The sequence below is a fragment of the Ooceraea biroi genome, chromosome 6 (assembly GCF_003672135.1).
Source record: "Ooceraea biroi isolate clonal line C1 chromosome 6, Obir_v5.4, whole genome shotgun sequence".
Taxonomy (NCBI): Eukaryota; Metazoa; Arthropoda; class Insecta; order Hymenoptera; family Formicidae; genus Ooceraea; species Ooceraea biroi.
In genome coordinates this window covers 7,221,589-7,293,677 of record NC_039511.1, presented here as the reverse complement: position 1 = coordinate 7,293,677, position 72,089 = coordinate 7,221,589, and the positions used below count along the sequence as shown (strand labels likewise).

The following is a 72,089-nucleotide window of genomic DNA, read 5'->3' as shown; positions in this document are numbered from 1 at the left end:
AAAAGTAATTATTGTACAACTATTTAAAAAACGCAAGAGATAGTATCTTATGAATTACAAACAGCATATATGTATATATTGTCTTGAAAAATTATTGTTGTACAACTACTTTTAACAAATAAAAACTAAGTGATACATATCTTTTTATTGTCATTCAAGGATCTACCTCTTCCAACGCAAGTGGTAGTAGCTTTCATTTATCACTTAGATTTTAAGTTTTTTGAATTCTAACAATAGAAGTTATAGAAAACGTAATAGAAAAAAATAACATAGGTTACACTACAAAACGTAAACATTTTATTGAAATTAAATAATATTTAGTTAGTAAAAAATTCTTGGCGCTGCTAGACCAAGTATTATAAGAAATCTCTCTTTCTCTCTACAACAAATGGCAAAGCTTTTTGCAAATTGTTTATAACTTTCGAACGTTTCAACTACAAACGAAACGAAACAACTACACACGATTCTGAAATAGATAGCGCAAGCGAATTCGCGATATCTTAACAAATGGCAAAGGTAGCTATTTTTTATTTAAATAAATGTTAATAACTTTTGACAGTTCAACTACAAACGAAACAACTAGAAACGATTCTGAAAAAGACAGCGCAAGCGGATTCGCGATATCTTAACAAATTGCAAAGTTAGCTATTTTTCATTTAAACAAATGTTAATAACTTTTGACAGTTCAACTACAAACGAAACAACTAGAAACGTTTCTGAAAAAGACAGCGCAAGCGGATTCGCGATATCTTAACAAATGGCAAAGGTAGCTATTTTTTATTTAAACAAATGTTAATAACTTTTGACAGTTCAACTACAAACGAAACAACTAGAAACGATTCTGAAAAAGACAGCGCAAGCGGATTCGCGATATCTTAACAAATTGCAAAGTTAGCTATTTTTTATTTAAACAAATGTTAATAACTTTTGACAGTTCAACTACAAACGAAACAACTAGAAACGTTTCTGAAAAAGACAGCGCAAGCGGATTCGCGATATCTTAACAAATAGCAAAGGTAGCTATTTTTTATTTAAACAAATGTTAATAACTTTTGACAGTTCAACTACAAACGAAACAACTAGAAACGTTTCTGAAAAAGACAGCGCAAGCAGATTCGCGATAACCTTAACAAATGGCAAAGTTAGCTATTTCTTATTTAAACAAATGTTAATAACTTTTGACACTTCAACTACAAACGAAACAACTAGAAACGATTCTGAAAAAGACAGTGCAGGCGGATTCGCGATATTTTTATTAGGTTATCAAGCGACGCGGTAGTGTCGCGACGCCAAGTACATAATCAAAAATAAGGTTCCGAACAATGAGAGTCACTGTATAATATCGAGTGTTACCAATTTCATTGCATAAACGTCGCGCGCTACCAAGTAGCTTATCTGGAATTCATGCCATTTGATAGGTCATATCAACTTATGATTAAAATATCTCAGTAATTAAAGCCGTAATCAAAAATCTAACTGCACTTGTATAATAAAATGTGAATGCGAGCTTTTGATCGCGACCAGTTCGAATAAGATTGATGCAGTCAATCCTGAGATATTATAATTAGAATCGTGACGTTCCGTTTTCCGTATTCTGGTTCAGACTCACGTACGTATTTTCGCACATACACATGCGAAGCGATTTTGTCCCTCAAGCTGCTGTTCACACATGCATGAGTTAATTTATTATGAATTAAAAATGATTTTAATAATACATGGGAAATATTTTATTTTACGATAAAGATATAAATCGCAAATACTATAAAAAATGTGATACATAGAAAATGTTTTATTTCACGATAAAGACATAAATTGCAAGTAATTGCAAGCAATATCATCGACGACGACGATGATGACGTTGCACCACGTCGACGACGACGACAATAACAACGACGACGTTGCACCACATCGACGACGATGACAACAATGACGATGACGTTGCACCACGTCTACGACGACGACGACGACGACGATGACGTTGCACCACGTCGATGACGACTACAACGACGACGATGACATTGCACCACGTCGATGACGACTACAACGACGACGATGACATTGCACCACGTCGATGACGACGACGACGATGACGTTGATGTGGTGCAACGTCGTCGTCGTTGTTGTCGCCGTCATCGACTTGGTGCAACGTCATCGTCGTCGTCGTTGACGTGGTGCAACGTCGTCGTTGTCGTCGACGTGGTGCAACGTCATATTAGTTAGTGAGAAAGGGATTGACTGCACCAATACCACGAATGTCATTGCATAACGTCGAGCGCTACCACATTCATTGCATAAAATTATAAAACTCGTAAAAATGATTTATGTGAAAGTAAAGTTATATTGTTAAAGTTATAATAAACAATATTGTAAATCACATAGAGAAATTTTGTTAGCAAAACAGAAAAAAGTATAAAATATATAAAAATAATTTACATTATACAGGGTATTAAAAAAGTGTCGCATTTGCTCAGCACTATTGGATAGAGAATGAAAATATAAGAAAAAATTTGTAATACTACTTTTCGATGCGATGAATAGTTTCGTCGCAATTAATTATTGTGATCAGTCAATCAGCGCGCAGCTACAAGTGTAAGCAAGGGACGGGCGCGCGAAGTGAAGCAAGCTGCAGCGGCTATCGCTCTCATGCTGTCGTAACGATCGGAGAGGAAGTGTAGGTGTATGTAGGTGTGGTGTGTGTGTGTGTGTGTGTATCACAAGGATGAGGACCCCGTGGTTCGTCAGTTCCACAGTAATTTAAGACTCCAAACCCTCCTTGTAGTGTGTGTGTGTGTGTGTGCGCGCACGGAGGGTTTGGAGTCTTAAATTACTGTGGAACTGACGAACCACGGGGTCCTCATCCTTGTGATACACACCCACTCACACACACACACCTACATACACCTACACCCACACACGCACACACCACATAAGAAGGATTTGGAGTATAAAGAATAATGAACGCAGCAGTTGGAATTATAAAAGAACTAAACGAACCGCAGGGTTTTCTAATTCCTCAGGCCTTGCTGAATCGACGATATTGCAAATTCGAAATTGAATATCTCGGTACCTAACTATCTTAGCACAAAATTTCAAAAACGGTTTTAAAGCTTTGAAACCCTACTTTTCGCAATTTAAATCGAAATTGTGCACGACGAGTTTTTTAAAATGGCGGAAAGGGAGAGCATGCGAAATTGATAAATGAAGATTCGAGTTTGCGATGGCACATGGTGTAAAGTAGGTATTGCAGCCCAATGGGACTAAATGCATATAAAAGTATAGAGTTTTATCTTTAAAACGCTTTTTTACAAAGCTCGATGCGATCATTTTTTGTTGAGATACTCCAAATTTACTTAACAGAGTGTTTTCCTTTTTAAAGTTGCACAACTCAGCGAAAAATGATCGCATCGAGCTCGGTAAAAAGCATTTTAAAGATAACACTCTATATTTTCATTTGCATTTGGTCCCATTAGGCTGCGATATTTAATTCACGCCATGCACCGTCACAAACTCGGACTTTCGGTTATCACTTTTGCATCCTCTCATTTTGTCATCCGCCATTTTGAATCAAATGGCCGACCATAATTGCCATTCAAATATTCTTAAAGTGGATACTTGAAGCTTCATTTTGCATTTTTGAACATATTTTTATCTTCATTATTTACCAAGTTATGATCATTTGAAGGTTGGTAAGTTTTTCCCTAAATTTTAGTGTACCGCTTTATTTGGGAGTGAGTGTATAAAGCAATACTTCATCACATAAATGTCAGGAATGGTATAGAAATACATAAAAGATACATAAAGAAAAATTTTTAAAACTAAAAAGAGTGAAATATATGCATTCGTCGCTCATTGCTTACACTTATACAGAGTGTCCTAAAACTGCGGACTTTCCTCTTAATGGCAGATTCCTTAGAACATTTCAAGACGAAAATCCTAATACCAAAATGTCGAGGCTACAATAGTTTTTAAATGGGAAGCGATTATATTTCTCGAATGACAGACTTGAGATTTTGCGCGCTCAGGCACGGCGAAATGACAAGTGAACAAGTGGTCTTGTGAATTTCGCCCTTTTTATTATATTTTATTATATTATCGCCTAAATTTACAATAATATTGTCATTATATGTTCTCTCGTTTCTCTTCACATTGCATTGGTACATTCTTGTGACGAATAATGAATGTAAGAACTAAAACCATTCCGAAAAATTCAAGTTCTAGTCAAAATTTGTGACATGTGTCAACTTCAAAGTGATCGATAATATTATCGATAGTATAGTCATTATTATTACCGTTTATTTGATACAAAAGGTACAATAAGTTAAGTTTTCTTTTAACTATTTACATAATCTTCACTTACATTACTAATATTATAACTAATAAACAATCTTTTATTTTCAATACTAAATAACTTACTCTCTTCTTATTACATTAAATACTAATAAAACATTCTAACTTAAAAAAAAGTTATTAAATATTAAATTAAAATTTCGTCTATCACATGTCGATCCTTTCAATGTAACTGAAATATTTTTAAATTACACTAAAGTTTTTCTATTATTATCAACATTAAAATAATAATGTAATGTAATGTAATGTGTAATTTAAAAATGTTTCAGTTACATTGAAAGGATCGTCATGTGATAGATGAAATTTTAATTTAATATTTAATAACTTTTTTTTAAATAACTACTATACTTTATATATTTACTGTAAACGTACAAATACGTATTTGTTTTAATATTACCAAATACAAAGATTTACGAGTCATTAGTGAAAATACTCAAGGCAGTACAAATTTAGAAGAATGCATGTCCAATGCAAAACCCGGGCACGCTAAGTATTATTTCAAATTACAAATCCTCAAACTGAATTGCTTCTAAGTACTTGGCTAGTTAACTATAGATTTCATCATATTTAGTTTTGCTTTTTTATGTACTTGGCGTATTTTTTACCTTTGTAAGGTTTTTTAGAGGGATTTATATGTATTAAAATATTTAGTTGTATAAAAATATAATAGATGTAATAAATAGAATAAATGTAATAGATTTTTTGGTTTGCATAAATACTCATTTTTATAATTGGCGCAATTTGTTGATATCATATAGTTTTATAGAGGTCATCGTTGAACGCGTTCTTCGGGCGCGTATGCTTGGCGCTTTTTTGTACCTTTTTTTAAAAAGGTAATTTTGTTGTGATTTCACACATTTTGTAGTGTCTTTATAGGCGCACAGCGATCCGTCTTTGTGGGCGCACAGCTACCCGACTTTGTAGCAGTGTGGCTAGACGTGCGTGCGTGCGTGCGTGCGTGTGTGGCGTGTGTGTGTGTCTCAAAATCGTCATATTTCGAATTTTCCACAACTTTATAAACGTTTCTTTGATTTTAATCAACTCTTAACTACCGTGCCATATAAAATGTATTAAGAGATGATTAAAATTAAAAAAATATTTAAACAGTTATGCAAAATTCGAAATGCGACGATATTGATCGATACTGCATTTAGCATTATCGACTCTACATTTACGTGTCATTTCGAGCCATCTAGCGTCGAAATTAGCGAACTTCACATTTTTTCATTCGTCTCTCCGCGAGCCCCTCTTGCCTTCACTTAACAGACAAGGAAAAAACGGAGTATCTTAATCGTAAAATCGTGACATTTCGAACTTTGCATCGCAATATCTCCGCTCATAGGACACGTAGGAGAAAAATAAAAACACTTTTCTTATGCAATTCGAACCCAAGCTATCCATTGAGCCTACTTAGAAGTTGATGGGATCAGCCGTTATTGAGATCTAATAATCTGAGTGTCTGCGAAAGCGTCGCTTTGCGTAAAAGAGTCACGGTGCGGTCTCACCGCGCGTATACTTGGCGTGAAACCTACCGTGTCTCTTGATAAAGCACGCATGAGTCACTTGATTAATCAATCTGCCGATACGTTTTCCTTTTGCTGGTGCCCCCGTTAATAATTGTTGCTTGTTCGACCTACATATAAGACAATGTTGCAAATGGTACATTTACAAGGAAGGTATCCCAGGTGTCCCTCACCGATTTTAATGAAACTTGGTGGGTTTGTAGAGGGGGTCAAAATATTCGATTCGTGTTTTTTTTATTGGCAACGAAACATGTTTAAAGGGTGAAATCAATCCTCAAAAATCGATGAAATTTTCGTTTTTCGGCTATAACTTCTGAACGAAGCATGATAGCGCAATTTTGTAAATATAGAAAATGTACAGAATTTCGAAAGCTATCTACCGACATGAAACTTAATTTTTTTTGCATAAAAAAATACGAGTTCTAGAACTCAACTTTTTTATTTTTTCGCTAATAAACACGAAATTTTTTCTAGTGGAGAGGTTTTATTTATTTATATTAGGGCTTTGCCCCTCCCCCCGCCGGGATCCGTGGCGTGTACCAGGTGATCAAAATCTGCACGGTGAAATCTGGTACACTGGCCTCCCGCGAAGCGGACTGAAAACGAGCGTATGTGTCCGGGGCTCCAGTTTCGGAAAATATAACCTAACCAGGTTAGGTTAGATTAGGCTAGGTTAAGTTAAAGCAGAAAATACTTCATATTTAACTGTTTGTGCTTTTGGTTAAAGTGAAGAATACTTTGTACTTATATTAAAAGAAACTATTCTATATGTAGCGGCTGGGCGCCTGCAGAGCGGCAGCCGCCGCTACACACACGCTAGCCAACAAGCAGCGCGAGGCCGCTCACGCGGCGTAGTTCCGCGAGCGCCGCTAGGCGTCGCACGCCAGCGGTCCTTACTCGCGCCCAAGAGTCGGCCGGCGCGGTATATAAGACCGCGCGGCACGACCTCGAGTATCTTCTTCGACTCGTTCTTCACCACGAGCACGAGTCGAAACGCTGCCACAAGCAGGTAACGGAGCGTAAACCTACGAGACCACGAAGGCCGATAGTCCACCGCAGGCCAATTCAACCAGCAGTGATAGTACCCACTCCTGCCGACAACTTGCAGCCAGGACGGAGCATTGGAGCATTATCGACCACACCACCGGACCAGTACTCGCAGTAGCACCTCGTCGTAGAAAGCCGATCATCCGGGCCATTTCAACGGTCCAGATCCCGTCTCTCCAATTACCTCTACGACGACAGCAGATTCCGGCGCCAGCAGAGAGGGCATCGCCAGCACCAGTACCGGCCCCAACACCGGTATCTCCGGTAGCTGGGACATCCGGGTGTTCCTCCGCAACCTTCGAGGACGAACCACCGCCAAGGGTCTGCGAGGACATTTTACCGTGGGCACTACGGGAGATACAGCTGTCTCCACCACGGCGAACACGTCCACCCAGGAACACCCTGGACCCGTGGGACATCCGAGTTCGCCGCCTCACCAGCCCTCGGTTAAGGAGAAGCTCGGCAACACCATCACCGAGAAGTCGGCTAACATCCGCCGATAAGGAGAACGTCGCGACCCAGACCAACATCTCGTGGGTCAACGTATCCAGCGACGAGTCTCCTTCGCCGCCGCGAGATAAGTGGGGCCCTATTCTCGTCACCCTGATGAAGCCCCACCTATCGTATAGAGAAAGACGCCTGGATTAACATCCGTCCACCAGGGGGCACACCATCGCCTCCAGCCGCGTAAGCGGCCACTAAACTTCCACAACATCAGCGCCGTCACCGGCGCTGCCTCCTATAAAAGGAGACATCACGACGACAAGCGACAGCAGTCAGCAGCAGCCAACGCTCCTGACAACTCCAGCTCAGCTCTCGTTGAAGATACGGCGCAGCTCGCCGTTACAACACTTTTCATCAAGACGCGAAGACGTTACGACAACTGTATCAATTATTTATCTCGAATATAATAATAAAGAATAAATTATTATATTCACTGCCTCATTCTCTTCTCCGAGTGAACCAACAACGTTCCCACACTATATATTAACAATTCACTGCTTTAAATGACTTTCCTTTCTTCGTTCATGTACATATTCGTCGTTTATATCTTTCAATATTCAAAATAACTACTATATTTTCGAAATTTCTTTTGTTAATAACTTTTTTATAAACAACGATCGACGACTAAAACCTAGTGCGGATTATTCGGGAAGGTGACCTTTGTAATATATGTCAATATCATGTTCTTGCTTCACGTGAACAGCTAAAAATTCGTGGGAAATCATTAAACTTTTTTTGTTAATAATTTTTTAATAAACAAGGAGCGACGGCTAAAACCTTTTGAAGGTCACTCAGGAGGGTGACTTCTATAATATATGTCACGGTCAAGGTCATCGGGGCTGGGTCCCCTATTCTTAACTTTTACCTTTTTTTTATATCCGACCATCAGATATTGCCAATGTCGCGATTAAAATATGCATCTGAAATTTAGAACTCCCTGGTGAAGAAAAGATTTCTTGTTAATAAGTTTTTCGTTTAGTCCGTAAAAACTTAAAACTCTATAGACTTCGCAAACTCTTTTTTCTAATACGTTATTGCGTATTGAATTTCAATTGCTCTATATCTTGGTTTAATTTTTTTCGCCTTTTCGAATATTTCACCGTTTAATAACTTGACCATCACGCAACTAATGCACACAGCGAATTCGTATTCGCTAATGATAATACGCGCAACATGGTCGGTGTGCGGCGCCACTGCAGCTTGCAAGTTCGCTACTCATGCATAGTTAAAATATATTTTCGATTTTTTCTAACATGTAGGAACACAAATGCATTATTACACGTTTTCTTATAAATAAAACCTCTCCACTAGAAAAAATTTCATGTTTATTAGTGGAAAAATAAAAAAGTTGAGTTCTAGAACTCATATTTTTTAATGCAAAACAATTAAGTTTTATGTCGGTAGATAGCTTTCGAAATTCTGTACATTTTCTATATTTACAAAATTGCGCTATCATGCTTCGTTCAGAAGTTATAGCCGAAAAACGAAAATTTCATCGATTTTCGAGAGTTGATTTCACCCCTTAAACATGTTTCGTTGCCAATAAAAAAAACACGGATCGAATATTTTGACCCCTCTACAAACCCACCAAGTTTCATTAAATCGGAGAGGGACACCTGGGATACCTTCCTTGTTAGTGGAGGTACGTAAAATAATGGTACATATGCATTCTTCATCGTAACACTTCGTAATGTCACAGTATCTTTATGTACCCAGCAAACACAGAAATATAACTATTATATATCTCAGAAGTAACACGTAATATAACAGTTGTTATACACTATCACAACAAAATTACCTTTTTAAAAAAAGGTACAAAAAAGCGCTAAGTATACGCGCCCGAAGTTCTTTCAAACCCGAAATTCTTTCAAAAAAGAACTCTACAAAACTAATGATATCAACAAATTGCGCCAACTACAATGGGTATTTATGCAAACCAGAAAATCTATTACCTTTTATTATTACTCTTTGGCCGATATTCATTGTTGATTCTTATTTAAAACCATCTTAAGTACAATTATAAGATATTTGAAACCAATCACACAGCCGTATTACCATCTTATGACATTACTTCAGATCGTCTGGAAATGAGAACGGACTATGAATACTGACCTTTGATATTAAAGTGCTATATCCAGTTAATAATATGATTCTGTAATGATAGTTTTGAGCATATATTGTTTTACATTACATTCAACATACAAATAAATATTTTAATATTATTATTTCCTAGTCCGTATTTATCTCCTAGTCCGTTCTTATTTCCAGACGATCTGAAGTAATAATGTCTTAAGATGCTAATGGCGGCTCTGTGATTGGTTTCAAATATCTTATAATTGTACTTAAGACGGTCTTAAAGATTTTATTTAAAAAAATAAAGGAGATAATACTATTAAGCAGATATATTTTTATACGAATAAATATTTTAATACATATAAATATGTCTGTACAAATAAGTGTTTTTTGATTTTTATACGACTAAATATTTTAATACATATAAATATGTCAATACAATAAGTGTTTTTTGAAAATACTTGAGTTGCCAAATTTGAAAATTTCTTTCGATATAGCATCTAAACATTCCGCAGCCGTGTAACAACTCTTTGGATCAACTATATTCAATTTATGATAAATTCCACGACGTAACTGACTAATATTCGCCCTATTTAACTCGAAAAACAGGTATTAGGGGTCTACTCTAAATTGCGGATCCATAGATGTCAAGACATTTAATAAATTCATGGTCCTGAAGTTTCACCGGTCTATTTTCATCACATTGGCCATTACAACCTAATACGAATAAATATGGAAAACTCATTACATCCGACATTTTTTCACGATTATCCAAGGGTACATCCTCAATTTTTACCACTTGATATGAGGTACATGCAGTTTGATTTTCTTTATTTTCATGTAGGGGAATTATAGTATAGCGCTCGTAATAACTATCATCTTTATCTTTTTGAGTCAGCATTGCCTTACATTGATCATCTAATGTAACTTCTACATCATTTTCTGTTTCTACAGCATTTTCTGTTTCTTGCATTTCAAATTCCACATTATCCAAATTCCCTAAAAATAGTTTATCGTGACTTTCGGGCAGTACAATTTTAGAATATAAAGGGTTATTATTTTTCAACCATGTTAGAGCTTCGAATACTTTTGTAATATCCACTAAATCTTCTCAAATAATTTTTGATTTAGTTGGAACATTTCGAAATAAAATAAATTCGTGATTTAGGTTTATTGGATCAGTATTAGAACATAATTTATTCAAAGTCTATTGCAAAAGAAGTGGTAAATGAAATGTTCTACCTTTAACTATTTGTATCTTTTGTTTTTCAGGTATTTTCTTATTAGCATCTGTTCCCATTTTAACAACAGTTTGAAAAGCTTTAGCTCTTTGTATAAGCAACTTCTCAAAATCATTAAGAGACAATATTACCTCGGGTACATCATGTACAGAGAGATTCTTTAGAATGCAGTAAGCAGGCATCAAACCGTTACGAAATTTCCGATCACAATAATGATATATATATTGCGGATTGATTTTTTCTTGCTCTACATATGCCATCAAATCTTTCCAAATTGGATTATCTCTCCGTGTTGTTTGAAGTTTTGTACTAATTTTAGAAACATTTCTTTTATAACAAAATCTCTCACACAATGTACAAATATACCGCGGTGTGTCCAGTGAACGTTTTTTCAAAACCGTAAATGCATTATGATATTTAGAAATAATATCATCATCATTCAAAATTATTTCAGTTTGCTTATGCTTGTACATATCTACTTTTTCTTGTGCTGAAGTTACAATTTCATTTAATATATTCAAATCAGCAGAATACAATGCTTCTTCCAAATACAACATTTTTTGATAAAAACCCTTTAGTTGATATATAAAACGTTTAATATTTCTTACTTTGGGGAAATGAGGAGATAATAATTGCAGTGGAACAGACATCGCTTTACAAAGATTTAAATCAATATAACAGCTATGCGTATGGCCCAATTTATCATTTGAAGTTTTCACAGTACATACATGAATATTTTGCATGAGTTTTGATACGTTCTTTAAAGTACATGTATGTATAGCTTCTAGAAGTTTTTGATATCGGTAAATTAGAAGCGGATTAATTTTACACAGAGAACTGCACAACCATGATTTTTTTGCTCGTGCTTCCATCAAGGGTAATACATTTTCAGTCTGTCCTTTCATATTTATTATTAAAGGTTCTGTTATATTGACTTCAGATGAAATTATATCGTGATAAGCAGAATCAACAAAATAATTTTCGGACGAAGCTGTATGTCTAGATATGCCACACAGCGCACGTAATTTATCATCAACTGTAGAACATTCTGCAAGAACAGTCAAACATGTTTCTGATTTGTTTTTAAGCAGAGTTAACATTTTATGCATATTACGAATATAGCTGTCTCTTACAGTCATACACCAGCGTATGACTTTTTCAGCTTCTAATCGTTTTTCAATATAGCCTTTGCTGCAATCTGTAATATTGAGCTTGTGTAAAATATTTTTAACGAATACTTCTGGAGAATCCCGAAGTTTTATAGAATTTCTCGATCGAATTTTGACATATGTCTTAGAAATATATTTGGTAATATGATTTTTCTTTTCAAGTATCGAATTAGACCTTCTTTTCTGATAATATCGCTTATTATAAAGCCACTTACGATCACAGTTCACTCTTTTTTGCTTATCTCGTTCGTGCTCAACATTTATTAAGTAACATATTCGTTTTTTTGCACGATTACTTTCTATATTCTGTTCGTATCGATGACGTTTTTTTGCACTATTATTTTCTATATTCTGTTCGTATTGATGACGTTTTTTTGCACGATTATTTTCTATATTCTGTTCGTATCGATGACGTTTTTTCGCACGATTAGTTTCTTCTAAATCCTTCTGATATCGGTGACGGTTTTTAGCACGAATACTTTCTAAGTCTTTCTGATTGATTTCTACTTTTCTACATTTTTTTCATTATAAATATCGCGACGTTTTCTTAATCGATTCGACTTCTGTTCTTCCGTCTCATATTGACGTATCTCACGTTTACGAATTGCTTCAGCTTCTTTTGCTTTTATAACTGATAATGGTAATACTTTTCGAACAACGCCATGTTGTACATCTTGAGGAAAATGCTCAATTACATTCGTTTCAAAAATTTTTATCAAATGCGAACGCATTAACGTATGTTCATATCTTACTTTCTCAGGTTTAATATTAAATAATAACGAAGTTGCAAAAGCTATAGCAAAAACACCACAATCATTACCGTTCGGTTGACGGTCCACAGTAGGAAATTTAACAGGATGTTTCTCAAAGTCATATGTTGGAAATAATCTTTTTAAGACTTGCTCATGATCTTTATTTAATGTTTTATTATTTAAGGAATCATATATAAATATATGTTTTCTATCGTAATAGCTACATACCCAATGTGACGAACTGTACAATATTTGAATGTGTTTTGTACCTTGTAATACAGGTTGTATCGTATCAATAAGTTGTATTCGCCATGTTTCCACAGGTCTATAATCCGAACAATTTTTTAAAAGTTGATGGAAAAGATCCATATGCACGTCCGTAAGCCATTCGCCTCGGCTAATTAAATCTTTATCCGCAGATTTTAAAATAATATATTGTGTCTTTGGAAACATTTTATTAAATAGGCACACAGTAACCAACTTTTATAAACGCACAGCACGTTTTTTGTAAGTACAAGCACCCGTTTCTTACGGGCACACAGCACCCGTTCCCTACGGGCGCACAGCACCCGTTCCCTACAGGCGCACAGCACCCGTTCTTTACAGGCGCACAACACCCGTTTCTTATAGGCTCACAGCACCCGTTCCTTATAGGCGCACAGCACCCGTTCCTTACAGGCGCACAGCACCCTACTATATACGCACAACAGTTATATTTTCGCAATTTATATCTGTAGCTATTTTATATTGTTTATATTTAATTATTACTAATTTTGTATATATAAAATATAAAAAAATACTTACCTGTTTTAAAACAAAGTGGTACAACCTAAAAAAAATTAATCTACATTACAAGATATCAAACCAATTAAAGAAATTAATGGGAGATTATTGAGAGTATTTGGAGACGAATTTTCTTATTTTCTTATACCAAAATGTCCACGCTATAATAGTTTTTAAATGGGAAGCGTTTTAAGTAAATGAAATTATCTAAATTGAGCGTGCTCAGACACGGTACACTGTGTTATTGAGTTGTATATTTTTACTCTATAAGCAACGTCACTCGACTGACACTTCACGTGATAATTTGACAGTTCGATGCACGTTGCTTTTTAATGACAGATTAAATTCTTAAAATGATTTTATTATGAAATATTTGAATGTTATAATGAATGATAAATGCAAAGAATTCAGTAAAAATTGTTCCTCCAGAATAACAAATGAGATAAAATCCTTTTCTTCGACCGAACTGGCTACTTTATTAATATCAGTTACAACGTTTCAACCTTCATTTTAGGTCCTTCTCAAGTAAACACAGTTATTTTCTACAATAAAGAAAAAGCAACAAAAAATAGTACGCAATTACAATAAAGTTAAGTCATACAAAAATATTACACAATTACAGTAAAGTTAAGTCATATACATCAATAAACCGAAAGTAAGAAATGTACAAAAATGATACAAAAATGATACAAATGATACAATTCAAAGAACCGCAATAAATCAATAAAATAATACCACTCACTGGCAGAAAATAACTAGGTTAAAGCTTTAGAAACACACGCCCAACCATTACAAAGGTCTATCGGCGACTGCCAGCCAACCAAAACAACTACATGCTTCCCAAAATCATGTCATAAACAGGCGGTAAATCATCTGTATCTTTCTGCAGATTTATCGCATTACATTGTCGCATAATAAAAAACATTTCCTCAATCTCACGCTTCCTTCTGTGATTCTCTCGATGCAAAACTTTACAATTATTCCAGTCAAAATTGTGATCGTTTTCAAGTCTATGCTTGCCCACTACCGACAAACAACTGTTTTTTTTACAAATGTTCGATTTATGCTCCTTAACTCGTGTTTCAAGGTGTCTCTTAGTCTGACCAATGTAGACCGATTCGCATTCAACGCAACTCAACTCATACACAACGCCCATTTGTTGATTATTGGCCACCACTTCTTTACCAAGTTTAATGACATTATTCAATCTCTTAGGCACGGAGTACACACAATCCACGTTGCAACGATTCAAAATTCGCAAAAAATGCAAAGAAGTTTAATGTACTATGCTTGAGCGCGTGAACTTTAGACGATTCGATTAGTCACCTTCAAACACCATTTAAAAACTATTATAGCGTGGACATTTTGGTATAAGAAAATTCGTCTCACAATACTCTCAAGAATCTCCCATTAACGGCTGTCACACCAGCTTTGGGACACTGTAATAATAGCAAAAAAAGAGACAACGTTTCTACTTACCAGAACAAGAAGTTCTAAAAAAACTTAAGCAATATTCCTTCTTATTGGTACCTATAAATTATATGTTAATTTATAAAATTACAATTATTAGTACATAACCGTTTTTGTATACAATTTACTTACCGGAACAAGATTTATGTCAAAATCTCAAAAGAGAATATTGTACATTAGTTGTACAATGGTTTGCCTACAAATAGTTTCACATCATAAAATTAAAATAATTATTAAATAATCATTTTTTTATATATAATCTAAAATTGTAAAATTTATACGTGGATTTAGAATTATGTACTTACTCGAAGAAATAATCCGATAAACGCAGAAGATATACAAGATCTCATAAATTAACCTCTCGACTAATGTTTCTTACAACAAATGTCACCCAAGTGAGTGACTCAGTAAGTGGCGTTCGTGCATGCATGGTATGTGTGTGGTGATGGTGTGTGGCTCTTTCGCTCTGTGTGTGTGTGTGAAAAAGAGAAAAAAAGACCGACATGAGTGAAGTATGTACTGCAATATACTTCAACAATAGCAATGTTACACAAATCATCACAGTAACAGGTGAGGTTAAGGGACATAAAATAATAACTATGACATAACAACAAAATTGTTTCTTTCTGTTAGATTTCACGAATCTACTGCTGTCTACAACGCTTTTAATCAAAATTGCCTTACCTAAGTTTCTTAAACCATGAACAATTTGAAAAGTGATTAACGATAAAAAAAGGTAAGTTTTACTTCTTTTCCTGTCTCTTACTGTATCACATACCACTTTGTTATTAACAATTTTACGATTATTTCACGATTTAGTTCCCTCATGTTTCACGACTTGAATCTCTTACTTTGCACGACGATTTTTATTAATAGTTTGACGTTTCGTATGCCATTGACACTTTTGAAACGGATGGATAACAGGATGGATAACAGGATTTTAAAAAAGGTAACTTTTACGTTTTTAATTAACTGTCTCTTCCTTTATTACATACCACTCTACTGTTATTAACAATTCACGATTATTTCACGATTTATTTCTCTCAGGTTTCACGACTTGAATCTCTTGCTTTGCACGACGCTTTTACTTACTACTTTGACGTTTCGTACACCATTGACACTTTTGAAACGGATGGATAACAGGATTTTAAAAAAGGTAACTTTTACGTTTTTAATTAACTGTCTCTTCCTTTATTACATACCACTCTACTGTTATTAACAATTCACGATTATTTCACGATTTATTTCTCTCAGGTTTCTCAACTTGAATCTCTTGCTTTGCACGACGCTTTTACTTAATACTTTGACGTTTCGTACACCATTGACGCTTTTTATTAATAGCTTGATGTTTCGTACACCATTGACACTTTGGAAACGGATGGCTAACAGGATTTTAAAAAAGGTAACTTTTTACGTTTTTAATTAATTGCCTATTTCTTTATTACGTACCACTCTGTTATTAACAATTTCACGATTTATTTCTCTCAGGTTCAACGACTTTCGTTTTCGGCCGCAGCCAGACGTACTTTCCAGTCTCATGTTTGCTGCTGTATCGTATCATTCTGGACTCCTGGATCAATTTTCGCAGTGTAATATAAATAAAGTTTACGTTTTCATAGTTTATTATTATTCTATTTACATAGGTCAGGACTTATTGCTTAGGGTAAGCTTCACGAGTGGAATAGTGTCTTGTCAACGAGGCTTGTATTTCAGCGAGTATTGCGACAAAGGGGGAATTTGTATAGGAAGTCAGAAAATATAATACTATATACGTATATATGCACTACTCACACAAATTAGAAGAACACCAAACTTTTCTTTAAAAATAGGCAAACTTCAAGCAGCTGTAACTTTGTTAAAAATGAACGAAATTTAAATTTAAAAAAAGGATTTTAAAGCTTGAAACTTCTACTTTCGAACGGTTGCCATAAGTGTAAATTTCTGTGACGTTTGGTAATTTTTATATACAAAAAACTGCGAATTGGACAAAATAAGAAATTTTCTTTTCACTTTGAAGGTCTGTCACGTATCAAAAAAAATTCTGCGAAAATTCTCGACTTTTTATTGTAAAAGATTGAAGTTTTCCCTACAAAACGCTTTTTTAAAATTTTTCTACGAGTTTTTGTTACTGAGTTATCGTCGATTAAATAAAAATTGGCATTGTTTACTTTGATTGCTCATAACTTCGATAAAAATCATCGCACAGCAATTTAAAAAACGAATTCTTAAAGCTGAAACTTTGCTCTATTGAACGGTATACTTGCCCAAATTTTTTCGAAAACATGTAACCATGCTGAAAATGGATGAATATAACGTAAAAATGAATGATTTTTCACTTTGTCATTTTGACCTTAAAAACAATCGTACAGAATGACAAAAAAATTTGTTCTTCACATTTTTTTATACTTTTCAATACCATGAATTTGACAAAAATTTGCCGAATAGCTATAAGATTGTTTTCATGGTGGCCACTGTGGTTTTATTGGACAAAACTAAGAACTTGCTAAATTTCAGTAAGATAAAATGGAAAATAATGTTAATTAATGTTAAAAAATTGATTTCTAGCGCACTATATTAATCTTTATTAAGTTAGCAATAACAAAGTACACACTTTTCTACCAAAAGTTGAAAAAATTTGTGAACCGCCGGCGTTAGTTTTATCCAAAGCGTACCACGTGGAGGTCGCACGGTCGGATTTACGCTTCGTTTTGTGTGTGTGTGTGTGTGTGTGCGCGCGCGTGTATGTGAGCGCTCACGGATTGCACGCAACTAGTGGAACGTCTTGCCGCTAGGCGGCGACAAGACGTAAGACGTTTCTCGTAAGTGAAAGAGTTCAGCTACATTACTTAAGATCGCGCATTTGTACTCACATGTGCTTATGCTTACATACGCATACGTATACTGAGCTGTTCGGAGTTATTCTATTGGCGATTTTTGATACTGTCTGATATATCACTAGTTAAGGTTTTTACTTATTCCTTTACTTATTTTTACATTTTTTCTTTCCTTTTATCTATTCTGTTTTCTCCTACTTCCGTTTTCTGCTCATTGTTCTTTTACGATGCCTATGCGTCATTTATCTGAGACAGATTGTGCTCGTATTGTGACTCTCCTACAGAAGAATCACAGTCAACGGTACGTTGCCAACCAGTTTGGAGTAAGTCCGTCCGTCATTAATCGGATTTATTCCCGGTTTCGAGAGACTGGCTCATACCACAGACGGCCGAGTCAGGGCCGTTCTCGTGAAACAAGCGCTCGGGAAGATCGAATGATCCGGCTAGTTACATAGAATCGCTTTGTATGCGCACGTAGAATTGCCGGAAATATTAATTATAGTCGACAGCATCCGATCTCGGCTTCAACGATAAGAAATCGTTTGAGAGAAGCGGGATTGCACGCTCGTCGACTAGTGCAAGTTCCATACTTTACCCATCGTCATCGTCGCCTACGATTACATTATGCTCATTCTTTAGTCAGTAGGCGACCTAGGCAATGGAATTCTGTACTGTTTACGGATGAGTCTAGATTTTGCCTTTTTGGCAATGACAGACGAGCCCGAGTTTGGCGACGTCAAGGAGAACGCTATTCCGAAAACTGCAACAGACCAGTTCGAGCTTTTCATGGTGGTTCTGTAATGGTATTAGCAGGAATATCTCGATTTTCACGAACACCTCTTGTAATTATCCCTCCACCAGGATTAACTTCTAGACGATATGTTCATGAAATACTAGAGCCATATGTTCTACCAATTAGAAATCGAATTGGTCAACGGTTTCGCCTAGTGCATGACAACGCACTACCGCACACTGCTCGTTACACCCAACAGTTTCTGAGAAACCATCAAATCGGTACATTATTGCATCCGCTAATGAGTCCCGATTTGAATCCAATCGAGCATGTTTGGGATATGTTAGAGCGCCAAGTACGCGAAAACTATCCCAACATCGTCGATTTGGCTTCGCTTGTCACAGTTCTTTGCCAAACTTGGCAGCGAATCCCTCAAAGAGCAATACGTCGTTGTATCAATATGCGAAATCGATTGCGAGCAGTCATTTTGAATAGAGGCGGAAATACACGTTATTAAATTCTTTTTAGCGTTAATCACTCCATCTTGCATTAATCACTGATACACTCCACATAATACATACGTACACACACGCACGTACACACACGCACGCACACACACGCACGCACACACACGCACGCACACAAAACGAAGCGTAAATCCGACCGTGCGACCTCCACGTGGTACGCTTTGGATAAAACTAACGCCGGCGGTTCACAAATTTTTTCAACTTTTGGTAGAAAAGTGTGTACTTTGTTATTGCTAACTTAATAAAGATTAATATAGTGCGCTAGAAATCAATTTTTTAACATTAATTAACATTATTTTCCATTTTATCTTACTGAAATTTAGCAAGTTCTTAGTTTTGTCCAATAAAACCACAGTGGCCACCATGAAAACAATCTTATAGCTATTCGGCAAATTTTTGTCAAATTCATGGTATTGAAAAGTATAAAAAAATGTGAAGAACAAATTTTTTTGTCATTCTGTACGATTGTTTTTAAGGTCAAAATGACAAAGTGAAAAATCATTCATTTTTACGTTATATTCATCCATTTTCAGCATGGTTACATGTTTTCGAAAAAATTTGGGCAAGTATACCGTTCAATAGAGCAAAGTTTCAGCTTTAAGAATTCGTTTTTTAAATTGCTGTGCGATGATTTTTATCGAAGTTATGAGCAATCAAAGTAAACAATGCCAATTTTTATTTAATCGACGATAACTCAGTAACAAAAACTCGTAGAAAAATTTTAAAAAAGCGTTTTGTAGGGAAAACTTCAATCTTTTACAATAAAAAGTCGAGAATTTTCGCAGAATTTTTTTTGATACGTGACAGACCTTCAAAGTGAAAAGAAAATTTCTTATTTTGTCCAATTCGCAGTTTTTTGTATGTAAAAATTACCAAAGGTCACAGAAATTTACACTTATGGTAACCGTTCGAAAGTAGAAGTTTCAAGTTTTAAAATCCTTTTTTTAAATTTAAATTTCGTTCATTTTTAACAAAGTTACAACTGCTTGAAGTTGCCTATTTTTAAAGAAAAGTTTGGTGTTCCTCTAATTTTTGTGAGTAGTGTATTTATATGAAAGTGTATTTATTGTACGTTTTCTCTATTACACGACGTGTCTTGTACAAGATCTTATATTAATAAAATGTCATGGGGTATATTTGCCGCGTCCGTACTTACTTTTCCACCACCGGCGTGCTGCAAGAAGACATAACAAGTTATTGTTATTTGCATTGTTTCATTTATTTAGTTTGTAACGGATTAATTAAACTTTTACTTACGTATTTCTTTATTGTTTTCATCATTCTCGTTTTCCAACTGTGATGGCGGTGGTGGTGCTTTCGATTCTTCCATCTTCGATGCCTCCGACGAACTATTGTCCACTGATTTTCCGGACTTTAAAGCATGTTCAGCCGCAGCCAAGCGAAATTTAAGTCGTGGATCTCGTATCTCTGCTGCGTAATCGTATTATTTTTCGCCGCCATTTTCTTCGATTCCTCGATTTCTATTTTCTCACTGAAATATAAATAAATATATACATTTTCATATTTTAGTATTGGGTTGGCCAAAATGTAATTGCGTTTTTTTTTATATAAATAAAAGGCGAATTTTTCATGGGAAACAAAAACTTTATTAAACAATATATTGTCCATTTTATTTGATTATCTTTTGTCATTTTTCAGGCAACTTCATGATTCCGCGCTCAAAAAAGTTCTTATCTTTTTCAGCAAAAAACAATTCCAAGAACGATTTGATATCCTCATCAGCAGTAAAGGTTTTACCATTCAAGGCGTTTTGCAAAGAACGAAACAAATGGTAATCTGATGGTGCTAGGTCTGGCGAATATGTTGGATGTGGTAACACATCCCATCCAAGCTGCAACAATTTTTCACGAGTGACCAAACTTGTACGTGGTCTAGCGTTATCATAGTGAAACACAACACCTTTGCGATTCACCAATTCTCGATGTTTCTGTTTGATGGCATCATTTAATTTATCCAGTTGACGACAGTATACGTCTGAATTAATGGTTTGATTCCTTGCAAGCAGCTCAAAATATACAATACCTTTAAAGTCCCACCAGACTGACATCATAATCTTTCTTTGGTGAATATCTGCTTTTCAAGTGTTTTGAGCAGGTTCATCACGCTTGCTCCACGATCTTTTTCGTTTGACGTTGTTGTAGACGATCCATTTTTCGTCGCCTGTTATCATACGTTTCAAAAATCGATCATTTTCCTCACGTTTCAAAAGAGAATCGCGGATGTCAATACGCTTAGTGAGATGAATTTCTTTGAGCTCATGTGGTACCCAAATATCGAGCTTACTAATGTATCCAAGTCGTTTTAAATGGTTTTCAACACTCGATTTCGATATGTTAAGATTCTCAGCAATCTCTCGTGTCGTTAAACGCCGATTGGAATCGATCAGTGCCTTTATTTTGTCATCATCAATTTTGATTGGCCTTCCTGAGCGTGGTGCATCTTTCACATTAAAATCTCCAGATCGAAATTTAGTAAACCAATTTTGACACTGCCGCAGTTTTAAAGCATCTTCGCCATATACATCACATAACTTTTTATGAGCTTGCATAGCGTTTTTCCCTTTTCGGAAGTAATAAAACAAAATATGACGAAAATGTTCTTTTTGATTTTCCATTTTGAAATCGAAGGTAAACAAACAATTTTTAACGAAATCGTGTACTTTCTTTTTCTAAAACAAGCTTGAACTGTGAGTTGTTAACTTACATAATGAATTTGCGGTTTAGAATAAAGTTAGTTACATTTCAAGACATGTATGTCCATCTATTGGAAAACAACGCAATTACTTTTTGGCCAACCCAATAGCATATTTAGATATTTTATATAATTTAATAGAATATTGTTGCAAATCACTTACATTTCCACATCAGTATCGTCCATTTTAGATCCAGGTTACTTTCTTGCTCTGAAGAAGGTCACACCAGTGTAGCCAGAAGCAGTTTCTAATATGTAAATCCGCCCATTGTGTAGTGCATTAGTGAGTTGGTATTACTGTTAAAAAGTTTAAGTTGTTCGCGTGCTTGTCCGATCCGATTGCGCGCCCCGCACGTCCGATTATTCGTTTCGTTTCGTTCTCGTTTTTGTAACGACCTTGTAACTGCACACGTAGTTCATGAACAATACATATTTGTGTTCTTAATAAAACGTGTTCTCACAAGAGCATATTAATGTTCACTTCGCCTTGCGGCTATCACGGAAACATTAACACTAATGATAAAGGTGTCGCCAGACATTTCTTATGTAAGGGTAGATTGACAGATATTTGCATAAGCGCATAAACAGATGTATAAGGAATTAGATTGCACCAGTTCCTTATACACATGCTTATGCGTGCTTATAGCCCAATCAAATTCAAATCTGGCGACACCCTTATCATCAGCATTGTCACTATCACTAGCATTTTCGATGTGATAAATTACTATAAATCAATTGCATGCACCAATTGAACGTTCCTGACGGTAGCGACCCCTACTGGAGACCGGGAGCTAATGGCCTAGTTTACACTGATTGTTTAATACGCGTATCAAATAGTAAAAACTAGTACATTCGTTTAATCATTGGCTGACTAGCTCAAATGTACTATTTGATACGCCTATCAAACGATTGGTATAAACTATGCTTATTATCGATGAAGAAGAAGAAGAACAAAGTCATACAACATGGCGAACGTGAGTGACGCGAACCAAGACGTGTAAGTAAACTTCTTAAGTATAGCAATTTATAAAATCTGTATTTATAACATTTTATTGCATTTTTAATAATAAAAATACAAATTATATTATTTTTTATTTTATTTGCAGAATGATGGATACGAACGACGATATAATATTAAGAGCTGATTGCTCGGTGGGAACACCAGCACCGCCGCCGCTGCCACCAACGCCACCACCGCCGGCTCCGCTGCTGCCGTCGTTCTCGCTGTTGCCACCACCGCCGCCGCCGTCTTCCACGGCGGTACCACCGCTACTGCCACCGTCTGTAGCCGCGATTTAGCCACCCTGTCCTGCAGCATCCCTGACGGGCGCTACATCCTCAACATCTGAGGCATCCACATTACAGACGCGACGTAAGCAATAAATTATATTATTTACGAAACAAAAAGTCGATCAGTATAATACACTACTATATATATTATATAATACACTAAATTATTTTATTATTAAGAGACACGGTAGTGTCTCGCACCAAGTATACGCGCAACGCGAGACCGCACCGTGACACTTTTACGCGAAGCGACGCTTTCGCAGACACTCAGATTATCAGATCTCAACAACGGCTGAATTGATCAAGTTCTAAGTAGGCTCAATCGATAGCTTGGGTATGATTTACATAAGAATAGTGTTTTTAGTTTTGGCCTACGTGCCCTACGAGCAGAGATATTGCGACGCAAAGTCGAAAATCTCGAAATTTTGCGTTAAGAAACGTCGTCGTCGATGGTGTCTCTCTAGTTGATACTTTTGCCGCGAGAGGCGCTAGCGGTATATCTAGATATCTTACAATTAGTAATTTCCGGTTTTATAGAGGTCTTATTTTAATTATAATATATAGGGTATCTCACTTTATCTTATCTTATAATATATAGGGTGTCCGATTTTAAGTGATCCAATCCGAAAAACTTGTATTAGTGATTCTAGAAAAATTTGACACAATAAATTAAACTTTATTTATTCCGATGATTAATTATAATATACTGGGTGTCGACTTTCGATTATAATATATAGGGTGTCCGATTTTAATTGATCAACCCGAAAAACTTGTATTTGTGATTCTAGAAAAATTTGACGCGATAAATTAAACTTCATTTATTCCGATGATTAATTATAATCTACTGGGTGTATACTTTTGATTATAATATATAGGGTGTCCGATTTTAATTGACTAACCCGAAAATCTTGTATTTGTGATTCGAGAAACATTTGACACGATAAATTAAACTTCATTTATCCGATGATTAAAATGTAAAAATAACATCTGTTGAGCTATATTAATTCGCTTTCCTTTTTTAACTTTCTTATTACTCAATTATATTATAATATATAGGTCTCATTTTATAATATAGGGTATCTCACTCTATCTTATAAGAGACACGGTAGTGTCTCGCGCCAAGTATACGCGAAGCGAGACCGCCCCGTAAATCTTTACGCGAAGCGACGTTTTCAGACACGCTTAGATTATCAGATCTTAATAACCTATGAACAGATCATTTTCAGAGTAACCTCAATGGATAGCTTGGGGTCTGATTATATAATAAAAGTGTTTTTATTTTTTTTCTATGTGCATTACGAGTGTAGATATTACGATGCAAAGTCTGAAATTAGACAATTTTCGATTAAGAAACGTCATTACCGTCGTCGTCGTTTGTGCAGTACATTTTTCTATTCCTAGATGGCAGCAGCAGCAGTCGGTCTTTTAATATATAGGGTACTCATTGCGGCTCGAAAACCCCGTCGAATAGGCCCTGAACGAACCCTCTAGGACGCTCCGTTCGCGAGATATCGCGAAAAAACTGTTTGTCAAAGAAAATTGCGAATATCTCTGAAACTATGAGAGATAGAGGGTTGTTTCTGGCAGCATTCGCCGCGGCTCGAAAATGCGATATTACGATTGTACGTTAGCGGAGAAGGTGGAACTGGAAAGAGTTTCTTAATTAAAACAATTAAGTGTTGAATAAAACAATATCTCAATAAAGATACCGCTGTAGCGGCACCTACTGGCATAGCAGCGTTTAATATAGACGGTTTGACAGTTCATAGATTGCTTCAATTACCTGTTGAATATGGTCTTACTACAAACTATAAACAATTGCCTGATCATGTGTTAAAAGTTTTACGAGCAGATCTCAAGGATGTTGTCCTTTTTGTGATTGATGAAGTGTCAATGATATCTAATTTGGCTTTAATGTATATACATCTTCGATTGTCTGAAATATTTAATACCAATGATTGTGAAGACGGTTGGTTCGGTCGAAAGCACATTCTTTTATTTGGCGATCTGCTTTAATTACCTCCTGTACATGAAGGTCCTATTTTTGTACGATTACCAAATGACAAAATTAATAAATGTGTGGGTTCTTTAACTGCTGTTAATTTATGGACTACATTATTTGATTATGATGAGTTGACGATCAATATGCGTCAGCAAGGGGATGACTCTTATCGACAGTTGTTGTCAAGAATTCGTATTGGTTTATTGACAAAGTCTGATTGCGAGATTCTTGAAAATAGACAAATATCGTTTAAAGGTGATTCTTTTGAATCTAGATTAACCGAATTACGTAATTTTATTAATGATTTTCCGTTGGACATTGTTTGTTTATTGCCTACTCGTCATATGTGTGATGTTCTTAATGCTGCAATGTTAAACCGCATTGCTTCGAAAGAGATATTAATTGCCGAAGACACAATTGACTGTATACCATATGTGAGAAAGAAGGTATCAAAAGTATTATCGAATAATGATGATGATAATTCTAAAACTGGACTTTAAAAAGAAATTGCAATTAAGATTGGAACAAAAGTTATGATAAGGCGTAATATTGATGCTACTTTAGGTCTTGTGAATGGTACAATAGCTAAGGTAATATCAGTTGTACAAGATACGTCTACCGATGATGTAGAAAAAATAAAGCTTCTTTTACCATCAGGATTAGAATATTTAATTGAAAGAGTGAGCGTTAAATTTGAAGTGGTGGATAGAGCGTTTGTTACTAGAAAACAATTTCCATTGTGTCTGAGTTATGGAATCACCATTCATAAAAGTCAGGGATTGAGCTTACAAAGTGCTGTTATGGACGTAGGCAACTCTATATTTAATTGCGGTCAAGTTTATGTTGCATTATCACGAGTAACGTCTTTAAAAGGGTTGCATTTAATTAACTATGATCCTTCGTCAGTACTAGCTGATGAAAAAGCTATTAGGGAATATAATCGACTAAGAAATAAGTACAAACCAGAAGCAGAAGTAATTACTGTTACAAAAGAACGCTATCCCAAAGTGAAAGATGTTCCATGGGCATTGTCAAAAGTAAGTGCTTCAATTCAAGAGAATTATCAAAATTAAAAATTACGGTAAAATGTTGCTTGGGTTTTACATGGTTTTCAAACTACAGACAATGTTTCATGTTATGCAAATGCAGCATTACAATGTCTAATTTAAGTCCCATTTAAGTCCCATTAAAAAACAATTGTTTAATTGTAATAAATCAGATGTTTTAAAAATGTTAATGCATAGATATGAAAATGGAATGTGCAGTTTGAATACATATGCAGTACGGCAATATTTAGAAGAACCGTTTTCAATAAATGTAAAACGTGATGTGTTTGAGTTTCTTACAATTCTGTTCACTAAATATGATTGTATAAGACAACTGGTAGAGCATCAAGTAACTTCTACTAGTCGATGTAAATCTTGTGATTATACAAAGGAATTTACTTGTAAGGATGTAGTTATTTCAATACCTATTAACAATTTGGGAAAAAAAGCTATACTCTAATGGTTTATTAAATGTTACAGTTTCACATTGGTGTGAATCTGATGGGTCATGCGAACAGTGTACAGGAAATGATATTTTGTTTAAGACCGAATTAACAGTAACGAAAGATATAGTTATTATTCGTTTAGTATTATTTTCATCTCAAGATGATAAAATGGTGAAAGCAATACGTAAATTTAATATATGTAATATTCCTACAACTAAAGTTTTAATAGCTAGACAAACGTATAAGCTCATGAATGCTATATTTCATAGTGGTTTATGTATTGAGGATGGTCATTACACGAGTATATGTAGAGAAGGAATGTCTAGTAATTGGACTGAAGCTGATGATGCACAAATTAAAAAAAGACAATGGCCTAGAGGTGCTAAAGATATTTATATATTATTCTTACAAAAACTTGATAGTACATAAAGTATATATCAGCTCCCGTATATATACAAGGATACAAGGTCGCTTTGCGCACATTACAGGATTGGTGAGAGTAAAAGAAGTGTTGCATAGTTGCAAAATTATACTGTAATAAAATAACTAATAATTTAGTGCGAAATATCATTTTGCTGATAATAAATGTTATTAATGCCGTTAATAAAACGAAGAAAAAAAGAACTCTACAAAATTAATGATATCACAACAAAATTACCTTTTTAAAAAAAGGTACAAAAAAGGCGCCAAGTATACGCGCGCGAAGAGAAAAAGAACTCTACAAAAATAATGATATCAAACCATTGAGCCAACTATAAAAATGGGTATTTATGCAAATCAGAAAATCTATTATTTTATTATTATGTATACAACATCCTATTCCAATCCAAGCGTTGTTTTAATTCTCTTTAAATATTAGTATAGTATTTTTTCACAAAAATTAATTATTGTACTATTTAAAAAACTCAAGTGGTAGTATTCTTATCAATTAGAAAGAGAATATATGTATATATTGTTTTGAAAAATTATTGTTGTACTACTTTTAAAAAATAAAAAGTGATACATATCTTTTTATTGTCACTCTTTCTCTTCCAATCCAAGTGGTAGTAGCTTTCATTTATCACTTGGATTTTAATTTGTTTGAATTCTAATGGAAGGAATAGAAAACGTAATAGAAAAGAATAAAAGAGGTTACAGTACAAAATGTAAAAAAAATAATATTTAGTTAGTGCAAAAAACTTGGTTAATTAGCAACATAACGCAATTCGTCAAGTTTATTTCTTAAACTGGTTGATTTTCGAGAGTTTTGCTTATTCTAAAACAGTTCTCGTATAGTGCGTGACATGTACAATGCCTTTCCAAAGAGTTCTGATAGGAACAACGAGTAGAAAATTTTTAAAAAAATTATTTCGCCCAAAGGGTGGACCCCTGTTCTTGAACAGAATAAGCTGCTGCTTCCAGTTCTACTAAATCCAGTCCTACGCTTGCCTTGTTTGACTGAATCTTTTCATGATGATAAGAGTTTAAATAGCATAAAGTAAAATATTTTTAAAAATATGATTAAAAAATTCTATTAAGGATTCAGGACAACTTTGCAACCAAATTAAAAAATGAAAGAACTTTTTTAACATCATCAAGAACTTTCATAGAAAGCCGCCAATTCCTAAAAAGTGGGTAACAAAGTGACCTTAGAATGTATGCTGTTACAACTTCATCCATTGAAGTAAAGTTCTGAAAATATATTTAATGAGTTACAATAATTGTATACATTTTGTATAAACGATAAAATTGCAAAAAATTAAAGATTACAAAGACATACTTCAAAAGCATGTAAAGCTCCTGATAGTTTGTTTGCAAAATCATATTTAGGATTGATAAATGATACATTTACTGTAGTCTGTGGAATATTTCGTGGGAAAAAAACTGAGCTTGACAAGTAAAGTTTTATTTCAAAACTTACCTTAGATAATATGGAGTGGAAAAATTTCTCTGTTCCATCAACACTCACTTCCGCATCTTTTATATTAGCATACGGAGCATGTATAATTATCTGCTCGTAAATCGCACCTTCCTCAGTAATCGGTTTAAAATCTGGCTTCGGTGGTTCCTCATCCCCCTCATTCTTTAGTTATCTCGATTCGCGTTATGTATTTAAATCATTAAATTTGATCGTAAACAGTCTATCTATGCATATAAAAACCCTCTGTCCGAAACTCAACATGCATTATTTCTCCAAAAATTGTTAACCTCCACGCGAAGACAGCCGCGCGATCTAAACTAAACATAACGCACAACGCGAATCGAGATAACCAATCAGCATCGCGGAAAAGAGGCAACAATGATTTCGATTTAATATTTAACACGGCTTTTTTAAGAGTGGATAATAAATAACACAAATCCTATTCTAAAAAAGGCATTAAAGGTGTTATTTATTTCATCATGTTTCATCAATACAAATTTGACAGATTGACAGCTGCAGTTTTCACGTTCCTAAGAAATAATAAATTAATATAACCGCACTGACAGCCACTATGACATTTTGACATTCGCAACACGAAGTTCAAGTCACACGAAGTTCGAGCCATGCGAGAGAACCAATCAGCGTCGCAGAAAAGAGGCCTCAATATTCGATAAAAAAGAACTTCACGATGTTAACACGCCTTTTTTAGAATAGGATTATGATTAAAATATTTGCGATTAAAATATCATATTTGCAATAATATTCCTCTTTTCATCAGCTCCCATAACTGCGTGATTATTATCATCATTTCCGTCTTCCATTTCTAAAATATCTACTGGTTCGTTCTCAGTATTAATACAAATATTATGTAAAATGCAACATGCAAGTACAATTAATGGTATCATTTCTGTGTTGTACATATATACATATTTTAGTTTTCGGAATCGTCCTTTTAACATTCCAAACGTTCTTTCAATTATAATACGCGTTTGTGATAATTTTCTATTATAATTACGTTCAATATTATTTAAATGGCCATTATCACGATACGGAGTAAGCATATTGTATGATAACGGGTACGCAGAGTCAGCTAACAGATGACCATGTCGTGGAAAATATCTGTCTACATCATGATGTATCATATTTTTAATATCACTTAACTGCCAAACTTGGGCATCATGAACACTGCCACAAATTCCGACAAAAACATCAATAAATTTCATTTTGTTGTTACAAATACCTTGCAATACTATGGAATAAAATCCTTTTCTATTAATATAACTGACTGGATGTTCAGTAGGACTACTAATAGGAATATGGCAGCCATCAATAACACCTACCACACCTGGAAAATTACTAATAGCAGCAAATTCATTTTGTATGTTTGGTATTTCGTGAATTTCTGGCCATTTTATATAATTTTGTACATTAGCTTGTAGCGTATAAGCCACATTGAAAACACATTTCCATGCAGTGTCTTTGGAAACTCCAAATCGATCTGCAACGGATCTAAAATAAGAGAATAATTTGTAACAACAAAAACTTAAAATTAAATACTATTAAAAATACTATTACACATAAATGGTTTGAAGGTATAGGAAGCAATGGAGAGGAAAAATGGAATAGGATTTGGGATTATTATATTTTATGTATTATATACTATGTTATATATTATGTTATTATGTGTATTATATATTATGTGTGTGTGTGCGCGCGCGCGTGTGCGTGTGCGTGTGATTTATGTGTAAATGTAATATTATATTTTGGTTTATAATAATGTAAGAGAAAAATCGAAAAATATTTAATTGCTACCTATACACTTCTTGATTGACCAAAACCCATACGGCAATAGCTAATTGCTTAGCTGGTGGTAATTTAGGAGAATCATTCCTTTCCAATAATTGTAATCCAAAAGTTTGTATCAACACCTCAAAAGTATTTCTTTCGATGCGAAAATGTGATTTGAAGTCTAATAATAAAATAATAACAATATTAATATAATTGTTATGCAAAAAATAAATAATATTTTTTCATTACCTGTTAAAGAATAATGAAGAACAACATTTTCAAAGTAATTATTGATTTTGAGATGTGCTTCTCTTACATGCGCTATTTCCCAATCATTATTTTCATCATTATTAAAAAAAATGTTCCATAATAAAAATATATCCATCTTATATTTTCTACAAAGATATGGATCATTTTATTATTTTTTACATGTAAAAATATTAATTAATTAGAGAAATAATAAAGTATATACCTTCTATTTTTGTTTTTTTGATATTTTTCACGTGAATTACACGAAACACATCGATTTCTTTAAACAATTGAATGGCTTATTTAACACAAATACATTCGTAGGCATGACGACGATGATATTAATACATTTGTGTATATGACAACACGGGATTATACGTATAAGAGAGAAAGAGAGAGAGAGAGGAGAGAGAAATATTGTTGGAGCTATATGTTCAATATTATAATTTTATTTTAAAATTTAGTTTTTTAAGATTTCCAGTCCGCTATATCGTTTTGTTTTACAAATTTTCTTGTAACATCATGAAAAAAAAACAGAACTTTATACTATTTAATTTAATATAAATATTATAAGATATATTATAAGATATAACTATTGACAATATTAATGAAACGATATAAGAACTATATATAAAATTGTCGATTTCTTGAATTGAAAAAGATGTGTACATTGCAAAAGATAAGGAACGCAAGTGTCTTTCATAACTGAACGCTATATCTCACATATGTAACAACGGATATTTATAGATTACTGTTACGCGTTATTCCATTTTTTGATGCGTAAATCAGAGATGCTCCTATTTACTTTATCGTGCATTATTTTGCAAATATGTTTCAAACAATTCCAAGAATTTTGTTTGCATTTTTACGTTTTCATCGTGATGAGCTTGTCTTTGCTTGCACATTGTTTTAACCCACTTAGGTTCATCACGAAGGCGTTTCCTAGTATTTCTTATATTATCAGACGTATTAGCTACTGCAGAGTTTTCATCCACTTCCTCCTGCCTGTCTTCTCTTGTAGATGAAGATTGTTGTATTCGAAATCTATGGGTACTGGAAGCAATTGATGCAGGTGTCACTTCAGGTTTGTTGTTCATAAAATCATGAATAACATCGAAATATTCCCATGTTTGTCTAGCTCCACCAGTTTGCTTATTAATATCTCGAACACTTATATATTTGCGCTTCAAATTTTTCCATTTAACGCAACATTTTTCCTCGGTCACATTGTATCTTTATCAATAAATTTATTTTTTATTGCTTTCCAGACCTTTTTCTGCACGTAGTTTTTATTTTCTAATAACATTAGATGGTTTCTTATTTCTTCTATTAACAGTTTCGTACATTGATTCGTCCATTGAAATCTGCTTTCTGCAAAGTTTTCTGTAAAGAAAAAAAATTATTAAAATAATTTAACATTATGTTATTTTAATGTCATAAATACACTTAATTTTGAGAAGGATCAAAGGATTTACGATACTTATATGTACACGTACATAATAACTAAGTATATTAAAACTAATAACTAATTATTCTATGTATATATCAAAATAATTGCACAATATACATACCAAATTCAATTTGTTCAACGTCTTGTGGATTCATTGCCTTTTTATAAGAATTTTAATTTTTATTAGTTTTCATTATACAGGGTGATTCAGAACAACCACGCGTCCTTGCAAAGACGTATTCTGGAAGTAATTCTGAGACGATTTTTCCTCTACGAAAATTTTGTCCGAAGCTTACTTTTTGAATTATTAAAGGAAATAGTTAACGAGTAACGGGCCGAGTATAAGAGGCAGACAGGAGTGGCGCGCGACGCGACTTACCGCGGTGCTTACGCGGGGCGCTCAGCTGATCGCGGCACACACAATACCTACTAAATACATGCATGTGATACATCACACACACACACACACACACACGAGTCTCGCGAGTGTCCGCGATTCGTCCGCGGGGTCGCAGAGGGGGTACCGACCCCCCGCGAAGATCGCATAAATAGGATGAAGCGATCGATACTGCAATCAATAATCCCTCGATTATTAAAAGCGAAGAAACAGAGCGAAATGGCAGCGTACACAAATGAAGAATATTACGATATGCTGATGGCACTCGGTGAGTGTCAGGGACAATATCACGTTGCTGCGAGAAGATACGCAGAATTATATCCGAACAGAGCAAGACACCCCAGGCCTAACGTTATACTTGCAGCAGCTCAAAGATTATACGAAACCGGAAGCGTTTTACCGAAGAAAAAAGACACTGGTAGACATCGTGATGCGAGAACCTTACGAAACGTGGAAACAGTCGTTCGTGCTATTAAGCAAGAACCTGAAACTAGCATTCGGGACATTACTCGAGAGCACGAATTGTCTTATTCCACAGTCCAAAGGATATTGAAAGAAGAAAAATTACACGCCTATCATTACACTCGCGTGCAACGCTTACGACAAGAAGACTATCCTCGGAGAAAGAGATTTTGCGAGGATTTCCTCAGAAGAGTGAATGAAGATCCAGAACTTCCGTCTTGCGTAATATTCAGCGATGAATCGCTGTTTACGCGAGAAAGAATATTGAACTCACACAATATGCATGTGTGGGACGCCAAGAATCCTCGACCGACACGACTCAGAAATTTCCAAGTTCGTTGGAAACTGAACGTCTGGACTGGAATTATGGGTACAAAAATATTGGGCCCAGTTATTCTTCCAGAAACATTAAATGGCGCATCGTACATGGAATTTCTGACGGAAAATCTGCCGGACTTTCTGGAAGAAGTACCATTAATAAATAGAAATAAAAGTGTATTTCAACAGGACGGTGCTGGTCCACATAACGCCAGAATCGTCACAAATTTTTTAAATCAGCAATTTCCCAGACGTTGGATGGGCCGGTATGGCCCGATACGGTGGCCTGCAAGATCTTCAGATCTCAATCCACTGGACTTTTTCTTGTGGGGCTACTGCAAGGAAGTCATTTACAGGCAGCTTCCCAAGACCATCGAAGAATTAAATGACAAACTTCACCATGCCATTTTCTCAATCGAGGAAGAAGTTCTGGAGAAAACGCAAGAAAATTTATTGAGACGCATGAGAGCGTGCATCACAATGGACGGCGGACACTTCGAACACTTGCTGTAAAAAGAAGTGTTCTAAAATAATTAATCTGCCCTTTTCAGGACAACCAAATATTTTATTTTCGAGGAACATTCTCTTCGAGTTCGCAAATTATTTTTAAAAAATCGACACGTTACAGGCAGACATTATCTACTATTCACTTGGCAGTACGAATGTTTCGAAGCATTCCCCTGCCGGTTATCATAGTATCTAATTTATCGATCGGATTACATTATCGATAAGTCAGCCTTGACGAATTCATGCAGTTTATTATAAAAACATAACCTGATTGTTGTTATCGAGTTATCTCCGCGTCGGGTTACGTGCGTTGTGTACGCGTTTTTCTTCGAATAATTTTCAATCGCCGAATAATTAACCGGTAGTGATTAACAGTGATGAACCGATAGAGGCATTCGTAAATGCCTCATTCTATCGATCAAGTGTGTGAATAAATCCGTGAAAGTGTTGATACGTGATACAATTTATAAAAGACGTGTCCAGAAAATTTCTGATTGATTACTGTGATAGTGCGTAATGTGTATTTCTTTCTTTGAATAATTTTCAGTCGCCGAATGATTTATCGGTAGCGACTAGCAATAATAAATCGATAGATTCGTTTATCACTCAAGTGCGTCAGTAAATCCGAGTGCGTATCGATACGTGATGACAATTTATGACAGAAAAAAACTTCTGGCTTATTACTCGGTGTGGATTTGTGGATGGAAACGTGAGGTGCGATCTGAGCCACGGTAAAATAATTATTCATCCGTCAAGCTACAATTCGTCAAGTATGAGAACATCGAATCTGTACAGGTGAGTGAATGAATGAGAAGAGAGAGAGAGAGAGAGAGAGTGTGTGTGTGTGTGTGATGTATCACATGCATGTATTTAGTAGGTATCGTGTGTGTAGCGATCAGCTTGAGCGCCCCGCGTAAGCGTCGCGGTAAGTCGCGTCGCGCGCCGCCCCTGTCTGCCTCTTATACTCGGCCCGTTACTCGTTAACTATTTCCTTTAATAATTCAAAAGTAAGCTTCGGACAACATTTTCGTAGAGGAAAAATCGTCTCAGAATTACTTCCAGAATATGTCTTTGCAAGGACGCATGGTTGTTCTGAATCACCCTGTATATCCTTATATTTCCTTAGTTATATTAGTTTTCTTGGAATTCAAGTTCTTTATTAACAGTTCTTTACAAACAATAGAAAGTGAAGGGCAAAAAGCCGTGATAAGAGTTTTGCGTCAAGCACGATACAAATCTTTGGAGCTTATCTATATATATTCTTTTACTTAACTTACAAATTAACAATTAAAAATTGTTTTTCCTTTGTGTCCCTAAGACAATTTCAACCAGTCCTTATGGTTACGATAAGTTATTTAAAATAAAAAAGCAAAGGCGGAGGTTCTTTTTTTTCCTTGAAATGACTGTCGTACGAACCTCGACGAAATGCACAGTACAACCCGATACACATACACGCGCTGCCAAAACATCCTTGTGTGCGTTCGCCCCTTTGAAAGACGGTAGCAGGGAAGGATGTATGTTTAACAGAGCGCCCTTCCAATGCTTCACGAATTCTTCTCAGAGAATCCGCATGAAGCATACTATCTCTACACCGGCGGCATGAAGCTCCACATTCATGGTTGCGTCAAAAGATCGACGACTTGGATACTCATTGTGTTTGATCACCTGCAAATTGAACAAGTAAAATTATTTGGAAAGTGTTCGTTAGATTATTATCTTGATTTATAGATGTAATATCTACGTGAATTACGTATCTGTATTAATTACCGTTGTTTTAATGCCGGCTCTCTCGGCACGTTTCAATCCTTCGACACCAGGTTTATTTGAGATTACTAAAACGATTTCTGCCCCAATGTGCTGAGACGGATTCTGCGTAGCATTGATTAAGGACTGAAGATTTGTACCGCTACCAGATATCAGAACACTTATTCTCTTCAAGGATTTGCTCGAGAACTTTCTCAAAGTTGTTCACTTGTACTTTAAATCCGACCATCTGTGTTATAATACAATTAACAGAACTGTATGAATTTTAGTCGATTATATTATAATTGCATTAGTAGCAAGAATAATTTCTTACTGGAACGTGCATTCATATTTCCGACGACTGCAGGATCTTCATCTTTTAGTTTATTTAAGACTTTTGCCCCGTCTGCTTTAGAACATATTAAAATGGCACTGATACCACAATTAAACGTCCTTAACATTTCGTGTTTACTGATTCCACCTGTGTAAAAAGATTCCATGATTAACATTTATAAGTTATGTGATGTACATTCTTTTTACAATCAGGAAGAAATCCGAAAGTTTAATGTACCTTCAGTTTCGTACAAACGCTACGATGATCGTGATGGTGACTACGGTGATGATGGAAATGGATGTGCGGTATAAGATGGTGCTCGCGTATGCCGCGCACGATGGTCTCCTGCATCTGCCTCCGCTTGTTCCATATCCTCTCGGCGATGCCGAGGGAGATCGCGATGATCATGCCAGCCACCAGGAGAAAAAACGCGGTGTAAACGTCGGTGAGTCTCGCGCTGTGGAAGGTCGCCGGCGTCGCGCACAACGGCATCTTTGGCAGTATCCGTTCTTGTATTTTGTGCTACGTTCAACTACATATCTCCCAATTTTAAAATCTCCTACAATTAAAATAAAGTAAGGTTAGGTTAAGACTTATTACCGTTTTACAGAAAACAAATTTTATAATTTAACAAAATAATTATTTATCAATATATATCTGAACGTAAAAACGTAAAAATATTAATTAATTAGAGGAATAATTAAGTACCTATTCTGTTTTTTCATGCCCTTCAAGTGCAGCGATTTCGTTCAATCCATGGTTGTTAATCCAATCCGATCACGCCAAAGACATGTTATATGGATTCGGATTAGTCTAGGGAAACTTTGAAAGTCTATCGTTGAGTGCCACTGCTCAGTCCGATCAGAGATCCGATTAGCTGTCGTAAACACCCTAGGTTCAGACTCACGTACATATGTTCGCACATACACATTCAAAGCGATTTTGTACTTTTTTTTCGTTGCACCACATCGATGACGACGACGTCGTTGCATCACGTCAACGACGACGACAACAACGACGACCACAACCACGACGACGTTGCCGTATGACATTGCAGCACGTCGATGTGGTGCAACGTCGTCGTCGTCGACGACGTGGTGCAACGTCATCAACATCGACGTGGTGCAACGTTATCGTCGTCGTCGTCGTCGTCGTCGACGTGGTCGTCGTATCGTTGCGTTGTAATTGAGTCGACGACGATGATGTTGCTTGCAATTACTTGCTGTGTTGTACCAAAGGCAGGTCGGTCGGTTGACCACGCCGGCCTCACTGATCGCTCAGCGATGAGCGCGAGATCCGTGCTGGTCGGAGCTTCTTGAACGCGAGAGGAGAGGTGTCAGGAGAGCGGAGCGTAAAAGACTGATCGCAAGTATTTGGTCGAAATAAGGCTTTATTTGACTTCACCACTTGATCCCGGTCGAGAGTGCTGGACCACGCTGTAGCGATCGATGTCCGACGGCTCGATCGTTTGAACGGCAGGACGTGAATCCGAGATCGGAGGTCTAGGAAATCTTGCTCTGCGGAGATCTTGCCGCGCACGTCCTCACGAGCGATCGACGACGGAGGGCACTCTTGCACCGTTCGTTATTACAACAGTTCGAAATTGCAGTTCAATGGCACTCAACGTAGGAGACCTCAACGTAGTAGAGACGCCGAACAACTCCGCGACGGTCGCGATTTGAGAGCGCACCGCGCGATGACTCTGACACTGTTCGGAACGATGACACGAGCGTTATACGATCCACTCGGTATCGCGTCGTAGTCGCTTCTGCCCTTTGTCCGAACGAAAAATCCGAGTGTATCCCCGGATTTTCACGTCCGGGCACGGAGACTAACAGAATTTGCCCTAATTTCGGCTAGAAAATTGCCTTTTATGGGCATGGACAATACGGAGCGAGCGGAATCGTGTTTACGTGTTCTGGAAATAAGTCATCCGAACTGACAACATGTTTTCGGGTATTTGAACGAAGCGGATTTACTTTTCGCGACTAAATTGTAACGGAAATAATGTAACTCAACGTTGAAGAATAATAAATGAAAATTAAAGAGAAGATAACGAAATTTACTGATCTTAAACACTTGCAATTTATGTCTTTATTATGAAATAAAACATTTCCTATGTATCATATTTTTTATAGTTTTTGCGATTTATATTGTAAGATCTGGAAAGATAGTCGAGACTGACAGGTCGTATAGAGGATCAGAATGAAAACAAGTTGATCACAACAGTAGGAGTATTGGCCGTAGACGCTAAGCGTCAGGAACCAGGGATCCCGGAGAGTTCGAGTTCAAATCTAAGGCAGTCTCCTAGTTATTTTTCGCCTCTTACAATATCTTTATCGTAAAATAAACCATTTCCCATGTATTAAAATCATTTTTAATAAACAAGTAAATTTAAATTTTTTATAGTTTTTGCAATTTATATCTTTATCTTAAAATTATCTTACAATAAAACATTATCCATGTATTAAATTAATTTTTAATTCATAATAAATTAAATTATGCATGTGTGAACAGCAGCTTGAGGGACAAAATCGCTTTGCATGTGTATGTGCGAACATATGTACATGAGTCTGAACCAGAATATGGAAACGGAAAACGAAACGTCACGATTCTAACGTACGATTATAATATCTCAGGATTGACTGCACCAATCTTATTCGAATTGGTTGCGATCGAAAGCTCGCATTCACATTTTATTATACAAGTGCCGTTAGATTTTTTATTACGGCTTTAATTCCTGAGATATTTTAATCACAAGTTGATATGACCTGTCAAATGTCATGAATTCCAGATAAGCTACTTGGTAGCACCCGACGTTTATGCAATGAATTTGGTAACACTCGAATATTATACAGTGACTCATTGTTCGGAACCTTATTTTTGATTCATACGGCTATTTACTTTTTTATGTACTTGGCGTCGCGACGCTACCGCGTCGCTTGATACTTAGGCGTCACAATATTTAACAAATACTTAAAAAATTGAACGCTCTTACAACCAATTCTGACCAATAATTAAACTGATAAGGTAAAGAAAATTTTAGTGCTGATGCAGCTCAGTCCTTTAGTCAGCGCTTGTAGCAGCCGATTTTTTAATGCAGCGCTTATGGCAGCCAAAACCTAGCGTCAGACAGCAGCCGCTCTAATAATTACCACCTGTATCACTGTCACCTGCAAATAAAAATAAAAATATGTTATTCATTATTACTACAATCCATGATAATACATACGTAAATACATTTAATTTAATATTTATTTTTATAATACCTTTCTTATCTGTCAAAAATCAATGACAGCGTTTCCTTTTTTTGTGGTAGCTGTAACAATACTGGTGGCTATAATAAAATGAAATTGTGATATGCATCAGCAACAAGAGTGTATTTATTTAAATTTTTTAAATAAAAATTTAAATACGTAATTATCACATTTGAATTATAAAACATAGAGGGGAATCCCCTATTATGAGATATGTCCTAATATAAGATAATGGGATTTCTGCTAAACTAGTGAGCACCATTTGTTAGTTCCACCATGAACTTATTACTCTTGGTGTAAAATGTATTTAGTGAAAAATTCATTGTTCGTTATTGCGTTTAGCCTTTGCAAGAAAAGATTTGTGAAATTGTGAACATGGCAAAGAAACTTGAGGTAAGTCTTTAAACCTTGTTTATTATATAATAAGGAAATGGTTTGCAATAAATTCAATATGCAATGATAGAGTAGAATCATAGTAACAGGAAAATATGCAATTTGTTGAATTGCTTAATTGTAAAGGTTAGATTTCATGATCGCGGAACCGCTAGGCGTGTGGCTCTTATAATGAGATATTCAGGATACTCTTAATATGAGATAATTATTGCTCGAATATGAAGATTATGTAGTGTAATAAAATGAAAGAAAATACTAATTAAGGTTAGAGAAAAGTTAATACGAATTTATATTACGAATTTTTGTGTATTTAATTTTTATAGAATCTGACTATGGAGGTTAGAGATACGAGGAAGCGTCGACAGTGGAATCGTGAAGATTTGGCAAAGGCTGTGGCACAGTATTTTTATAAAACTATCTAATAAAGATTTTAATTGCAATACTGATGTATTTTGCACTTTTAACACCGATTTCTCGAAGTATCTTATATTAGGAGCACACTTTCTCGATCCTGCGTAAAGCTCTTTTTAAAAATTTTTTTTAATTTTCGGAAAAAATAATATTTAAATTAGATTTTTCATTTTACCAACCTAAAGTTTATTAAATTCTCTTCAAGATAACGTATTACATTTTTTAATTCTGCTTATAGATTTCCTTACATTCGGCAAAATCGATATGGTATCTCATAATCGGGGACTTTCCTCTAATGTTCTCACACATGTGAAAAACGAAATACAGTTTCGTTTCAATCAGAAAAAGATTTATGAAAATTAATTTATTCTAATTTAAATGTATGTATTATGTTTTGAGAAATGAGCTTCCTCTACTATTAGAAAATGTCCCCATCAGTTTGTAAAGATCAGAGACATATTCAAATACATATATAGTTGTAGTGATATGATTACTAGTGAAAATGGACATTGGGTTTGTAGTTTTTTATGATACAAAAACTATGAGAGAGCGAGAGAGCTCTCTCCCTCTTTCTTGCTTTCTCGCTCGTTATATAGGTATAAAATATATTTCAAGGTATATTTGAAAGTCACAGTTTATGTACTATTAATAATATTCAGTCAACATAAGGATTATTTTACCTGACAAGGAGAGGGTCCCAGATGCCAACCGAGTTATTCAATGAGCTTTAGTGTGGTAATAGGTAAGGACAATATAAGATTATGCCTACAACATTAGCCGTAGATACGCAGTAGTTTTCGAGAAATCGAGGGTTGACATTAAACGAGCATGTATATCTGGCTTAAATAACGATACTTTAGAGCGTTCGGTTGGTCGTGCGGTGAGCGCGTTAGATTCACGATCACGACTCACGAAGATCATACGTTCGCGCCCCGTTATTTATTTTTTTTATTCAAATAACTTTATTGCAAATTTCAACTATTCTACTTATTAATAATTCATTATTGGCATTATTATTTAAAAGAAAAATAATTAAATTCTAGTGAAAATATAATCATAAAAATTTAATTGTAAAAAACTATTTCCAGAATTAATTTATATTTTGAAATAAATTTCCAACGTTTTATATCGTGATCTCGACTATTACAGCAACGTTTGGTTTGTAAAAATTAACAACAAATAAAATATAACTGAAGGTTAGATCTTGACTTGAAACTACTGATAGAATTTAATAAGAATAAAGTAGGAATAGGAATTAAAATTATAAAGCGTAATTGTATATATTATTATAAAATTCATATATATTTATATCTATGAAGAGTAATTATTTATTACAAATTATTACAAATACTTCGATGGCATTCATTATAAAAATAATGCTAATTCATTGCCTTCGCAATCTTCACAGCTCTCGTCTTTAATTCCTCAGCGAATGCAACAGCGTTGACGTTGCAGAAAAACTCTTTTTTTTATTTCAAAACATAAAGTAATTCTCGAAATATGTTTTTACAATTAAATTTTTATGATTATATTTGCACTAGAACGAATTTAAGTATTTTTCCCTTTTAAATAATAATGCCAATAATGAATTATTAATAAGTAGAATAGTTAATAAGTAGAAATCTGCAATAAAGTTATTTGAATAAAAAAAAATAACGGGGCGCGAACGCATGATCTTCATGAGTCGTGATCGTGAGCCTAACGCGCTCACCTCACGACCAACCGAACGCCCTAAAGTACCGTTTAAATTTAAGCCAGATAACATGCTCGCTTAATATCAACCCTCGATTCTCGAAAATTATTGCGTATCTACGGCTAATTTTGTAGGCATAATCTTATATTGTCCTTACCTATTACCACACCAAAGCTCGTTGAATAACTCGGTTGGCATCTGGGGCCCTCTTTGTGAGATGATTTCTTAAATTATTATACATATAATTAATCAAATAAAATTCAAAGAAGAGAGGCACTAGCTAACAAAAAATGAAAATGTCGACAAAACAAACTTGAAGAGGAAAAGTCTGTAGATTTTAACAAAGTAAAAAGCAATACAACTGAAATGATAATGAAATAATTAGTAAAGATAGATGATACAATAACAGATCCATTGGATTGTTATAACATAAGGAATAAAAATAATAATACTGTAAATAAATGTTGAGCAGTCTATTCATGGCACTTTCAAGAATTCCTTTTCATCATTGTATATTTCTATAGGCAAAACACAAGATAGTAAAAAGAATTGCACAAATAATTTTCCTACTTATATTCAGAAAAAGACATTATTAACAGATAATCAACAACCAAAAAGCAAGAGAATTTAATCTTTTACATATGCATTCGTTCTCTCTCTCTCTCTCTCTCGTTCTCTCGCTCTCTCGCTCTCTCTCTCTCTATCTCTCTCTCTCTTTCGCTTTCTCGTTCTGTCGCTCTCTCCCTCTTTTTTGCTCTCTCGCTTGTTATGTAGGTATAAAAATATATTCCAAGGTACATTTGAAAATCACAGTTTATGTACTATTAATAATACTCAATCAATATAAAGGTTTTCTTCTACCTGAGATGATTTCTTAAATTATCATACATGTGGTTAATCAAATAAAATTCAGAGAAGAGAGGCATTAGCTAACAAAAAACGAAAACATCGACAAAACAAACTTAAAGAGGGAAAGTCTGTAAATTTAAAAAAGTAAAAACGATACAGATCCATTGGATTGTTATAACAGAATGGATAAAAATAATAATACTGTAACTAATAAATGTAATAATGTTGAGCAGTCTATTCATGGCACTTTCAAGACTTTCAAGAATTCCTTTTCATTATTGCATACTTCTATAGGCAAAACACAAGATAGTAAAAAGAATTGTACAAATAATTTTCTTACTTACATTCAGAAAAAGACATAGTCAACAAAAAGCAGGAGAATTTAATCTTTTATATATACATTCGCTCTCTCGCTCTCTCGCTCTCTCTCTCTCTATCTCTCTCTCTCTTTCGCTTTCTCGTTCTGTCGCTCTCTCCCTCTTTTTTGCTCTCTCGCTTGTTATGTAGGTATAAAAATATATTCCAAGGTACATTTGAAAATCACAGTTTATGTACTATTAATAATACTCAATCAATATAAAGGTTTTCTTCTACCTGAGATGATTTCTTAAATTATCATACATGTGGTTAATCAAATAAAATTCAGAGAAGAGAGGCATTAGCTAACAAAAAACGAAAACATCGACAAAACAAACTTAAAGAGGGAAAGTCTGTAAATTTAAAAAAGTAAAAACGATACAGATCCATTGGATTGTTATAACAGAATGGATAAAAATAATAATACTGTAACTAATAAATGTAATAATGTTGAGCAGTCTATTCATGGCACTTTCAAGACTTTCAAGAATTCCTTTTCATTATTGCATACTTCTATAGGCAAAACACAAGATAGTAAAAAGAATTGTACAAATAATTTTCTTACTTACATTCAGAAAAAGACATAGTCAACAAAAAGCAGGAGAATTTAATCTTTTATATATACATTCGCTCTCTCGCTCTCTCGCTCTCTCTCTCTCTCTCGCTCTCTGTCTCGCTCTCTCTCTCTCGCTCTCTCTCTCGCTCTCGCTCTCTCGTTCTGTCGCTCATGCCAACAAGTGGGTTAATCAAATAAAATTATTAATTATTTAGTCAAATAAAATATAAGGAAAGAAATGTACTATGTTATATTTTGTAATAATCGCTTACTGTTCTGTAGATTTTGTAGAATGCTTGAGAGTCTCGATAATATCTTGTCGGCAGACGTCTCAACGTCTCTTTCCTTCTTTGCAAACGCAGTATCACTCTACAAGTCATTATTAATAAGAGAATAATTGTTTTTATAAATAATCTTATAAGAAATCATACAAGAAATCATACAAGAAATCATTACGAGATATTACGAGAGAATGAGACAGTGATAGGGAGGGAGAGTGAAAGAACGAAAGAGCGAGAGGGTGAGAGAGAACGTGAGAGCGAGAGAGCAATAGAGCCAGAAAATGAGAGAGCGAGAGAGTGATAGAGTGATTTAAGAGATTTTATTTACGAAAGCGACAGAACGAAAGAATGACAGATTGAGAGAGCGAATGCATATATAAAAGATTAAAATCTCTCACTCTTTCACTCTCTCGCTCTTTCGTTACCTTGCTCTCTTGCTCACTCGTTCTCTTACTCTGAGAGTAATACTCTCTCGTTCTGTCGCATTCTTTGTTGCCGAGCGTTTAATAAATGCTTTTTTTACCTTTCTTCACAATTGTCTACTAGTGTCACTACGTGAAATACGTTCGCTTTCGTTTGCACAAATTATCAACATCAAAATATCGAGTTTAATCGATAGTATCGCAATGCGTCACTTTATCAATAGACGACGACAACGACGATGACGTTGCACCACGTCAACAACGATGGCATGAATTCGAGATAAGCTACTTGGTAGCGCCCGACGTTTATGCAATGGTCGCTGCTCCTGTCCCCGATCGTGACGACAATAGAGGAAGTAATATTTTACTTATTTACTTAATTAACGGTTTTCATTTTTTTATTGCATTTTAATTTCTTAAAAAATTATATACCTTCTCCAGTGTATATTACTTACTACTTACGTGTATTTTTGTATATTTCATAATACTTAAGTGTATTTTTTTCACTAATATAACTATAAATTAATTTTAATATATTACAGAGTATAGAAAAAGAGGGACAAGAGCTGCAACCAAACGGCAACAGGAGCGCTTCATGCGATTCTTATATCACTTATCGACACACTATAATTGGAGAAGACGGAGAGGAAAAGAAAGAGGAAGAGAAAATTTAAATAATTAAATATTTTAAAAGTTAAAGCACAAATTAATATTTGTTTATATTGTAATGCTTTTGGTTATATTGTCAATGTTTGTTAATATTGTATAATAGTTCCAAACTTCTTCTAAAGTTAAAATATAAATTGTTATAATTTAAAATATGCCTTCAAAACATTTTTGCACGCATAAAACGAGAGTGAGGGAGGAGAGGGAGAGGGAGGGAGGGCGAGGGAGGGAGGGCGAGAGAGGGGAGAGGGGGAGAGAGAGAGAGAGAGAGGGAAGGCGATAATGCGAAATGGAGAGCGAAAGAGAGAAAAAATAGAAGAAAGGATATACATTTACCATCTCTCTTTAGTTCTCTCTCTTTCTCTTTCTCTCTTTATCGCATTCTCTTTTAATCACTCCCTTTCTCTCTCTCTCTCTCTCTCTCTCTCTCTCTCTGTTCCTCTTTTCTCACTCTCGTTTTATGCGTGCAAAAATGTTTTGAAGGCATATTTTAAATTATAACAATTTATATTTTAACTTTAGAAGAAGTAAGGAACTATTATACAATATTAACAAACATTGACAATATAACCAAAAACATTACAATATAAACAAATAATTTAAGCTTTAACTTTGAAAATATTTAATTATTTTAATTTTCTCTTCCTCTTTCTTTTCCTCTCTGTCTTCTCCAATTATAACGTGTCGATACGTGATATAAGAATCGCATAAAGCGTTCCTGTTGCCGTGTGGTTCCAGCTCTTGTCCCTCTTTTTCTATACTCTGCAATTTATTAAAATTAATTTATAGTCATATTAGTGAAAAAATACACTTAAGTATTATGAAATACAAAAATACACGTAAGTAGTACGTAATATACACTAGAGAAAGTATATAATTTTTTAAGAAATTAAAATGCAATAAAAAATGAAAATTATTAATTAAGTAAATAAGTAAAATATTACTTTCTCTATTGTCGTCACGATCGGGGACAAGAGCAGCGACTGGAGCCGCGGCCACTGCAGCAGCGGCGACATTAGCGACGACAGGAGTAGCGACCACTGGTGCAGCGGCCACTGGTTCTGCGGCGACAGCAGTGGCAGCGACAGGAGCGTAAGTACCAGATCTTGACCTGTCGATTTCTATTGTGTCTAACTCCGATAATTCTAAAAAACACTCATCTTCTATATCGTTGTCAAGTATCTATAATTAAAAAATTGAGAGTATTATATTATTATGTACATTATTATGGAAAACTATTATGATTTTCTAATAAAATATAGATAATAGTACTTACATTTTTGTGTTCTGCCATCTGATTTTAGGCGAATATTTGCCTCTATCGACATGAAAGAGAGAAAGCGAGAGGCGAGTGACGTGAAGTACGTAATCTCTTTCGTTTTTACAATTTATCAATACAATCGATAGTATCGCGATAGTATCGCTTAATCAATAGGTACGCTCGATTACTACGCAACGATGTTTTCTATCTGAGTAGACACAAATATTAGGAAAGTGATGGCAGAATACAAAAATGTAAGTACTATTCTCTATATTTTATTAGAAAATCGTAATAGTTTTCCATAATGTACATAATAATTTAATACTCTCTCTTTTTAAATTATAGATACTTGACAACGATACATAGCCCAGTAAAATTAGACTTGAAAAGAGCAAAACTATAAAAAAATTACGAACAAGCTGAATTTTTATGGAGACCTTCATTTCGATGTTGTAATGAAGTCCTGAAAAGTACCCTTAATTTGACCCATGGGTTTTTTTATAGGAGGTGAAAGGGGGTAAATTTTAGTTTTTTGCCATTATCTCGAAAACAATCAATTTTTCGAGAAAAACAGTTATTATCAAAATTGTAGCTCATAAAATTCTTTACAAAAAAGGTTATTATACTTTTTTTTCGTACAACTAATCGTTTTTGAGTAAAACGTGCGGTAAATTTGCAATGTCTGTAGTTCGTAAAAAACGTACTCTTTTCCACACCACCGCGGAGGTAGAGTACTGGGCGCGTTTTTTTTTTTATGTGGTGTCCCCGGTAGGCCTAATCCACATTAAAATGTGCTAGAAAACAATTTTTTTTATTATTCGGTTTCTTCCTCTATATCTGTTTCCTTTGAAGCTTCCTCATCTTCCTCAGTAATTTCCTCAATATGTTCTTCATCTATTGTTTCTTCTGTTTCTTGTATTAAGAAAGTCATTGGATCTATATCGTCATAACATCCATATTGCTTTCTGTTACTTCAGTCGCGACGTTTAAACAAGATTGTCCACGGCAGTGCCCGCATACCGCAGAACAGCGAAGACCTATTTTTCTACAGCTACAGCTCACGCTACAGCAACGTAAAAATATTTAAATATTTTTTTATATATATTTTGATTGTCCGTGGACAATCTTGTTTAAACATCGCAACTGAAGTAACAGAAAGCAATATGGATGTTTACGACGATATAGATCCAATGACTTTCTTAATACAAGAAACAGAAGAAACAATAGATGAAGAACATATTGAGGAAATTACTGAGGAAGATAAGGAAGCTTCAAAGGAAACAGATGTAGAGGAAGAGACCGAATAATAAAAAACTTTTTTCTAGCATATTTCAATGTGGATTGGGCCTACCGGGGACACCACATACAAAAACACAACTTTTCAAAATCAAAAGAAGGCTGTTCACTTATACGTAATCTAGTACGCGGTGGACTTGCACTTGAAGAAACGTACTAGGACCGTCATCTTCACGCTCCTGTTTTGAAACGAAGGCGGCAATGCTACTCTTCCGAACATAGTTTCTACGGCAATCAATATGAACTTCAATGGAAGTAGCATCACGTAAATATTCTATTTTTCCATCGTTCCTTTCTTTACTCGCGTCTCGCAAAGTTTGCATCCCACGCTCAACCACAACAGTTTGACCATCCGATAAAGGATTAGAACAAATGAAACACATTCCTTCCATTTTGGCCATTTCTCGAGATTTCACAGAAATATTGTAATGAAAATATTTATAACACGTCCGATGCGATTACCATAAGAACTTCTTAAAGACTGGTTGTACCATCTAAAAACATACTTAGAGCGACACGAACACACATAAAACGCAGGTAGAGAACGCCTTTCTCTGTGTGTGCCGGACAGCTGCTCGTCAAGGTCGCATGAGGGTTCGAATACAATAAATAGTGTATAATACTTAGCTTTCAGTTTGTCTGTAGATACTTATAAAATCTTTTTCGACAGCAGAATATTTGTAATATAACTTTTCTGCACCTCATATTCACATAATACTGCAATGATGTGCACATTTTCTCTTTCAGATTTACTTCACTCTATATCTTCGAAACGCTTGATTCCACGAAAAAAAAGTATAATAACCTTTTTTGTAGAGAATTTTATGAGCTACAATTTTGATAATAACTATTTTTCTCGAAAAATTGATAGTTTTCGAGATAATGGCAAAAAACTAAAATTTACTCCCTTTCACCCCCTATAAAAAAAAACCCATGGGTCAAATTAAGGGTACTTTTCAGGATTTCATTACAACATCGAAATAAAGGTCTACATAAAAATTCAGCCTGTTTGTAATTTTTATGAAGTCAAAGTCTAATTTTACTGGGCTAACAGAAGAGTTTTTTTTTAGAATTAATGGAGTTGGACAAAATGGAAATCGACAGTCCAAGACCTGGTCCCGTCGCTACCACTGCTGTCGCCGCAGCACCAGTGGCCGCTGCCGTCGTCGATGCTCCAGGAGCCGCTGCTCGAGTCGCCGCTCACGTCCCCGATCGTGACGACAATAGAGAAGGTAATGTTTCACTTATTTTCTTAATTCATTGTTTTGAATTTCATTTTCTTTTATTTTAATTTATTAAACAATTATTATTAAAAACTTATATACTTTGTCTAGTGTATATTACTTACAACTTATGTTTATTTTTTGTATATTTCATAACACTTACGTGTTTTTTTCTTTGCACGAATATTCATATATCTTAATTTAATTACAGATTATAGAATTAGAGGGGCAAGAATGAAAAGACAACAGGAGCGATTTTTGCGATTTTTATATCAGCTCTCATTTGCTCACTACAATTGGGGAAGACGACAAGGAAGGGGAAGGGGAAAGGGAAGAGAAAATCTATAAATATTAAAATAATGCACAGTTAATTAATATCTGTTACAGCGCACATTAATATCTGTTTATGATAATATTGTGTACTAGTTCTTTAGTTCTTCTAAAATTAAAATATAAATTGTTTTAATTTAAAATATGCCTTCAAAACATTTTTTGTACGTATAAGGCGAGAGTGAGGAGAGAGAAAGAGAGAGAGAGAGAGAGAGGGTGAAAGGGAGAGAGGTGGAAAGGGAAGAGGGGGAGAGAGGGAGAGAGAGAGAGAGCTAAAGAGAGATGGTAAATGTGTATCCTTTCTTCTCTTTTTTCTCTCTTTCGCCCTTCATTTCGCATTATCTCTCTCCCTCTCTCACTCCTTCCCTGTCTTACTTTCTCTTTTTGGCTCTCCACCTCGCATTCTTTCTCCCTCTCTCGCCCTAATGCGATAAAGAGGGAGAATGCGAGAGGAAGAGAGAGAAAGAGAAAGAGAGAGAGCTAAAGAGAGATGATAATGTGTATCCTTTCTTCTCTTTTTTCTCTCTTTCGCATTCTCTCTCTCTCTCTCCCTCCCTCTCCCTCTCCCTCGCCCTCCCTCTCTCTCGTTTTATGCGTGCAAAAATTGTTTTGAAGGCATATTTTAAATTATAACAATTTATATTTTAACTTTAGAAGAAGTTTGAAACTATTATACAATATTAACAAACATTGACAATATAACCAAAAGCATTACAATATAAACATGACTAACGTTGGAGTTGAAGTTCAAACAAACTCTGTTAAAGATGAACAAAACAAAAAACCACTTACTTCCAAAAAGTGACCATCAAAAATCTAAATTACATAAAACAGGAACAATAACGGCACTACCAACACGCAACAGGCCTCTTATACGGATCAATACATAATGACGATTCCAAGGGCTTGGAAGTGTTTTCACATGTGTTTCAAAATATTATTGTAGATACTCGGTAGGTTGTTTGTATCTTTCTGAGAATTAATAGCATCTCTATTCTGTTTAATGAAAATCATCTCAGCAATTTCTCTTTTTTTAACATTATCTTCTCTATGCAAGATTTTAACATTTGGCCAATCAAACTCGTGATTGCTATTCAATCTATATCTGCTAACAACCGACTGAATATCTACTTTCTTCTTTATGTCCAAAAAATGTTCCTTTATACGTGTTTGTAAATTTCTCTTTGTCTGTCCTATGTAACAACAATCACAGTCTACACACTCAATCTTATATATAACACAGTTTCTGTTTTCATTCCTAAGTTTATCTTTACCACGCGAAATAACACAATCTACTTTCTTCAGTATAGTAAAAACAACATTGTAGCCATTGTTACGTCCAGAGCTCCGTGAGCTCAAAGAAGGGCGTAACCAGCCGCCTCTCGAGGTTCATTAGCACACAGCCGCAGAATCTCGTGTTCGAGCTGACCGATACACTTCGATGTTTGGGTCAACAACCAAGGTCGCTCTACCCTAATAGTCGAAACGATCAACTCGACGGTCCTTTTTAGGTAAGGGAAATGAATCCCTATTACCAAGGATAGGACCTGTACGATCGGTCTAGGAAAGTGAGTGAAACGAGAGTAAGTAAAGAATGAGTTCCCTTTTTTCTTCTTAAAAAATTAACATGATATATTTAATCCAGATACATTGGTAAGTTAATTGAAATTAAGAAAAATACAATTGACAATGAGAATTTTGTTTTGGCTTACAAATCAACATTATAATTCGCAAGTTTTCCAATATATTTACATGAAATAGATAAATAAGGAATTTGAAAATTTGGAAACGGATCTCAAAACGACATAATAATTCTAAATTAAAACTATAATTTTGGTTAATTTGAAAGGTATTGATACAAATTCATCAATCGTTATAATTTTAAATTAATTCTAAATTAAACTATAATTTTGGTTAATTTGAAAGGTACTGATACATATTCATAAATCGTTATAATCTTAAATTAAATTATCTACACATAAATTTCTGAATTAAAATTAAATAAAAATTCACGAATGTAGGATGCTGGGATTAATACGGGATGGACGCGGTTGTTGGTGATAAAGGGAACGAAAGTGTTAGGGCCAGCGTTGCTGACTGCGTCCCTGAGGGCAGGTACATTAATGGATTCGGATCCGCAGATTACGGTGTGAGGCGGAAGGAGAAAAGAGTAGGTGGGGAAAAAATCAAGGAAATATTCGAATAATATGTGGAACGCGTTCTGGGAAAATTCCCTTAACGCGGGAATGGTAGGGATAGGAAGTCCGGAAAACTCGGCGTTTTCAGGGACTGGAGGTGGAGGGGGAAGGAATGATTCCGGACTTACTTCTGGAGTTGGGGAAGGGATGGCCGAGTTTAGATACTGCTCGAGCTCCTCTGAGGGGATGGGCGAGTACCAACGCGGAGACAGTTCAGGGAGTAAAAGAGGAGAGTAGCAGGGAGAAGAGGGTGAATTCGCATTTGTCGAAGTAGGAGACGGAATGTTTACTGAAAGGGGTGATAGCCGCTCGGTAGAATCGCAAAGTGGGCTGTTGGGCTTGCCCGGTTGTTCGCTTGCTGCCGGTTCGGGGAAGGGCCTTTTGCTCGATCGACACTAACTCTGCCGGGAAACTACTCCGTCCGCGATTAATACTGGCCACTTAAAACGGGAAAAACGGAATAGACTTTGTTTGTTAATATGAAAAGAAGCCACGAAACGGTTGAAGGTGAGAAAATGAAATTATTATGCGAATTTTGGCTTACTTTCTTCCGTGCTGCTTTTCGGAGTGGAGTTCTTCGATGGCTGTGCGGTGAAGGAGCCAACCGGACCAGAAAGTCTTGACATGGAGAGATTCACTGTCTCTATTTTTTTAACTCGACGTCCCGATCACGGGAACGAAACAATAACATAAGCTGACTGATCAAAGACCAAGCGTGAAGAGTATCACTGACTCTACGCGACGTCCCGATCACGGGAACGAAACAATAACGTAATGTTGACTGATCAAAGACCAAAAGACGCTCTCTGGCCAAATTGTTCCCTTTATATAGGGCTAAAAGAGCTTAGGTGGGGGTTATTCTTTTCCGAGAAAAGAAGGAAATAAGAAAAATTCGTTTCTAATGAAGCAGCGATTGTTGCTTCTGAAATTACCGTGGTATCCGATGGATTTATGATTCTGTTTTCGAGAATTAAAGTGCGGCACTTGTGATGACCCCTCCTTCGACCCTACATTTAACAATCCACGTTTACATTTCCTTTAGTCTAAATTTATTTATATCGCGTTATCTGGTTTGCGGCTGCCCAGTATGGCAGAACTCAGTATTTAAATTCGGTGGATTACTTTATTGCCGTCAGCGGGTGACGATTTCCAAGTGCCGCTCCGCTTTTCCAGATCTGGAGCGGTCTTCCCTAAGTGATTTTAGCTATTAACTCCGGATATATTTAGCCTATCGCATACTTCGGCTGAGCGCAGGCGAAGATTGAAAAATTGTGAGCTTTATGGTTCGCATATCGTTTCTTGACATTTGCTAACAATAAGACCACTTGGCACTCCATTCGTCCGATCGTACTTTTCGTTGGTGGGGATTGGTTCTTAATTGTTACTTTTCTCTATTTCTAAATTTAATCTTTCCTGTGGAAGCGAGGAACCGTGGAGTCTCCTGGACGTAACATCATATTTTTTCAAATTCCTACTCATACCGGCACTTAAATTATCGATATATGGAATCTTAATGAACTTCTTATTCATATAATTGTCAGCCTCATTTAAACACGTGTCTCGGTACTGTATGGCCGATATTCATAGTCGAATCTTATATTTAAGACCGTCTTAAATTTATCTGAAGATGCTATATGGATCATTTCATTGGCTATGGAGTATCTGAAGATACACTTAAGACGGTCTTAAATATAAGATTCGACTACGAATACCGGCCTATCTCACGCATTCTCCTCTTAATATGCTTGTCGATAAATTCTATCGGATAAAAATTATTTTGCAAAATTACATTGACAATTGCAATATTAGACATATGGTAACGAGAGTCAGACAGCAATAAAGCTCTGTTAACTAACCCTTTAATAACACCTATTTTTTTATTTTTAGGATGATTCGAAAAATAGTTAATGTACCTACCTGAAAAACTAGGCTTTCTAAACCAATTTGTCATCAGTCTATCATTGTCCCTAATTACTGTAGTGTCCAAAAATTAATCTCATTATTAGTCTCAATTTCACATGTAAATTTAAGTCTATGGTAGCTATTAAATATATCCAAAACTTCCTGAATTTTGTCCTTCGGTAACATGGTCAAAATGTCGTCAACATATCTATAGAAAAACGGAAGTTCAAAATTAAACGAGTGTAAGCAATGTACTTCCAAATTTTCTAACACCATATTAGCTATGATAAGCGAAAGTGGAGAACCCATCGAGTTACCAAAGATCTGTTGATTTAATTTTTTTGCACCTGAGGAAGATCTCAAACGGAGGTCGAAATGTTGTGCTAACATACTTTGTTAACCAGTTTGGTCGAAAATAAACATTGATCTAATTGAAATTACTGACGTATTGAAGATTATTCTTAAAATTTATTTGTAACGCAAAAAAATTTTTAATTATGTTTTACGTTTGTCACAATTTTTATTCTTATATTAGTAACGTATTTTTAATCACAACAAAATTACCTTTTTTAAAAAGGTACAAAAAAAGCGCCCAGTATACGCGCCCGAAGTTTTTTCAAAAAAGAACTCTACGCGCCCGAAGTTCTTTCAAAAAAGAACTCTACGCGCCCGAAATTCTTTCAAAAAAGAACTACAAAACTAATGATATCAACACATTGCGCCAACTACAATGGGTATTTATGCAAACCAGAAAATCGATTGATATTTGCCCATCGTACCGATAACTTGACAGTGTTTGCGTGGGGCGGGTAATGCAAGTGGAAGGGCTTCGCCTTCGGCGAAGCACCTTCCACCTGCACCCCCAACAAAAACAATATAAACAAACTCCAGGGAGCCTACCCCGCCCGTGGTGGACCTCGATTGGCGTGGAATGTTCAAGGAACGGACCTCTTTGAACCTATGCGGAATCATTTACTGATCATTAAAAAGTTTTCGTTCATGCAGTTTTATTAACCAATCGTGCAGTGTCTAATAGTACGGTGTCCAATCGTTCCGCGTGCAAACGGGATACGCCTGTTGAGATTTCTGATTTCCAATGTGTGGTCAATCGGGATCGTGGCCAATGTCAACGTGGTCAATCGGGACCGTGGTCAATCGGGACTGTGGTCAATCGGGACCGTGGTCAATCGGGACCGTGGTCAATCGGGACCGTGGTCAATATCAACGTGGTCAATCGGGACCGTGGTCAATCGCAACGTGGTCAATATCAACGTGGTCAATCGGAACGTGGTCAATTTCAACGTGGTCAATCGGAACGTGGTCAATTTCAACGTGGCCAAACGGGACGCTCCCGTCGCGAGTTCTTCTCCGGCGGACCTTAAACGCGACGCAGACACAAAACACAATAACAGCACATGTAATACGCACCGAACAAGTATAAATCCACATTAAATTTCACCGCGACCTCATCCGTTCGCTGTCTCAAGTTAACGGAACGACCGATACTTAAATAAAAGAAATAAATCACGCGGCACGCGAAGAACAGAACGATCAGCCAACTATACACGATAATGATCCGAAATCCGCTGTCACCCACGTTCGCGGCCCTACCCACGCTCGCGTCCGCGATCGCGATCGCGCTCGTATCCGAATTCTCTGCGGCGGAAGAAACAAAGTTATCGGAGGGACTTAGCTGGAACGCCGCTTCCTCCGTCGCCGGTCCTCGACTTGTTTCCACGGCGGTGCGTCGCGAAACCTCGTCCCATTCCAGCGGCCGTGCCTCCATCACGTTCCCACAGCATCTGCCCGCGGATCCTCCTCGGAGAGTGCATCGTGATCGTCGCTCGTTGCTTCCTCAGATCCATTATCGTCGTCGTACATCGCTCGTCGATCCAATCCCGGACGAGCCCCCAAAATGTTATGTCCGGGCGGCGGATTTCGCTCGACACGCACGCTCGCACTCGCGCTCGCTTGCACTCACCCGCGGAGACACTCGCGCACCGAATAAAACAACACTCTTATGAAAGAACGATAGAGATTTATTATAATGAGAGCGGAATGCGATACACGTCCGTCGATGTCAATCTCACGTCCGAATCTGTCTCTTTCTTGTTTGTTTATTTCTCCTGGCGACGAGTCGCCAGGAGACTCGCGTCTTCTTCCAGCAGCCGATCCGACGACGCTCAGCTAATCGGTAACTGACCGGTTCTTCGTTATGTCGGGTGGCCAACCTGGACATAACAATATATTATTATCTCCTTAAATATCTGCTTAATATCAAAGGCCAGTATTCATAGTCCGTTCTTATTTCCAGACGATCTGAAATAATGTCTTAAGATGCTAATACGGCTGTGTGATTGGTTTCAAATATCTTATGATTGTACTTAAGATGGTCTTAATAAGAATCAAGAATGAATATCGGCCAAAATCGGCGTTTAAAAAGTAATAGATTTTGTAGTTTGCATAAATACCCATTGTAGTTGGCGCAATTTGTTGAAATCATTAGTTTTGTAGAGTTCTTTTTTGAAAGAATTTCAGGCGCGTAGAGTTCTTTTTTGAAAGAACTTTGGGCGCGTAGAGTTCTTTCTTGAAAGAACTTCGGGCGCGTATACTTGGCGCGTTTGTTGTACCTTTTTTGAAAAAGGTAATTTTGTTGTAATTTAACACATTTTGTAGTGTGAAGCATCTTTCTTTTTTATAATATATGAGGAGATGAATGCCATAAACAGATGTATGTAAAAATAGTGAAAGTATTTATAATTATTACATGATCAAATGTCAATCAGATTTTTATTAAAAGTCCTTAATTCATAATCACTTATATGTCTATATTATAAGCAATACGTTAAATATATTTATTTACTATTAAGGTTTTGTAAGAATAATATATAAATATCTTTAGCACCTCTAGGCCATTGTCTTTTTTTAATTTGTGCATCATTAGCTTCAATCCAATTACTAGACATTTCTTCTCTACATATACTCGTATAATGACTATCCTCAATATGTACATAAACCACTATGAAATATAGCATTTATAAACTTATACATTTGTCCAGCTATTAAAACTTTAGTTGTAGGAATAGTATGTATATTAAATTTACATATTGCTTTCACCATTTTATCATCTTGGGATGAAAATAATACTAAACGAATAATAACTATATCTTTCGTTACTGTTACTTTATTTTTAAACAAAATATCATATCCTGTACACTTCTCGCATGACCCATTATCTGATTGACACCAATATGAAAATGTAACATTTAATAAATCGTTAAGATTATAGCTTTTTTCCCCAAATTGGTAATAGGTATGGAAATAACTACATCCTTACAAGTAAACTCCTTTGTATAATCACAAAATTTACATCGACTAGTAGTATAATCACAAGATTTACATCGACTAGTAGAAGTTACTTGATGCTCTACTAGTTGTCTTATACAATCATATTTTGTGCACAGGATTGTAAGAAACTTGAATACATCACGTTTTACATTTATTGAAAACGGTTCTTCTAAATATTGCCGTACTGCATATGTATTCAAATTGCACATTCCATTTTCATAACGATGCAGCAACATTCTTAAAACATCTGATTTATTACAATTAAACAATTGTTTTCTAATGGAATTTAAATGCATTAGACATTGTAATGCTGCATTTGCATAACACGAGACATTGTCTGTATTTTGTAAACCATGTAAAACCCAAGCAACATTTTGCCGTAATTTTTTATTTTGATAATTCTCTTGAATTGAAGCACTTACTTTTGACAATGCCCATGGAACATCTTTCACTTTGCGATAACGTTCTTTTGCAACAGTAATTATTTCTGTTTCTGGTTTGTACTGATTTCTTGGTCGATTATATTCCCTAATAGCTTTTTCATCAGCTATTACTGACGAAGGATCATAGTTAATTAAATGCAACTCTTTTAGAGAGGTTACTCGTGATAATGCAGCATAAACTTGACCACAATTAAATATAGAGTTGCCTATGTCCATAATAGCACTTTGTAAGCTCAATCCTTGACTTTTATGAATGGTGATTCCATAACTCAGACACAATGGAAATTGTTTTCTAATAACAAACGCTCTATCCACCACTTCAAATTTAACGCTCACTCTTTCAATTAAATATTCTAATCCTGATGGTAAAAGAAGCTTTATTTTTTCTACATCATCGGTAGACGTATCTTGTACAACTGATATTACCTTAGCTATTGTACCATTCACAAGACCTAAAGTAGCATCAATATTACGCCTTATCATAACTTTTGCTCCAATCTTAATTGCAATTTCTTTTTAAAGTCCAGTTTTAGAATTATCATCATCATTATTCGATAATACTTTTGATACTTTCTTTCTCAGATATGATATACAGTCAATCGTGTCTTCGGCAATTAATAATATCTCTTTCGAAGCAATGCGATTTAACATTGCAGCATTAAGAACATCACACATATGACGAGTAAGCAATAAAGAGTAATTACTTCTGCTTCTTTTGTTGAACAATGTCCAACGAAAAATCATTAATAAAATTACATAATTCGTTTAATCCAAATTCAGAAGAATCATCTTTAAATGATATTTGTCTATTTTCAAGAATCTCGCAATCAGACTTTGTCAATAAACCAATACGAATTCTTGACAACAACTGTCGATAAGAGTCATCCCCTTGCTGACGCATATTGATCGTCAACTCACCATAATCTAATAATGTAGTCCACAAATTAACAGCAAATAAAGAACCGATACATTTATTAATTGTGTCATTTGGTAATCGTACAAAAATAGGCAGATCGCCAAATAAAAGAATGTGCTTTCGACCGAACCAACCGTCTTCACAATCATTGGTATTAAATATTTCAGACAATCGAAGATGTATATACATTAAAGTCAAATTAGATATCATTGACACTTCATCAATCACAAAAAGAACAACATCCTTGAGATCTGCTTGTAACACTTTTAACACATGATCAGACAGTTGCTTATACTTTGGAGTATGTGTTACGTCGCGCCGGGTCAGTGCCACGAGAGGGCGAGTCTGGCCGTAGACGGGACACGATCGCTATTACGGGTCGCGGAGTCGCGAAACTCTACCCGGGGATACCCGCGATCAAGGTTATTCGCGAGGAAGACGCGTCTACTGGTCGGTCGAGGGTGAGGCCCTACCCATGTAATCACCTTGAAAACGAATCACAGTTGGGTCAGGTAGTTCGTAAATGCTCTCACCGGTATCCCGTAGTTGTTCAATGAGTTCGAGATAGTTGTCCGAGCAATTGTCGCAAGTGTAAAACGGGGCGTATGTTGCGAGATTCGTGCGACACAATTCACACGTAGGGACGTGACGGTTAAATCCGACGTACAAGTCGTGTTTCGAAATACGCGTGGGATATTGTCCCTCAGGGTAAGGGATTTCGCTGAAATTATTGAGGCACCTTTCGCAAATCAGGATTCGACTGAAATCAAGCAAATACGCGGTGTATTTCATGCACGAGACAACTGCAGTTCGACGTTGATATTCGACAACTGGGTTCACGAGCTGGGTGGAACCGTTTTGTCGTATAATTCCACGGCACATTGCACGATGTTTTCCTATGGTCCCTTTCACTTATGGATTTCGACAAACAATTCTATTAACAATCCACTAAATTGATTGTGACGATAGGTAATTAACTCTAGCTTTCTCCTTTGAATTAGGTAAATAGTTCCATTAGTGACTAATTGTCATTCCTTTCTCATTGATTTCAGACACAGTTCCATTAAAATTTCATTAGGTTGATTATGACACAAGTAATTAGCTCTGCCTTTCACTTCCAGTTTAGATAAATGATTTCGTTAATAATCAATTGTAGTTCCCTTCACTTTTGACTTTGAACAAACAATTCCATTAACAAGTCATTAAGATGATTGCGACGATGGATCAATTATGATTCTTCTCACTTTATAATGATCGGTTAATAATATCTAATACTAAAGTGGAGTAAAAAGAATAACAAAAATAATATTTTGGTATTAAAACGACAAATATATATATAATTCTAGTAGGAATGAAATCATGCTGCGACAGTAATTTTACTTACTAGAATGTTCCTGATTGTTCTCGATCCAGCTCTGCACCTTGCTTTCTTGCGCCAGTCTATTGTAATGGTTTCGTCGAGGGTCGTCCTCGGGGATGTCTTGGCACAGCGGATATCGTACTTTGTGCGAGATCGGGGTTAACCTCGTCGACCACGTGTCCTCTTCTCCTTTGCTCTTATTTACGTTCCTAATTATACTCACTCGGTAGGTGCACGCGGAATTACTAATCACTCGCGGTTTTGCGGGTCGCGCTACAGCGGGATTATTATTATTATCGCAACGCGGCTGTATGCTTTCGGACGGTACACGTGTCTGAAATAGTTGTTCGTATTCAGGATCGATATAGCAAGGTTCGACACCGTAATATGATAAAATATCGGCGCTTGGTGTTTCGTAAAGAAACTTGGAAAGGTTTTGAAGCAAGCGTCGCGCACGGTGCTTCTTTTCTCCTCGTCTCGTTTTCGGCATCTAGTTCCAGTGATTCTCGATAATTACTTTAATCACTAGTGCTGTTGATAGGATTGAGGGTGTCAGAGGGTGAGCGAGACTGGCGTGCGTGGACCGCACTGGCAGTTCACTTATGTAAGGGATCACGTTCAACAATGTCCACGTGCGAGGACCGCACTGTCGAGATCGTAGAAAGTGTCGGAGAAGGAACGTCACTAGAGTTATCCACACTGTGCGTTGGTTCGACGGGAATGCACTAGTTACGATTACACTTAATGTTTAGTTTACGCGTAGGGATCGGTTGGTTGAAAGGTATGCGTTAATAAGACGCTGAGTTAACACACAAAAGGTATATTCTAATAATAAAAGGTTTACAATTACAATGTAGAATAACTTCTAGAAATAAACTAAAACTGAATAAGACGATATTGAAATAAACTAAGTTTGAATAGGACGATATAGAAATAAACTAAGTTCAATGAGACGATAAAAATAAACTAAGTTTAGAGTGGCAAGATATAGAATTAGACTAAGTTCGAATTAGAATTAGAAGCAGAGGTTCGAGACTCGGAGGGAACTGACTCGTCCGGAGTGTAGTTAAGAGTGACGGGAAGTAGTGCTGCACTAAGGTTCCTCGATTCGGCGGCCTGCCGTTTGGTGGTGGGGCGTGAGTTTTCCTCCTTCCCCGGTACGGCCGGTTGGTGGTGGGGCCTTCGGGTTCTCCCCTTCTGCGGATTGGGATGACTGTCTAGGCGATCAGGGTGGGAGTCAGGCCGACAAAATGGCGTATCGGCTGCGATTGCCGATGCCGAGAGACGTCGCGCGTGTGACTCGGCGCATTAAAGTTCTATTTGCGAGGAAAAATGATAGCCGGATTTTCGCGGGATGTCACAATATATATATACTATATATGGTTATATACTTTATAAGCAAATTTATAAGAACATGTAATACAGTGTAATATGTTTATTACGATGAATTAATACAGTATCATACACACGATGTGTTCTTTCGCTTTCCCCTCGTGCATGTTACTGTGGAATGGCGTATTGCCCCCATGGGAGGGTGCTGGTGCGGTCGGGTACGATGTACCGCTTGTCGTCATACGGGCTGAGAGCGAGCTTCGTCTTCGCTACGGTGTAGACCTGATGGAGCTTCGACTGAATGCGCGACTGTTGGCGGGTCATCTCCACCGATTCGCTCAAACAGCGCGCGTAGTCGTCGAACGTTACCGTTCGCCCCACGACGTTCCTGCACACACCCTTGATCTTCTTCGTATCCTTCTTTTCGCACACCCTCAACGCATACATCTTCGACCTCAGCTCGATGAATTCGGTCATGACGGCGCCGTTGTTCTCATCCTTCATGAGCCCCGGTACCTTCTTGTTCCGCTGTGGCATGTCGTACGCGTTGTACGCCGGATAGTCGCTCGTGTCGAAGCGCGCAATGTCGCGCCTCATGTCCGCGTACGCGTCCTCGCACTCGATGCGGTATATCAGACTGTCCGTGTCCGTGTACATGATCCGACACTTGTCACCGTACAGCGGGGCCATGTAGTCGTAGTGGAACTCGTAGAGGCGCATCTTCGAGATGTCCAGAATGCACATGCCCACGTATATCGGCCGGTTGAACGTGGCCTTCAGCCTCTGCAGTTCCACGGCGAGGAGATTCTCCCCGAACACGGCTCGGCTGTGGAAGTTAAAACGCGAGATAAGAGCCTCGGCATCGTATCTCCCCTCTCAGCGCGTCACGAGTTTCACGTCGACGCGATTTCGAACGTTCTCCATCGTCTTACCGAAGACGGCGTTGTTCATAAGCTTGTACAGGTTCTTCTCGAAATCGTTCGTCGCACGCGTCCTAAACGCCGTGTTCAGCTCGATGTAGTCCCGGAGCCACGCGGACTGCGCGAACTCCAGCGCGCGGTGTATCCTCGCAACGCGAAGGCCGTGGCTCGTGCATTGCTGGCAGCGTGCGGTAGTGTATAACGTACCGCTGCTTATCGCACAGAGTCGCGAGGAGCTTTTCCTGCCGCTTGTCGGGCGGTGCCTTGCGCGTCGGACAGAACGGCAAGTCCGCGTGCGCGTCGTGTAGATATCGCGGATACTCCAGGTCGACCTCGAGGATGTACCCTGTATGCGAGTCCGGGGGGATCGCCTGCACGTCGAGCGTCGAGACGTCCTCGACCCAGCGAAACTCCCCACGTGGCAACGGCTGACACATGGCCCATCCGTAAAGATTATTCCCGTCTTAGTACATGAGATACGACGATGGCTCGGACGGATAGTATGACGGTGCGTATCTGTTGTTGGCTCGTGCGTATCTGTGCGAGCATTGACTCAGACCGCCGCGCACGCCGTGCTCCACGAACCGCACCATATCCACGTCCGTCAGCAGCTCGAACTCGATGCCCGTGTACAGCAGCATCGCGTCCCACGTGTAGCCCGGTAGTGTGTAGTAGTGCGCTGGGTCCAGGCCGTAACTGCGTATACACGTGTCGCGAAAATTTTCAAACACATCCGCCAGGAGGAGAACGTTCGTTTTCAGGTACAAGTCGCTGTACTGTCCGAGGTTCTCGATAGCGAACCTGTTCCACACAGTTGTCGCGTGCGCGTAATCGTCATCTGCCACCGTATCGCCGGTTAGCGAACTGTGGAAGGACTCGCGCGACGGTAAACGAGTCTCATGCAGTTTCTCGGTGCTATTGACGTACTCGTATGGAAATACGCCTTTCCGTGTGAGGAGTTGGAAATCCTCCTCGGAGAGATGCCGAAACTCCGCACGTAGAATGCGCATGTGGCTCCGGTTGAGATAGGACGCTAGTTTGTCGAGACTTGCGCTGAGAAACTTGTACGAGTCTATGAACCGCAGTTTCACGCACGCTCTGGCTCCGTACCTGTCCGCGGTGTTCGCGACGTTCTTCGTGAACGCGATGTACCGCTCCTTCGTCAGCGGCAGTAACTCTACACTGCCCTCGAAGGCGTTCGCCACGTCCTCGATGATGAAGTGCGCGTCGTAGCCGGAGAGATTGTGAAATATCACGGGGATAACGTGCGAGTCCTTATAGTTTAGGTTGCACGTCGAGTGCGCCGGGCCTCTGTAGCGGCCGGTTAGGTGGCAGTGATCGTGCACCTGGGTGTCACCAGCCGCGAACGGTTTACCGCACACGTGGCACATCGCGGCGTTGCGAAGTTCCTCGCACTGCTCCGGGGTGAGGTCCCTCATGGGCACGTTGGACGCGAGGATCGTCTTGACGCGCAGCGCCAGTTCGCCGAGCTCTCCGACGAACCGCGACACGCAGTCCTCCCCGCGATGCGTTCTGTACGCGGACAACGACTCGTACGCGCAACGCACGTAGTATCCCACGCTGAACGCCCTGTGCCGTTGATACGCGCCAGCCGTCGCATCCTTCGCCTGCTCATTCTTCTCCAACGTGCACTCGAGATCCGCCTACACGACGAACGGTGCGCGCTCCTTTCTCTTGTAGTTTCGGAAGGCTAGCAGCTTATCGTCCTCGCTGGACAGGACTATCGCGCAGTCGTTGATACGTACACAGTCGATGGTGTGAGCGGACAGCCTCTCCTCGGTTAGGAAGTAGTGTAAACACCTGCGTGATGTTATAGGTACTTATGTGATATGATGTATGGAATTGTTTCTATGAAAACTCACCAATCGCAGCTGTACTTCCGCTGCTTCTTCCTGCTGATTTGTGCACTAACCAGGCGCGATAGATTCCTGATCCACGCGAAGTGTCCCGGCTGCTCCGCGCGGCTGTCGGGCACGTACAGCAGGTTGACGTGTCTATTCCGCTTGTGGTCGGTTAGCCGCAGCGAAACGATGGTCCGTCGCCTTTTACCGTCATCCTCGGCGAATACATTTTGTGACGTGACGTCTGGCGTCCGTCACAAGGGCATTGCTCGACCGAGGGAGAATACCGGAGTCGTTCCTTCCGCCCGAGTGGGAGCGACTACCCTTGTGTTTGAGCCTTTATTTTATAGAGTTACTATCCGCGGTTGTGTCATTGTGGAGTGCCGAGAGAGGATTACCGAGCCTACTAATTGTATAAAAGAGGGCGAGGAAGACACCGGCAGCCTTAAGAGGAGAGGATCCCCGAGGCGGCCGGCCAGGCGTTTCGGAGAGTCGGGAGGAGCCGAGGTCTGCCAGTAGCCCGCCACAATACCCAGCTGAGGCCGTCACCTGCCGCCCCCTCTGATTACCGAGCAGGGGACCTGCTCGTCAGCAATTGCGAGAAGTCGCCAATATTCCCGGTACCGAGGCGCGCCCGCTGGCCAGAGCGGGTGGAAAAATTGTCTGCTTGACTTCGTTCCTGTCGGGGCCTGGCTACCCCGGCAGAAGACGAACGGTACGAACGGGAAGGAAAGGCGCACGAAAGAGGGTGAGTCAGCAGCACCACCACCCGATCAGCGAGAAAGGAATAGAACAATCATCATCGAGGCGTGCTTGCGGAGGCGACGGGCCCGAGGCGCCGGAGCTGCGGCACCCTGCGACCAATCCGGCTGCGCAGAGCGATGCACGGAATGGCAAGGTCCTCCCGACGCGATCCACGGATCGACACTGTTAGCTCGGCTGCGATCGATGCGGGACATCAAGGAGCGACTCCGAAGGGTCCAACAAAGACAGCGAGAGACAACGCGGGACGAGCGCCCAGATATTGTAAGATCCTCGCTCGGCGACTCATATATTCCCGGTAAAGCGGCACTTCGAGTCTCGGTGGCGAGCCCGGTGTAATTATCGTTGTTATCGTATTAGTACGCCACTGACGGAAAACTCGAGGCCCGCCGGCCCCGGAGAACTTGCCGTAAATCCGCCCGTAATAAAAGATTCCGAGGTTACCGAAACGCCACGAGGCGTGAGGACCGGGATCATCGTGTCCTCCCGCTCAGGTGGCCGGCTACAGTCAATTTGTATCGCGTATTGTGTCTTTTCGTTGGTACCGCGTATTGTATTGTTCGAGTATCGATATTGCGATTCCGTTGTATCGCGAGTATTGCGTATCGAGATTTGTATCGCGTATTTTCGTCGAGTATTGCGTATTTTGTATCGCGTATTGTATCGTTGCATATCGTCTCGCTGTGTTGCGAAGGGTACCGTTGTTGCCGAGAGAGATCGTTCGGCGTCTATCGTATCGTTGGATCGTGTCGATCCGAATCTTGTTTCAAGTATGGTAACAATTTTGTGTCTGGGCATCGTTGCGTTGCGGTATCGGGTGTGCGGTAACGATTGAGGTCACGATCTTGTGTTCCGGCTTGACTTATCGTATCGTGGTTGCGTGGCGGTCGCAGGTTCGTCGCGGTAGCAGCCGATGGTAACCTGTTCGACGCACGACGACATTTTCGCTTGCGTATCGTATTGACGTATTTACGTATAGATTGCCGGGAAATCGTGTATGCTGAGTAGCGCAGGGCTCGCGGGAACTGTTCCCCCGCTTCCGTAATTACCAGCCCACAAGGGGAGTCGGGATTCAGCATCGCAACTGGTACGTGAGATTTCGGTAGCGAGTTCGGTTCTCCTAACGGTGTCGCGTGCGCGAGAATGGCCGAACCTTAAGTGACTGCTGTCCGCTTGGAAAGCCTACGCACCAGCTGTCTCGTGGTGATACCTGTTTACTGATATTCTTGTCCATTGATATTCTCAATATATTATTTGTTAATTGTTACTCCTGTGAGATTTATTGATCCGCCTCTCGCTCACGATCTCCTCCTCTCCAGAACTTTAGAATATACGAGCCTCACCCGTGTAGATTACCGAGGAGCTAGCACGTTAGCGTTTTGCGTTTTATCTCGATTGGTGCGAGTCGCACCTGGCGTCCAATTATATGATAGCGTTACCGGCTACCTGCGCATGTCTCCCCGCGATCACGGCGGATCGCGGGCTAGCACGATAAATTAGCGTCGCAGTTTATTGATATTCCGTTATTGCGCTCGAACTTGCCGATCTGATTGAGGGTCATGGGAAAATCCATACCAGTCATATCTAGACCGGCCTCATAGTCGGGATATTGCGCCGCCCTTTCCGCATGTGTAGCGCAGGGATAAAGAACGGCGACCACCGCCCGCGCGAAGCACGCGTTGTCCGTTGATCTCACGTTGACCACCGCATGTTTCACTTGGATCGGGCGCGGTATATCGATGACACATCCCGCACGCATGGGGTTGTACCTGTTCACGTTTACCGTTAGGTTTAGTATCTTGGACAACGCCCACCCACTGTCCCACTCTTGGAATTCGTCGAGAGACGCCAGAGTGATCTCCATCACGCGCTTGTCGTACCACTCGCGAAGGTCGGATGTGGGTAACAGTCCGTGGTTTCGCGTGGCGATCGTTTTCACCGCCGTCTTCTCGCCCGCTACAAACTCGGCGTTGAACGCGGTGTTCACCTTCACACCGTTAAGCGTAGCGAGGCTACCGCGCACGCGCTCGATCACCACGTCCCTGGCATCCTTGAGAAATCGACGTGGCTCGATGTATTCACCGTTGACCACCGCACCGGTGCGCACGCGGTTCCTGAACGCCGTCTCGACCTCCGTCCAGGAGAGTCCACTCTGCTCGCCGAGTCCCGCACCCACGTACTCGAATCGTCGTCTCAGACGGTTCCTCACACCCTCCAGGCGCGCGATTTTAGTGATCGCGGAGACTATTCGTTCGGTAACCGACCGCGCGCTTTCTACCCGACGACACTCTTCCCGCAATGTTCGCAGGTACTCGTCGCACTTAAGTTCCCACTCGAAGTACGCGCATAGCGTCTCGACGCGCCCGGCGAGCTCGGTGAGCTCGCGTTCGTCCATCGTACTCACGCTCCAAATAGACTTTGTCTTACAATTCGCTGCACTTGCATGTCACCCGATAATACAGTTTGCAATGTCCTACTATATTTCGAACATTGTGGTAAATCGACTTCAACGCACAATAGTTGAGCGGTATACCCTCGTACTTTTTACTCTTCTCCTCATATTCTGTGATTGTGATGGTGGAGGATCGCATATATATATATATAGTAAACATATATGATATAGTAAACACCCTCCAACACTAACAGTTCGCAGTACCGCCCGTTGCCTGCGGGAATCGACGCGTACATCACGTCACGGTGGACCTTGACCTTGCTACCTCGTATATCCCTCACGTAGAATTTTATCTTGCTAACTATATCCCTCACGTGATTACGGTAGTCATCCGTGCATGAATAACTATCTTTGTCTTCGATCTTACATTCTTCCAACACCTGCCTGTACACTGTCCATCTTACGTGATAAGGCGACTTATCAATAGTCTCCTTCTGAATTACATCTTGTTTCACGGAACGTTCACAGGTTCGACGTATACCGGCCTCGCGATCGCGCAAAACCTTCGCTATCGGAACTCGTTGAACGTCCCTGAATACTGTTTCTTGTGCGCGAACGTCTTCGACATCTAACTCTAAGCTGTCCTTAACGTGGAATTCATAATACCAATAGGAATCCTGCTCTTCCATCGCCAGCGATCATGCGCCTAGGTCTGCATAGCCTTGTATCGTCCGGTAGCACCATGAACATCCTGGGCGTTTGCTCGATCGGACACACTTCCCGTTTTATATCTGCATCACTGACTGCACAGTTTCGTACACGTCCGCAAAATTAGCGATGGTATCGCATGACCTTGAACATGTTCATGCAGGTCCAAGCGTATATAACAATAGTACTGATGATGCAATAGGTAACAATAGCGCAGCCGCCATTTGCGCTACTGCACAGTTTCGGGGCGCATTCCGAGAAAAAACGATGACGTCGTCTGACCTTGAACATGTTCGTGCAGGTCTACAACGACCCCCCCCCCCTGCTGACTCAGCCGACCCTCGACTTGAACATGATACCCCAGCTGACTCAGCCCCCCCCCCACTCAGCCGACCCTCGACCTTGAACATGATACCCATGCTGACTCAGCCCCCCCGCTGACTCAGTCCCCTCCTCCTCCTCCTCACCCCCTCTCGTTGCCCCATGGGTCAGAACCCGCCCTATATATCTACTAAGAAGCAAGCTGCGATTTTCTGCAACCCACAACGGATTATCTCCGATCGGGGAACGGCATTCACATCGCGCGAATTCAAGGATTATTGCCAAGAGGAAAAATATCGAGCATTCTTTGATCACGACGGGAGTACCCCGACCAAACGGTCAGGTTGAATGCCTCAACCGAACTCTTATCCCGTTGTTAACTAAATTAACGGCACCAAAACCTGGCGAGTGGTACAAATGTTTGGAACTTGCTCAGCAGTACCTGAATACAACTATACATCGGAGTATTGCCACTTCCCCGTTCCATTTACTCTTTGGAGCCCATCCACGGCTCAGAGATCGTTCTAATATTCGGGAATGGCTTGAAAAGGAATGGGTCACATCTTTTCAGGATGAACGAGATGAGCTGCGAGCTCAAGCGAGCGAAAGTATATCGAGGATTCAGCATGAAAATAAAAGAGTTTTTGATCGAAAAAGGCGTAAAGCGATGGTTTATCGCGAAGGCGACTTAGTTGTCATTAAACGCACCCAGCAGGGTCCAGGATTGAAGACGTCTCATAAGTATTTAGGTCCCTACGAAGTTAGTCGAGTTCTGCGCAACCAACGATACTTGGTGCAGAAGGTGAACGAAGGAGAAGGTCCTCAACGAACATCTACGTCAGCCGACTTCATGAAGCTATGGGTTAGTGGTGACGATTCACTGGAAGATGAGGACGGTGATGACGCGGACGAGAACATTCGGGACGAATGTGTAGGCAGGACGGCCGAGTGTGGGAAAGCTTTTAATTGCGAGTAAGTCTCCGAATTCGTTGCGAGTGGCGCGCGAAACCCCCTCGGTAACCGGGAGATGATCGCGAGTTGTCTTCCTGTGCGCACAGACGCCGGCGAATCGCGAGCGACGAGAACGACGAGAGAGAAAGAGGAGAAGCACGAGCGAGCAGAGCGAGCGTAGCAAGCGAGTCGTGTGTGAGAGCATTTAAAGTGTATAACGCGTAATAAAGGTTGTTCGTTGTACAATCGTCTCGTCCGATCACTATCCCTCGATTTATCCACCCTATATTATCGTTATTATTTTTATTTCCGCAAATACTATTTTTATCTGAAGAGCTAGACTCATCCCTAAATAGATAGTTTTTCACCTTTTTATTTGGTTTCTTTTTATTTTCCATTTTAGATTTTTTTCCTATTTCTTTCGGTGCTTTATTCTCTTTTATTAATCGTTTTCTCTTCTTCTCTTCCAAAAAAGTCTTGTTGGGAGAAGCGGTAATTATTTCAGAATGTAATTTATTTGTGCTTTTTCTGCTACTACGCGAGGTTGACGGATTCGGAGAAATTACTGTTAAAACCGAAGACAAGTCAGCAAAGCTGACGTTAATAGCAGATGTCTCGTTATGTGTGTCCATGTCTTGCGAAGGATCTGCTAGATATTCTTGAGTTGCGAGTGGCACCCGTTTGGCCACGTTGATATTGACCACGGTTCCGATTGACCACGTTGAGATTGACCACGTTGATATTGACCACATTCCGATTGACCACGTTGCCGTCGACTACAGTCTCGAATGACCACGGTCCTGATTGACCACGTTGATGTTGGCCACGGTCCCGATTGACCACGGTCCCAATTGACCACGGTCCCGATTGACCACGTTGATATTGGCTACGGTTCCGATTGACCACGATCCCGATTGACCACGGTCCCGATTGACCACGGTCCCGATTGACCACGGTCCCGATTGACCACGTTGATATTGGTGACGGTCCTGATTGACCACACATTGGAAATCAGAAACATGCATGTGTTTTATGGGGTGGCCTCTATTTGCACACGGAACGATTGCACACTGATTTCCAATGTGTGGTCAATCGGGACCGTGGCCAATATCAACGTGGTCAAACGGGACGCTCCCTTGAGTTGCGCAGTGCTTTGAATCGTAGTACTGGTGTCCGGCGAAGTCTAAAGAGTTTCTTGATCGTTTGGAGAATCTTCATTCATTACATCAGTGGCTACAGTGTCTGTGGCAAGAAAATCTTCGTCACTGAGTATATTGGGATTTATTGGACTTATGCCTGTGGCACGGAAACCATTGATGCTCTTGTCAACCGAAGCTACTTTTCCATAGGCGTTCTTAAACAGTCCGGCCACTTCATATGGAGTAATTTTGACAAGGTTCTTTGATTTTAAGAAAAGGTCACACTCTCGATTATATGCCTTTTTTAAAGAGCCAAAAATATGACATCTAATGGCTAAAGGCGGTGCAATGAGTGGGGTGGTATAGAGAGCATTGTAATATGATTTTCTTTTGCAAAAATAGTAAGCTTCTAGCATGGAGTGACTTGTAATTATCCATAATCAATAATACTTTATTATCTTCAGAGGGTTTCACGAAATTCTTAAAATGCTGTAACCATTTCAAAAACAGTGTTTCGTTTGTCCACCTATTTTTCGAGCAATCATATATTGCACCTGGAGGCCCATCTTTCTCAAGAAGAGGAGAATGACGTTGTCGCGGGAAAATAAACAGTGGTGGTACAAATGTGCCTATGGCATTCATAGCACAAACAACAGTTATAATTTTTTCTCTTTCCCAAGAAGTGATAGTTCCTATGCGTTTCTGCCCCGTTTTTGCTAAACTTTATTTGGTTCTTGTACAGTAGATATTCCTGTCTCGTCCATATTAAAAATTTGATGAAATTGAAACTTATACTTATCAATAACTTCCTCAAGATTTTTGAAAAAATGGTTAACCTCTTGTTTATTAAACCCTTGTATTCTATTAATGCTCAGCGATTCTGGGTTGCGAATACTGACTCTAGGATTTCTTCTGAGAAATCCCTTCAACCAATCTGATCCAGCTAATTTAGTCTCTTTATTTCTTTTAAAATTGTGAGGAATATTTAGCTTTTCAGCACATTCAAATGCGATTTTTCGAAATTGTATTGTGTCTAGTCCATAAAAAATATTCGTCATATGAATGAGATGATCAGCAAGTGTGTCTTCTTGCACTTTATCGAAAATGGGTTTTCTTTCAAGACGAGGAGCTGTTTGTTCAATCAAGATTGTACCGTTTTTGTAAAGTGTTATACGGGATTTGGAACTCTGTAGCAGCTTTGTGGATAGATATATTATCTTCATGTATCCTTCTAATTGTCATATTTAATGTTTCCAATGCCCATTGTAACTTTTCTGTCGTTCTGTTTCGTCTTCACGGCATCTAAAATCATAATAAGAAAAAACGTTATAAAAGGTTAACATGGGGTAATGAGAGTCATCAAGAGACACGGTAGTGTCTCTCGCCAAGTACAGGGTGTCCCATGGGAAGTTGCTAAAACTAATCAGCTGTCATTTTTAAACGTATGCAGTTATTGAAAAAACAAAAATTGCGTTGGAAAGAGGAAAGTCAGCAGTTTTTAATGGGTATAAATAAAATTTAGCAAAATATTTGTATATCAGTTTATTTTATTAATGAAAAATATGCTAATAATCAAGTAAGCTAATGATAAATATTTTCAAAGTGTGCACCATCTGAATTTGTACAAAAATACAAAAAATCAATTCTTTTACGAAAACTTGTGAAAACTTTTTTTAACATGTCTTTAATGTTGCTGACGACCTTTTTAATAGCTACTACTAAATCTGACACTTTTTCTGGATTTCCGGCATAACAATGGTCCTTAATGTATCCCCAAAGAAAGAAGTCACATGGATTTAAATTCGGCGAGTACGGTGGCCATTCTAGCCCCCCCCCCCCTGGGCAAATTTGGGGTATCCCAGACCGATGACTCGATTGCCATAAATTTTATGGATTCTTTCGAAGACCTCCTGGGTTTGATGTGGTGTCACTCCATCCTGCATGAAATGAAATCCTCTGACCAGGCCTCTTTTTTTGCATGAGGGAAGAATTGTGTTTCGAGAAGCTGCTTGTAACTTTCACCAGTGACTGTTGATTCGAAAAATTGCAGATAAATTCCTTTTACCGAGATCGCAGCCCATGCTGTTATTTTTTGTCGATGTAAAGGTTTAGCCAGGGAAACGTTGGGATTTTCCGACCCCCAAAATCTATAATTTTGTTTATTAACATAACCATTTAGCCAGAAATGTGCTTCGTCCGTGTAAATTATCAATTTTGCATCAAGTTCTCCATCTTCAAACATTCCATTTATCGTCTTGCAGAATTCCACACGTTTCGTCATAGCGTATTTAGTTAGCAATTGATGCGATGTTATTTTATAGGGATGCATTTTCAGGAAATGTTTTAAAATCCTGTGTAACGTTGTTTTGGATATTTCAAGAGCTTGGGCAGCTTTCCGAATGGAAGAATTTGGATTTTCTTCAAAATACTTCTTAATATCTTCAATGTTTTCTTCTGCAGCTACAGACACAGAAGGACCTGGCAGATCATGTCTACGGTCTTGGATAGTTCCATATTGCATAAAATTATCGATAATTCTGATAAAAATAACACAAAACATTATTTTAATGCAGATTTATTGCCAAAAAATGGAGTGACGTAACGCATACGTTTAAAGAAATAATAAATTCTAACCTTTTCAGCGTGTTTTCGCTCTTAATTTCATGTGTTCCGTATTTAGTACGAAACCCCCTGTAAGCATTGCTACAAACTTTTCCTCTGGAAAAGAAGCACTCGACAAGATAAATCTTTTCTTCCGTCGTTAGATTACTCATTTTGACGCGCACGGACTTGCATCTACCACAACCAGAATAAAATTGCGGACACTCAGATGAACGACCGTTAACCGTAAGACCCTTTCTGAAGTCATGAAGGGGAGAACCAATCGTTTACT

The 72,089-nt window shown here is 38.0% G+C and overlaps 2 protein-coding genes and 1 pseudogene across 2 annotated transcripts; 1 reads left to right on the top strand and 2 right to left on the bottom strand.

Moving 5' to 3' along the window:
• The first annotated feature begins 22,680 nt into the window (after positions 1-22,680).
• On the top strand, positions 22,681-26,631 carry LOC113562144 (annotated as a pseudogene).
• Positions 26,632-31,242: 4,611 nt separating this feature from the next.
• Positions 31,243-32,041, bottom strand: LOC113562143 (trihelix transcription factor GT-3b-like). The gene is given in 3 exon segments (XM_026970500.1): positions 31,243-31,670; positions 31,673-31,819; positions 32,008-32,041. Coding segments are annotated over 3 exon segments (609 nt in total).
• Positions 32,042-54,929: 22,888 nt separating this feature from the next.
• Positions 54,930-57,192, bottom strand: LOC113562142 (ATP-dependent DNA helicase PIF6-like). Its single transcript, XM_026970499.1, has 2 exons — positions 56,416-57,192; positions 54,930-54,973 (listed from the first exon to the last, which is right to left on the bottom strand). The coding sequence occupies exons 1-2, from the start codon at positions 57,014-57,016 to the stop codon at positions 54,930-54,932; spliced, it is 645 nt and encodes a 214-aa protein (XP_026826300.1). The 5' UTR covers positions 57,017-57,192.
• Between the last annotated feature and the right edge of the window lie 14,897 nt (positions 57,193-72,089).

Coding starts and splice junctions, on each gene's coding strand:
- LOC113562142 (XM_026970499.1), bottom strand. CDS start 57,016: ATGATAAGGCGTAATATTGATGCTACTTTAGGTCTTGTGAATGGTACA. Junction 54,974..56,415: donor AAATACAGACAATGTCTCGT/GTTATGCAAATG, acceptor TGTTATGTCCAG/GTTGGCCACCCGACATAACG.